This window comes from Papaver somniferum, chromosome 10 (assembly GCF_003573695.1).
Source record: "Papaver somniferum cultivar HN1 chromosome 10, ASM357369v1, whole genome shotgun sequence".
In the NCBI taxonomy this organism is placed as follows: domain Eukaryota; kingdom Viridiplantae; phylum Streptophyta; class Magnoliopsida; order Ranunculales; family Papaveraceae; genus Papaver; species Papaver somniferum.
In genome coordinates this window covers 143560008-143632096 of record NC_039367.1, presented here as the reverse complement: position 1 = coordinate 143632096, position 72089 = coordinate 143560008, and the positions used below count along the sequence as shown (strand labels likewise).

Here is a 72089-nt window from a genome sequence, read left to right as displayed (position 1 = left end):
TTCATGGAGATAAGTTCGTAGTTTTCAAAGAAATTTGCCATTGTATACTTCTCAGTAACTATTTCTAGGTTCGCGAATTTTGGATCCCTAAGTTCTTGGGAGTAAAGATATCCTCTACCAGCACCACGATTAGCGAACTCTAGCATCAGACGGATGCAGTCCCCACTTAGTTGGAAGATGACTCGCGAAAATCCCGGATGGGCGAGAATTTCATAAAATAAAGGAAGATCTGGGTTATAAAGAGGAATAGGGAGACCTACGAGAATCTGAGCTAGCAAAATTATGATTGATTGATCATCACAATTTTTATTAGAGAAAAGCTTGACAGAAAGAATTGATTTGGCATTCTCACTAGGAATGGTGGAGAGTGTAAAATCTTTATCAGCAAGATTTTTTTGAACATCTTGTAAATTCTTCTCATATCTATGACCACTTGGAGCCATGTTTGAATATAGAGTATGGGAATGTATGGAAAGTAAAAGTATTGAAGGAAGAAAAAATTACAGCAGCAGAATTTGCAGAAGAATAATAGAGTTGCAGAGATGAGAGAATAAAAATAGAAGAGAAGGTAAAAAGAAAAGTGGAAAAAGGGGGGAGAAGAGTATTAAAGAAAATTTTTTACTCGAAAAAATAAACACCATTAAGACGAAGAGACATGAGCGGTTGAAAAGTAGCGGTTACAAAAGACGTGTCAAGAAATAAATGGAAGAGAGAGTACCTGTGATAAATGTGGAATATGAAAAGATAAGCAGCTGCGGCATTTCTCACATCATTCTCTACTTTGCAGAGAAGATATGATAAGAGGCAAGATGTAGGATCAGAATCTCGTACCAATTATGTCTCAGCGAAATTATCAATGATACAACACAATAGCGTCGCAGAACCGTTTCAGAAATGATAGAATAAATGACGTCATTTAAAGTCACGAGAAACATGTGACAATCTTGCGAAAATTAGAGAGCTTGCGAAATTAACATTTGTAAGGTTGCGAGAATGTCGCAAACCATATCCGAAAATAAAGGACAGATTAGTTGTCATCCACTATGTATTTCCTTATAAATAGTCATTCGAGTTGTAAAGGAGGGAGAGATCTTTTTTGAGTAAGAAATAAATAAATAGGAGAGAGAAAGTTCAGAGCGGAGATCATTCTTGACTTCTTTATCTTTCTTGTAAGAAAATTCAAAAGTAAATCAATAAAATTAAGAAGATAAACCTAAAAAATGAGTTGATCAACAATGAAATCATATGAGGGGTGTAGTGTAACATTTTCTGCAACTACAGCTTCGGCATTCATCAATCATCATGTGGAACAAGTACATAATCCAGTTAATGATGGCTTAGATAAAACAACATCTTGGATTGCCATCTCTTGAAATCCTTTCCATTAAACTTTTGTGGTCTTTCAACATCGTTCTTTCCCATTTTTACAAGGAATAATAATGCGTTAAGATTGTTGGTGTCTTGCAACAATAGAAGAAACGTCAGATGTATCAAACAATAAATATAAAGAACCGTATCCAACAACTCTACCACGAACGAATTGATGAGGGCAGAATCACAAGTTCAACAAGTTGTCCTTAACACATTAGTTCGCGAGTATACTCTAATGTAATGCTAAACCTCAACGTGTGAAGATGTGTCCAGGATAAGACTGCCCGATATAACTTGGTACACGCGCATGGGCATGGGTCGAAACATGTATTTTTCTCCCTTAACACATTAGTTCGCGAGTATACTCTAAAGTAATGCTAAATCTCAACGTGCGAAGATGTGTTCAGGATAAGACTTCCCGATATAACTTGGTACACGCGCATGGGCATGGGTCGAAACATGTATTTTTTGCCCTTAACACATTAGTTCGCGAGTATACTCTAAAGTAATGCTAAACCTCAACGTGCGAAGATGTGTCCAAGGTAAGACTGCCCGATATAACTTGGTACAAGTGCATGGGCATGGGTCGAAACATGTATTTTTCTCCTTTAACACATTAGTTCGCGAGTATACTCTAAAGTAATGCTAAACCTCAACGTGCGAAGATGTGTTCAGGATAAGACTGCCCGATATAACTTGGTACACGCGCATGGGCATGGGTCGAAACATGTATTTTTCGCCCTTAACACATTAGTTCGCGAGTATACTCTAAAGTAATGCTAAACCTCAACGTGCGAAGATGTGTCCAGGATAAGACTGCCCGATATAACTTGGTACAAGTGCATGGGCATAGGTCGAAACATGTATTTTTCTCCCTTAACACATTAGTTCGCGAGTATACTCTAAAGTAATGCTAAACCTCAACGTGCGAAGATGTGTTCAGGATAAGACTGCCCGATATAACTTGGTACACGCGCATGGGCATGGGTCGAAACATGTATTTTTCTCCCTTAACACATTAGTTCGCGAGTATACTCTAAAGTAATGCTAAACCTCAACGTGCGAAGATGTGTTCAAGATAAGACTGCCCGATATAACTTGGTACACGCGCATGGGCATGGGTCGAAACATGTATTTTTCGCCCTTAACACATTAGTTCGCGAGTATACTCAAAATTAATGCTAAACCTCAACGTGCGAAGATGTGTCCAGGATAAGACTACCCGATATAATTTCGTACAAGTGCATGGGCATGGGTCGAAACATGTATTTTTCACCCTTAAAACACTAGTTCGCGAGTATACTCTAAAGTAATGCTAAACCTCAACGTGTGAAGATGTGTTCAGGATAAGACTGCCCGATATAACTTGGTACACGCGCATGGGCATGGGTCGAAACATGTATTTTTCTCCCTTAACACATTAGTTCGCGAGTATACTCTAAAGTAATGCTAAACCTCAACGTGCGAAGATGTGTTCAGGATAAGACTGCCCGATATAACTTGTTACACTCGCATGGGCATGGGTCGAAACATGTATTTTTCGCCCTTAACACATTAGTTCGCGAGTATACTCTAAAGTAATGCTAAACCTCAACGTGCGAAGATGTGTCCAGGATAAGAATGCCCGATATAACTTGGTACAAGTGCATGGGCATGGGTCGAAACATGTATTTTTCGCCCTTAACACATTAGTTCGTGATGAGTGCCAAATAATGTATATATTTATCCCTTTTTGTTGGCATTTTAACTCATCTTTTGTGCATTAATTCTACATTTTATCCCATATTCTGTATTTTCATTGTTTCCAAGAATAAATATTTTTTTTACTTAGTTTTGCATTTTTAGGTAATAAATAAAATCTGGATGACTTGCGGAGCAGAAAAGAGCTGAAGAGTAGTGAAAATCCGGAAGAAATTACGCAAGGAAGCAGCAAAGAATGGAGCGCAAGACCAAAAGGCTAGAAGTGGGCTTGAAGAGGAAGAATTGTTCTTAAAGAAGATATGGGCCTGGCATACCCAAGGCCCAAAACCCTTACCCAAACCCATTTTATATATCCAAGCCCGTCTCGGATTTCAGCCGTCAGATCGAAGCATTTCAGCATCCTACGGTCGCTCCTATGCCTGTGCATCAAATCCCGATGATTCCGCTAAACACTACAACACCTAACCTAATCTCGCACCGTAGACTTCGTTGTATTTTACATCCTACGGTCGCTACAAGCTGCTTCTTCCTTATCCGTCCAATCCACCTACCATCTCCATATCCAGCGGCTTCAGCTCGTGGTACACACATCTTGATACACCCGCCTAACACACTAATACTCGAACCCTATGACCTATCCAAACAGCTCCCTACCCTAACCCATATCGACCTCCACATTCGTCTTCCTCTCCCCCTCTCTGCAACAGAAACACCCATTCCACCACCATCACCTCCACCTGCTACTTCCATCATCCATCACTCCTGTCACCACCATCTCCATCATTACACGACACGACCCATCCCCCTAGTTCGAAGCGCTTTAACCTCTCTCACCAACTGACCTAGGTGAGGGTTGATAAAACACCTCAAATTAGGGAGCAATTGCATCAATAGGCGCATGGATAAGAACCGAGAGAGGCAGAAAAGACATGGGGCGACGTCAATTCAAAGTTTTGGTGAGTAAATTTTGATTTCTATTTCACAACAGAAAACCCTAATTTTACAAATTTAAGATTTTTTGGGAATTGTTGATTGTAACTAGAAATAGCAGAGTGGGTGAAGATAATTGAGTAAAATCAGAGCTGTTAGGTGAGTCAATTTTGTATTTTCACCAAACCCTAATTGGACTGATGTGGTCCTGATTTTTGGGGATTTTGTTTAGTGATATAAATAGGGGGTGATGTAGAGGGGTAGAGGGGGATGATCTCTGGACTAGCCAGTAGAGAATTGAAACAAAAATTCATGCAATTCCAAATTTCAGTTCATCTTATGAAGTTAACAGTGAAAGTTGTGCATGTTTTGATTTATTTTGAATGTTGATTATTGTGTTTAATTTATCATATATTATGAATGTTATTGTTGTTATCATGTGTAGTATGAGCTAATTAGCAACAAGCTAAGGATTTGATGAAGCCTTGGTGCACTGTCAAATGGTAAATTGCTAGGATAGGATGCCATATGCTTGTTTTTCTTGTGCATTGGGAAGAAAGCAGTGCTATGATTGCTTGAGATTGATTGTGCTGTCAAAAGACAGTCAATACTAGGGGTATTTCTGTTAGCAAGTTGTTTTTCTTTCCTTTCTATTGTATGCATAGGACTCAGCTCAACCTAGGAATATGTTATTTGATTAGGACACAAGGTGGAATCTAAGCCTTAGATTAGCCACAATTCCTTTCTTCAGTCATTTACAATTCCTGCTCTGCTTTTATTCACTGCTTAGTTACATTCCTTTACTGTTTTTCTTAGTTCTTGCATTTTGAAGCCTATTGTGCACTGAAGTCAGTGCACAAACTCACCTCTGCCCTTGGCTTCCAAGCCTTGGTTCTTAGCTGTTTTCTTTGTTGCTTTGCTTTACCTTGCTGCTTTGGTTCTTTACTTCTGCCACTTTGTATGCCATATTACTTTGTCTTGCTCACTGTCTCCATTGTTAGCTTAGGTTTCTCTTATAGTGCTCCCACTCCCTGTGGACTTTCCCATGCTTTCCTTATATTCTATAAACTTGGCCTTGTATACTTGCATGTTCTGTGTGTTTTCCATTGGCACACCAGTTCGCGAGTATACTCTAAAGTAATGCTAAACCTCAACGTGCGAAGATGTGTTCAGGATAAGACTGCCCGATATAACTTGGTACACGCGCATGGGCATGGGTCTAAACATGTATTTTTCTCCCTTAACACATTAGTTCGCGAGTATACTCTAAAGTAATGCTAAATCTCAACGTGCGAAGATGTGTTCAGGATAAGACTGCCCGATATAACTTGGTACACGCGCATGGGCATGGGTCGAAACATGTATTTTTCGCCCTTAACACATTAGTTCGCGAGTATACTCTAAAGTAATGCTAAACCTCAGCGTGCGAAGATGTGTCCAGGATAAGACTACCCGATATAACTTGGTACAAGTGCATGGGCATGGGTCGAAACATGTATTTTTCTCCCTTAACACATTAGTTCGCGAGTATACTCTAAAGTAATGCTAAACCTCAACGTGCGAAGATGTGTTCAGGATAAGACTGCCCGATATAACTTATAACACGCGCATGGGCATGGGTCGAAACATGTATTTGTCTCCCTTAACACATTAGTTCGAGAGTATACTCTAAAGTAATGCTAAACCTCAACGTGCGAAGATGTGTTCAGGATAAGACTTCCCGATATAACTTGGTACACGCGCATGGGCATCGGTCGAAACATGTATTTTTCTCCCTTAACACATTAGTTCGCGAGTATACTCTAAAGTAATGCTAAACCTCAACGTGCGAAGATGTGTCCAGGATAAGACTGCCCGATATAACTTGGTACAAGTGCATGGGCATGCGTCGAAACATGTATTTTTCTCCCTTAACACATTAGTTCGCGAGTATACTCTAAAGTAATGCTAAACCTCAACGTGCGAAGATGTGTTCAGGATAAGACTGCCCGATATAACTTGGTACACGCGCATGGGCATGGGTCGAAACATGTATTTTTCTCCCTTAACAACATTAGTTCGCGAATATACTCTAAAGTAATGCTAAACCTCAACGTGCGAAGATGTGTTCAGGATAAGACTGCCCGATATAACTTGGTACACGCGCATGGGCATGGGTCGAAACATGTATTTTTCGCCCTTAACACATTAGTTCGCGAGTATACTCTAAAGTAATGCTAAACCTCAACGTGCGAAGATGTGTCCAGGATAAGACTGCCCGATATAATTTGGTACAAGTGCATGGGCATGGGTCGAAACATGTATTTTTCGCCCTTAACACATTAGTTCGCGAGTATACTCTAAAGTAATGCTAAACCTCAACGTGCGAAGATGTGTTCAGGATAAGACTGCCCGACATAACTTGGTACACGCGCATGGGCATGGGTCGAAACATGTATTTTTTTCCCTTAACACATTAGTTCGTGAGTATACTCTAAAGTAATGCTAAACCTCAACGTGCGAAGATGTGTTCAAGATAAGACTGCCCGATATAACTTGGTACACGCGCATGGGCATGGGTCGAAACATGTATTTTTCGCCCTTAACACATTAGTTCGCGAGTATACTCAAAATTAATGCTAAACCTCAACGTGCGAAGATGTGTCCAGGATAAGACTACCCGATATAATTTCGTACAAGTGCATGGGCATGGGTCGAAACATGTATTTTTCACCCTTAAAACACTAGTTCGCGAGTATACTCTAAAGTAATGCTAAACCTCAACGTGTGAAGATGTGTTCAGGATAAGACTGCCCGATATAACTTGGTACACGCGCATGGGCATGGGTCGAAACATGTATTTTTCTCCCTTAACACATTAGTTCGCGAGTATACTCTAAAGTAATGCTAAACCTCAACGTGCGAAGATGTGTTCAGGATAAGACTTCCCGATATAACTTGGTACACGCGCATGGGCATGGGTCGAAACATGTATTTTTCGCCCTTAACACATTAGTTCGCGAGTATATTCTAAAGTAATGCTAAACCTCAACGTGCGAAGATGTCTCCAGGATAAGACTGCCCGATATAACTTGGTACAAGTGCATGGGCATGGGTCGAAACATGTATTTTTCTCCCTTAACACATTAGTTCGCGAGTATACTCTAAAGTAATGCTAAACCTCAACCTGCGAAGATGTGTTCAGGATAAGACTGCCCGATATAACTTGGTACACGCGCATGGGCATGGGTCGAAACATGTATTTTTCTCCCTTAACACATTAGTTCGCGAGTATACTCTAAAGTAATGCTAAACCTCAACGTGCGAAGATGTATTCAGGATAAGACTGCCCGATATAACTTGGTACACGCGCATGGGCATGGGTAGAAACATGTATTTTTCGCTCTTAACACATTAGTTCGCGAGTATACTCTAAAGTAATGCTAAACCTCAACGTGCGAAGATGTGTCCAGGATAAGACTGCCCGATATAACTTAGTACACGCGCATGGGCATGGGTCGAAACATGTATTTTTCGCCCTTAACACATTAGTTCGCGAGTATACTCTAAAGTAATGCTAAACCTCAACGTGCGAAGATGTGTTCAGGATAAGACTGCCCGATATAACTTGGTATACGCGCATGGGCATGGGTCGAAACATGTATTTTTCTCCCTTAACACATTAGTTCGCGAGTATACTCTAAAGTAATGCTAAACCTCAACGTGCGAAGATGTGTTCAGGATAAGACTGCCCGATATAACTTGGTACACGCGCATGGGCATGGGTCGAAACATGTATTTTTCTCCCTTAACAACATTAGTTCGCGAATATACTCTAAAGTAATGCTAAACCTCAACGTGCGAAGATGTGTTCAGGATAAGACTGCCCGATATAACTTGGTACACGCGCATGGGCATGGGTCGAAACATGTATTTTTCGCCCTTAACACATTAGTTCGCGAGTATACTCTAAAGTAATGCTAAACCTCAACGTGCAAAGATGTGTCCAGGATAGGACTGCCCGATATACTTGGTACAAGTGCATGGGCATGGGTCGAAACATGTATTTTTCTCCCTTAACACATTAGTTCGCGAGTATACTCTAAAGTAATGCTAAACCTCAACGTGCGAAGATGTGTTCAGGATAAGACTGCCCGATATAACTTGGTACACGCGCATGGGCATGGGTCGAAACATGTATTTTTCTCCCTTAACACATTAGTTCGCGAGTATACTCTAAAGTAATGCTAAACCTCAACGTGCGAAGATGTGTCCAAGATAAGACTGCCCGATATAACTTGGTACACGCGCATGGGCATGGGTCGAAACATGTATTTTTCGCCCTTAACACATTAGTTCGCGAGTATACTCTAAAGTAATGCTAAACCTCAACGTGCGAAGATGTGTCCAGGATAGGACTGCCCGATATAACTTGGTACAAGTGCATGGGCATGGGTCGAAACATGTATTTTTCTCCCTTAACACATTAGTTCGCGAGTATACTCTAAAGTAATGCTAAACCTCAACGTGCGAAGATGTGTTCAGGATAAGACTACCCGATATAACTTGGTACACGCGCATGGGCATGGGTCGAAACATGTATTTTTCTCCCTTAACACATTAGTTCGCGAGTATACTCTAAAGTAATGCTAAACCTCAACGTGCGAAGATGTGTCCAGGATAAGACTGCCGATATAACTTGGTACACGCGCATGGGCATGGGTCGAAACATGTATTTTTCTCCCTTAACACATTAGTTCGCGAGTATACTCTAAAGTAATGCTAAACCTCAACATGCGAAGATGCGTTCAGGATAAGACTGCCCGATATAACTTGGTACACGCGCATGGGCATGGGTCGAAACATGTATTTTTCTCCCTTAACATTAGTTCGCGAGTATACTCTAAAGTAATGCTAAACCTCAACGTGCGAAGATGTGTTCAGGATAAGACTGCTGCCCGATATAACTTGGTACAGCGCATGGGCATGGGTCGAAACATGTATTTTTCTCCCTTAACACATTAGTTCGCGAGTATACTCTAAAGTAATGCTAAACCTCAACGTGCGAAGATGTGTCCAGGATAAGACTGACTGCCCGATATAACTTGGTACACGCGCATGGGCATGGGTCGAAACATGTATTTTTCTCCCTTAACACATTAGTTCGCGAGTATACTCTAAAGTAATGCTAAACCTCAACGAGCGAAGATGTGTCAGGATAAGACTGCCCCCATACTAACTTGTACACCGCAGCATGGGCATGGGTCAAACATGTATTTTTCTCCCTTAACACATAGTTCGCGAGTATACTCTAAAGTAATGCTAAACCTTAACGTGCGAAGATGTGTTCAGGATAAGACTGCCCGATATAACTGGTACACGCGCATGGGGATGGGTCGAAACATGTATTTTCTCCCTTAACACATTAGTTCGCGAGTATACCTAAAGTAATGCTAAACCTCAACGTGCGAAGATGTATTCAGGATAACTGACTCGCCGATATAACTTGGTACACGCGCAGGGCATGGGTAGAAACATGTATTTTTCGCTCTTAACACATTAGTTCGCGAGTATACTCTAAAGTAATGCTAAACCTCAACGTGCGAAGATGTGTCCAGGATAAGACTGCCCGATATAACTTAGTACACACGCGCATGGGCATGGGTCGAAACATGTATTTTTCGCCCTTAACACATTAGTTCGCGAGTATACTCTAAAGTAATGCTAAACCTCAACGTGCGAAGATGTGTTCAGGATAAGACTGCCCGATATAACTTGGTATACGCGCATGGGCATGGGTCGAAAATGTATTTTTCTCCCTTACACACATTAGTTCGCGAGTATACTCTAAAGTAATGCTAAACCTCAACGTGCGAAGATGTATTCAGATAGACTGCCCGATATAACTTGGTACACGCGCATGGGCATGGGTAGAAACATGATTTTCGCTCTTAACCATTAGTTTCGCGAGTATACTCTAAAGTAATGCTAAACTCAACGTGCGAAGATGTGTCCAGGATAAGACTGCCCGATATAACTTGGTACAAGTGCATGGGCATGGGTCGAAACATGTATTTTTCGCCCCACCCGATCCACCCACATTGTTTCACAACATATCCATGAGAACATGGTAATACAGTGGAGCACCTCTTAGTTTTCCACAATGTGGGACTAAAGGTTCCATTTCATTCACTCAAAATGAGTGAGTATCCTTAGACCCTTAGGTCATGAGATCAAACCACACCAAGACCAAAAAATCATTTATTAAATAACTCGTTTTCTCTAACAGAAATCATGATACCGTCAGCTAAAAAAGAGAAACTTCGATGACGTTGCAAGGAAATTTTGGGGCTATTTTTTAGGGAAAAATTTCTTCAATCTTTCAGCATGATTGGAGGCGGAAAATCTCCTTCAATCCCTCCTGTAACCACAGATCATACAGTAACCTCTTCTAAATCAATTTCTGGTGTCAATTTCGCTCCTGGGTCGGAAGATTTTCCAAGATTGAAATCCTCTTCACTTCCGATTGAAAATGGTGGGTTTTCAATTTCTGAAACCTTTAGATATGAAAACAATTGGTCTTATGTCCTCAAGGCTCCGTCAAGTGTATCTCCATCAACAAAACTTGCTTTTCATGAACCAGAGAATCCATATGGAGAAACTATTCCCTTTTTCTCATTAGGTGAGCTTCAACCCCATTTTGAATCTTGTGAAAATTATGTTGTTGGGTATTTTGTTGGTAAGAATCCTTCCTTCCTAGTTGTGAAAGAAAATCTTAATAATCAATGGAATACAAAGGGAGAAGTCTCAATGACTATCCATGGAGAACAAGCTTTCTTATTTAAATTTTCTCATGAAGATGATAGAAAGATGGTTCTTGAGCTAGGTTCAGTCCACATTGGAAGCAAACTTTTTCTAATTCGCCCATGGACCCCTTTCATTGAGCAACAATTAGGATGCATCAAGTCTGTTCCAGTTCGGATGATACTTAGAGGTATTCCTCTTCACCTTTGGAATGCTACTGGGTTTTCTAAGATTGCAAGTTATGTGGGGATACTAATAATGAGAAATTCTCCTACTGCAATGAAGACTAGAATGGTTTATGCCAGAATTTGTGTTGAGATTGATACAAGGTGCTCATTTCCTGAAGTGATTCCATTCCAGATTGATAATGAAAAATTTAAGGTAAGGGATGAATATCCATGGAAGCCTACCTACTTCTCTCACTGTCAGAGTTTTGGTCATTCATTAGCTAAATGCAGCTCCAACCATTCATTCATTAAACTCGCCGTATTGAAGTTTAAATCGTCGATTCTGCATGGGGACTCGGTGCTGACTGTGTAAACACGTACACGTCATAGATTCTAGTGCTGGATGAAGCCACCACATCAATTAACAATGCAACAGATTCTATTCTGCAAAAGAACATAAGGGTTGAGTTCACATACTGCACTGTGATCACAGTGGCTCACGGAATTCCAACTGTGATGGACTGCACAATGGTGCTTGCCCTTAGTGATGGTAAGATTTATAATTCCTTTTAACCTGTAACTGTATTATTGACCAAACAGGAGCAATTTGTTAGCATTGCAAAGAATTCGTTCAGAATCTGGCGATCATTTCCATTACCCAGCACTCTTAACTCTCCCTGTGACACAACCATAACACCAATTTTTTTTAGACACAACGGACAAGCATCGAGCACCTGAAGCAACAACATCACCAACACTTGTTTATCAGCTTGGAACCTTCACCAGTACTAGACCTATAATCTGCAATGTCATCTCAAATCCCATCCAACAACCAATTCAATAATAAACAATACTAAATATCGAAAAACCTAACTCAACAGATAATCAAATTGGGATATTAAGTCAAAAAAAGCTGGACAAGCCAACGGAAAAACAGAACAGCAAACAAATCTCACCAAAGTGAGAATGAACAAAGCCCGAAACAAACAGGCAATGCCAGGAAGGAAAATCCAAGTTTGGTAGGTCACTTGCAGAGCAGTGACTACAACTTACTGCGAACCAAACAGTTGACTGAAACTTCAGATTGTCGACTGCATTCGTTGTAAGAACTGTACACAAGACTCTGCAAAACAGGTTTTTAAAGTCCTACCTACTTAGCATGTTGTCGGTTTCTTTTTTTTGTTATTCGATTCGCGATATAAATCCAACTTAATTAGCATCTCATACTTTAACTCGTCCCAATTTAGAGGTTTTATCATTTGTTGTTTTCATCTTTCTGATGTGTGGTTCCTTTTAACCCCTAGGTATTTGTTCTAACATTATTAATTATGTACTTGATTCTGTAAGCCCATACCTTAATTCAAGAAAAAAAAAGACTTAATAATTCTCTGCTACCTAATTATTCTTTAGTTAGATTCAAACTAATAAGTTACATCAAAAGAGAAAATATTTAATTTTACATATGATTTCGATTTTTGGTTTCTGATTAACGATAAAGATAATCCAGAAATATAAATTTTCTAAGGGTATATAGGTCAGGGCGTATACCTATTTTACAAAAAAAAATACGAATTTATTTTCCCAACTAGGGAGCGTTGTAAGAAGTGTATTATGTAATTCTAAAGTAAGGGTTGTATTCTGATTTCAATTTTGAAGTCGTTTCGGTTAGGCGTTTTACTTTGGGGTGTGTTTCTTGTTTGGTTATTCTTTTTTGATTTTGATGTTGTATAGATTTTGGTGATTTTGTTGAAGTGATATAGATTTTGGCGATTTAGGTTATTTTCAGTTTAATGTATAGATTTTGGTGACTTCAGTTTAATGTTAAAAGTCCTTTGAAAGTGAATGATTTGCATACAGAGTTGGGTTTATGGATTTGAGGTGGATTTTGAGTCATTTATTGTTGTTTTATGAGTTTATTCATCTGTTGTTATTGTAGTTATGGATTCTAAAGTATAATTGTGTTTTGGTGTAGGTTTTGTAGAGTAAAATTGCAGTTCTAAGGACTCGACGACTGGTTTGGAGTTCTATCCTTTGGGTGGAGACCCAAAAATACTTGCCGAATGTATGTAATTTTCAGCAACTTCTTGAGCAGCTCATACTTTTGAATTAACATCTCAATTTTTATTAGATACCTCACTGCATTTTAATTATATCTCATATATGCTCATGTGCTGAAACTTCACATGATATATATGATTTTTGAGCATTTCTTGATGCTTCTGAAACAAAATTTTTAAATTTTCATTGGGAGTGACATATTGCGGCGATTCAATTTTCTAGAAGCGAACAATAGTTTTTGTATCATATCATTTCCATTATCACAAGCATATACGAGGTCATTTTGTTCCAACGTATAGATTGATGCTTGAGCTTAAGTTGGTTTTGGAATGTACATGATTTTGTTGAGTATTTTGGAATTCTTTAAATGTTCCCATCTGTTTGTTTTATTAAAATTTGGTGTTGGCTTTCTGTTGGAAAAGCTTGGTTTGTTAAACTATATCTGAGACTATCATTTATGATGAGAAGATTCTACACATTGGTTCAGTAGATGATTGTAGAAATAGGTTAAGAGAGTAAGGCCTTTAAGACCTTATCTGGGTCGTCTAAGATACAAATCGTATGTTTTTTAGGTGTGGCTCGTACAACCAAAAGTTTCTACGAAAAATAGGTGTTTTTATAATGTGTTAAGCAGTTGAAGTTTATGCTTTCAGTGAGGTGACTCAAAGTATTATCTTATGTCTTGGATTGCTAAGGTCAGGCCTACTTGGTTGAGATAGTTTCTTTCATGCTAACATAAGTTAAATTTACTTGGGTGCCTTGTTCTTTAATTCCTGGTACATATAGTTCAATTGTTTTAAGCATGACATTTCTAGCTCTTTTGATTGGTTTGAGATATGTGGTATACATTATACATATATTTGCATATTCTCCACTAATTTATCTCTCTTTTATTAGACATGGTGAAAAAAAAGGATTTTTTCCTTCTACACCTTCAGAAATACCTATTCAAAGTAAGCAGTTGAAGGAAATCATCATTTCTTTACTCTCGGCATGCAAAGAACCATATCTCGATTCTGGTATTCATTTAATGAATCAGTTTCTGCTGATTAAAATCCTAACATACATCTACTGCAAACCATAATCAAACAATTTTTTCACTCGTAACCCATTTCTTCTCAGCAGCAACGGGTTTATTATCTTCAACAGATCCCATCGATTCAACTTCATACCCATATTTTTTCTTCAATCCTTTAACAGACCCAACCACTGCATCAGTTTACCACTGCATCAAATCCACGCTGAGCAGTAAATCTCTGCCTCCATCGATCTCTTCCTTCTCTGATCAATTCCATGTCTCGATTCGATCACCGACACCAGAAGCATCAACATCAAATCCTTTCTTCTCTGCTCAGTATCACACAAATCGAACCCAAATTTACTTAAAACTAAAGCAATTTGTAGAAACTGAAATTGGGACTCCGAAGCTTTCGCAACAGACACAAAACTTCATTCATAGTTAGATCTATAGTCACTAGTACAAACTGTCACATAGGCCACATTTTGAGATCAAAAGCCGAGCCACACCATAATACTTTTCCGTGGCTACATGCTGAAGTTGTTGTTGTAGCCACAACGATCACTTTCCTGTAGCCATATGGCACCATGTTGTCATTGTTTCAAGTCTAAACCTACCACATGTAGCCATAAACGAGTATGTGGCCATATTAAGCAATTATATTTGTGTCAGAATGTATAGGAAGTCATTAGACACACCAAATCAACCGAGACGAAAAGGGTATTTATTTAGCCACTTTGGTTTGCTTATGTGCCAGTAGTGGATGTTTGCGCATAAGAAAAAACTAAGCTACTAGATTTTTAGGCTCAAATTTTTTAGATATATACAATTCACTCTGAATGGAACTTTAGTACGAGTTGGTTATGCAAGCTCCAAATAAGCTACAAAAGTTTTCTAGTGAAAATGGTCTTCTTGCTCAATGAGTCTCGGTATATATAGAATATAAAGGTTACAAGAGAAAGTTTGAATTAAACAATGCAGAAAGAACTGAACTTGTAGCATGTCAAGTCAGGCTCTAAATTTCAAATCTAATATTGCTCATTTGCTCAGAAAATCCTTAAAGTTTTTTGAGACTAGCACAAGTTTTCCATACACATCACAAATTAACAAGTGATGTTCTAATATTCCTATTGGCATACTACTAGTAGTAATGCTGCCAATTTCACTATTCCTATTGGCATTAGTAATACTAAGAATATTACCATCCTTTATTGAACTAACGTAATAGTTAAGGAATTGTCACGAACAAACTCTGAAGTTTGCTTTACATAGAATCTGTTGTATCTTAGGAAACTTAGTAAACTAGGAAGTACTTGTTTTACAAGTTTAGAATTCTACAGTTGTTGCGTATATAAATAATATCTATCATGATTGTAATGTAACGAAATCATCAAGGGATAATATATTCAAAACCTATTCTTGTGTCTTCTATCTTCTCTTCCATCTTCTATAACCTAACCAATCCTAAAATTGAACTTGGTATCATCCTGGTTTTGATCTCTCATGTCTTCCGCGGCCTCTTCTGTTTCTACAGTATCAACTATTCTTACCTCATCTCATTCCATGATGGCTTCTTCTGTGTTTTCTCAACCTCATCATATTATCACCGTCAAACTTGATGAAACAAATTATTCTCTCTGGTGTGCTCAATTCTTACCCTATCTTCAAGGTTATGATCTTGATGGTTATGTTAATGGTGAAAAACCTTGTCCTGCAGCTACTCTTGAAGATGAAACTCCTAATCCAGCTTTTGGTCCATGGGTAAAACAAGATAAAATTCTTCTTGGTTGGATTCTCTCGTCTCTTACTCCTGATGTTCTTCGTCATATTCATCTTCTTACAACTTCACAAGTTGTTTGGTCGTCCCTTGAATCACTTTTTGCTTCCAAGTCTGATGCTCATATTCACCATCTTCAATGTGAACTCCGTTCTTTGAAAAAGGGATCTCTCTCTATGAGAGCTTACATTGATCGTGCTCATGATCTTGTTGATAACCTTGCTGCTGCTGATACTACTGTCACAAACTCTGAACTACGGCATTGCATACTTGTTGGGATGGATTCTTCTTATGGTGCTATAGTCACTTCTCTTACAACATATATGGGTACCATGAAACTTGAATATTTCATCACATATCTCCTTACCTTTGAGTTACGAATGGATCAACAGTCCAAGTCTCTCAACTCACAACCCGTTGTTGCTGCTTCATCACGATTTCCTTCGAATGTTGCTGGAATTTTACCGAAACTTAATTCTGGTAACTCATCATCTTCCCCTAATAGTGGTACTCGGCAAACAGTACCTTGTCAGTTGTGCGACAAACCTGGTCATATGGCTCATCTCTGTTGGAAGCATTTCGATCGAAACTTCCAAAATAAACCTCCTCGTCGAAACACACAGTCTCAACAATCCTCTGCACCCCGTGCTTATGTTGCTGAAACACACAGGTATTCCTCTTTCTCTCCATAGGTACCTGATAGTGGCGCTACTGAACATATCACGAATGACCTTGCCAGGTTACACCCCTTTTCAGAATACACAGGTCATGATCATATAAAAATGGGTAATGTATCTTCTATTCCCATATCTCATGTTGGTTCCTCCAACTTAGGCACTCTTGATCGTAAGTTACATCTCAACAATACTTTGTTTGCTCCTTAAATCTCTCATAATTTGCTATCAGTTTCTCGTCTTACTACTGATAATGATGTATTGTTTGAGTTTCATCCTGATTATTGTTTTGTGAAGGATCGATGTACGTGGAAGGTGCTTCTGCGCGGCCGCAGGGTTGGTGGTCTCTACGTTCTTGATGATTCAACAACTTCTGCGACAAGTCTTGTTGATGAACGTGCTAGTTTACAAAATTGGCACTCTAGATTAGGTCATCCCATGATGCGAACTGAGCGTCATGTTATTTTTAAGTTTTCTCTTCCTGTTTCTAGTAACAAATTCAACTTGTGTTCTTCTTGTCATGAACATCAAAGTCATAAGTTGCCATTTTCTTCTAGTAATACTATTTATTTGAATCCACTTGATTTGATTATCTCGGATGTCTGGGGTCCCTCTCATATAATTTCTAATGATGGTTATCAATATTACATCATCTTTATTGATGCACATTCTCGATTTACATGGTTGTTTCCTCTCAGTCAAAAATCAGATGTCTACTCTATAAATCTTGTTTTTCAAAAACATGTTGAGAATCTTTTTAATCGGAAAATTAAAAAATTTCAATCAGATAATGTTGCTGAATACCGTAAACTTACACCTCATCTTCAACAACATGGGATTTTTCATCGTTTCTCTTGTCCACACACTTTTGAACAAAATGGTTTAGTTGAACGTAGAGATCGTCACATTCGTGAAACCGGTCAAACCCTATTGTCTATGGCCTCAGTACCATCCCCTTATTAGTATGATGCATTTTTTACATCATGCTTTCTCATGAATATAGTACCCTCATCTGTCCTTGCTAAAACATCACCGTATGAGGTATTGTTTGGCTCTCTACCTGATTATACATCTCTTCGTATTTTTGGATTCCTTTGTTTTCCTCATCTTCGTCCTTATAAATCCCATTAGATGGATTCTTCATCATCCCCTTGTGTGTTTATTGGATATAGTCCACAACATAAAGGTTACAAGTGCCTTCACCTTCCAACAGGTCGCATATATATCAGCCGACATGTAGTCTTTGACGAGACCACCTTTCCTTTTGCGTCGCCAACAACACCATCTCCGGCGTCTACTGATCAGGTAATATCCTCACATGTGCATATCATCTCTTCTATTCCAATGCCTATTCGTTCCCCTGGCGCGCCTATATTTGAACAACATTTACCAACGAATAATATAAGTTTGGAATTATCTGAAGATCCCTCTATGTTGCAAGGAGAACCGATATCTAAAGCACATGATTCTCAGGACACTATTCAGCCAAATTCTGGTACAGTTTCTTCTGACTTACTTTCACCATCTTCTGGCCAAGGAACTACTTAGCGTCACAGTCCTCCCTCCCGACTGCCAGAATTCTAGTGCTCCTGTTATTCCATCACATCCCATGGTTACTCGAGCTAAAGATGGGATTTCTAGGACGAATACATCTAAATATGCTCTTATTTGTGGTTATCTTCTTGAACCGACATGTTTCTCTCAACCTCAAGCTGATCCTAACTGGCGTAAAACATCAGATGATGAATATAATGCTTTACTTAAAAATGGTACATGGATTTTAGTTCCTTATCATCCTTCCATGAATATTTTTGGTTGCAAATGGGTTTATCGAATTAAACGAAAAGCTGATGGTAAGATTGAACGATTCAAAGCTCGTCTTGTGGATAAAGGATACAATCAACAAGAAGGTGTTGATTATAGTGAAACATATAGTCCAATCGTCAAACCATGCACCATTCGCATTATTCTAACGATAGGCTTGTCATATAAATGGGATATTCATCAGTTGGATGTTCAGAATGCGTTTCTGCACGGAAATCTTGAGGAGGAAGGTTATATGAAACAACCACCGGGCTATACTGATCCTAATTTTCCAACACATGTCTGTAAACTTCAAAAATCTCTTTACGGACTTAAACAGGCTCCACGTGCATGGTATCACAGGCTTAGAACGTTTTTACTACAGCTTGGTTTCATTACTTCTAAGTGTGATTCTTCTTTATTTATTCGATGAGATGGTCAAGGAATTGTTTTCTTACTGGTTTATGTTGATGATATTATCCTCAATGGTTCGAATACTGCAAGTTTGGAATTTATTCGAACATCTCTGCACAAGGAGTTTGCTATTAAAGATCTTGGTCCTTTGTCTTATTTTCTTAAAATTGAGGCAACTCGCAACTCTTCAGGTATGTTTCTTACACGGAAAAGATATGCTCATGATCTACTTACTCGAGCTAAAATGGATGGTGTTAAACCAATCCAAACTCCGATTAGTACTACTGGAGACATGTCATCTGATCGTAGTACGTTGTTAAAAGACATGTCATCTCAAGCATACTTTTACGTATGGAATTCTTTTCAAGCCGGCAAATACGTACTTTACAACTATCGTTCACAGCCTATACTGACTCTGATTGGGCGGGTTCTTTAGATGATCGTCGTTCCACCAGTGGCTATTGTATTTATTTGGGTGGTAATATTGTTTCTTGGAGTGCTCGCAAACAAAAAAAGGTATCTCGTTCTAGCACTGAAGCTGAGTACCGGGGTCTTGCTATTGCTACTGCAGAAATTATGTGGATTCGATCTCTCCTTTCAGAACTTTAAATTTCTACTACCTCTCCACCTGTTTTATGGTGTGACAATCTCGGTGTAACCTACCTTACCTTTAATCCAGTTTTTCATTCTCGGACTAAGCATATAGAAATTGATTATCATTTTGTTCGTGATCAAATTTCTTCTAAATAACTTGATGTTCGGTTCATTTCTTCTAAAGATTAAATAGCAGATATCTTTACAAAACCACTTCCTAAAGATCGTTTTTCTTCATTGTGATCCAAGCTCACAGTTCATGATGACCCGTTACGCTTGTGGGAGGCTATTGAGCTAACGTAATAGTTACAGAATTGTCACGAACAAACTCCGAAGTTTGCTTTACATAGAATCTGTTGTATCTTAGGAAACTTAGTAAACTAGGAAATACTTGCTTTACAAGTTTAGAATTCTACAATTGTTGTGTATATAAAGAATAGCTGTCATGATTGTAATGTAACGAAATCATCAAGGAATAATATATTCAAAACCTATTCTCCTGTCTTCTATCTTCTCTTCCATCTTCTATAACCTAACCAATTCTACTTCCTTGCCCGGAAGTTATAATATTAATCCTTATGCTATAAATCTTGGTGGTGGTATGTATTGTGATCATCAGAATGTTAGTGGTGTAATCAGCGAAAGAATCTTTTTCAGCAGAATCCTGCTTGTGACTTTAACAACCTAGCTCACAGCAACAACCTAAGAAGGCCTAAAGACTAAACCTGTACTTAGTGGGAATTTTTCCGATGGTCTCCAAACACTTTGCCAATCTTGACTAAAGCATTTATCTGTTGGTAAGATTGGCTCTCCGGCAATATGACAACAAGCCAGAAAATGAATCTACTAAGATTTTAACCAAATTATTAAAAGTCTTCCTCAGAGAAAATACATCTCCTACTTCCTCCATGGTTAACAAACATAAATACTCCATGTAATAAATCATTCCTTGCTCCAAAGATGAACATGAACTTTTCCATATTTCTTATAGCTAGAACACACGTGTCACTAAACATATCTTCACATGCTCATATGAAACCAAATAACAAAACAAGCATATTTTGATTACAATATAATAAACACCATAATGCTTACTTAGTCTTGAGAGGAAAAATCGTAAGTGTTCCTATCCTACAAAACCAATACTCCATCACGAGCCCATCACTAACTTACTCATTAGTCATTACTTAAAATGCAGAGTTAAAGGAAGGGAATGCAAAAGTGGAGCTCCAAATTGCTTAGCTTCTGAATCGCTTCTAAACCTTTCTTGATGAGATCTTATTTCACAAGGAGAAATTTCTTACTTTCCGGAAATTTGATCAAATTCAAGTTGATCAACGTTACATGAACTGCAACAGCTGGAGCTAACCTAATAACGAAACAAAACGAAATTCTAGTTTTGAGATTCTGGTATTCACTGAATTAACATTGGAACATAAAGAAATTGAAAAACTATGAGATCTGACTGAAATTCAAAATTGCTTTTTACGGTAACCAAACAAAAATTTATCCAAGCCTGCAAGTGGTTGGACTATACCAAGCTAACCAGACATCCAAAGAGAAGACAGCTAAAGAGATTAGTCTAGCATACCATAAAACGAACTGCAAACAATTCAAAGCGTGACTATAACCAGAAGGTTAAACACATCAAACACAAAAAATAAGCAGTCTGTTATCTGACAAAAACCTTGATCCATAAAACACAAATGATACCTCAGGCAGTTCAAAGGGTTTGTATGAAAGAGGACGTAGTTTCATACATCCATCCCCATCTACATTCAGGCCAATGAACAAGTGTCAGGTAATCAACTTAGATCTACAGTCAAGCTTAACACTATTCTAAATGACGAAATGTAGATGGGGATGGGAAGGAACACGGAAACTTGCATATCATTAGACAATGAGTCGAGTTTTCGAAAATCAAGCATGAGATAAAATGGGGAGCTTAAACAACAGCTATATTCACAGATTGAGAACAACTAAGACGACACTCTCACCCACAAGAGCAGATATCTCAACAAAAAGATGTAATAGTGTTGGAATTACCTAATTTGTAATGTCTAAATTAAGTCCAAGTGAAGTTAGTGGAATAATCTAGAGTTAGCTACAGTATGGCAGTCTTGTAATGTGAACAAAAGATAGTCTTGCTTCACCATCTATCATAGTAGGAGCTCTATATGAGCAATTCTAATTCTATGCTCATATATCTCCACAGTACCATGAAATACCAAAAAATCAACAAATAGGCTATTGCAATTCAAAGAAAAGATATGGAATATTCACATTTCCAAGCTCCAGTCTGAGTGCTCTATACATTCTTGCCCATAAATCACTAAGAAACCAGCCTAGCAAAAATACAGAAAGTAGACACATATGGAGTACAGTAGTTATAAGTCTTCTTTCTGTGCATGCTCAACACAAGTTTCTGAGTTAAGTGAGATCTTCACAAAAACAGAACTACTGACAGAGCCAGCCTCTAACTCTTTTTTCTTTTCTTTTTTTGAAATAAAAAGGTTAGAATTTTATTGTAAAAAGAAAAAAGAATCGAGTGATATGGGGCACCTAAGCGCATACAAGAGGGAAGCAACAACAAGCCAAAAACGAGGGGAGGCAACAACAGTTGCAATCCAACCAAAGAAAAACACAAAAACAAGGTTAAAAACCCAATTATACAGAGCTAGCAGCAACTAAAAGAGGAGCCATCTACTTGTTTTTCTTTGCAGGCGTTTTATTCCCTCTGCCTAGATCCTCATTGCCCGAGACACCTGGCCAAAAGATTTTTGCTTGTTCCTTTTCAGTCTTAGAAACACCCATACTATTATAATCTTCTACGATGCCGTGTATAATGTGCTTGTAAGATTCAACTTCTAACTCCTTGACCTTGAGAATTCTACTAGTATCATGCTCTGGGTGACACAAACTCGAAAATCACACACTAAATCTTGAAATGATGACATTAAACGAAACAAACATTTCCTAGAAGGCTAAGAGCATAAGACCACTAGGACCGCTCTCAGTTTGCCACGATATTTTCTGCATATACATCTCAGATTCTGTTTCTTATTTTCTTATAAAAGGAAATAAGTTTCGTAAAGTAAATCATAACATCTGCAATAAACATAGCCAGGGCAAGTCATACATGATATAATATCACCACAAATTGTCAATTCATTAGATTCAGAAAAGAATCAAAAGATCCCTTGTTATCTAATCTAAAAAATTTTAAAATTTCAATGAAGATGATAATGATTCCTCACCTAGAGATCTCTTACTCCATTCTACAGGTTCTTCAGTTTATCACTGTTTCTGTCTCCTCGCTTGAACTTACTCTTTCACGGATTCCATTGTTTTTGCATCTTTTTCTCCTAATACTTTTAGCGAAACCAAAGTATTCCTATATGGGATTGAATCAGAAATACACTTTCCAAAAATCACATCCATTTTGGCAGATGGTGCTTTTGGATCGTAACCATAAACTTTGTGATACTCATAGTATAGAAGCCTACCACTCTTTGTATACCCAAATGGCCATGAGCTCCGGTGCATGTCGAAACAAAACTCTTTACTCCATCTCAAGTCATCATAATTATCTTTATTCTTCTTCAATAACCATATTTCCCTTTCACCAAAATATTAATTGCGACTATAAGAAGCACTCAGAAAATCGCCTAAAACCCCTAGTGAAATAGGACAATATTCTTGAAACTCGGAAGCTGGTGATGGAAGTTTGTTAAACTTTTCATCAGTCAAATGGAACGCAAGAATGCTTCCTTCATCTACCCAATGAATAGCTCCATTTGCAAACACACCCGCAGATTTATTAGAAATTTTCCTATTCATGCCCATCGTTCCTACATTTCTCCATCCAGTGCTACTTCCAAGGGTGTATACCTGGATACTTCTAACATTTGAGCCTTCCCCTATCCTAACAACCTTGTACCCACTGGCGGAAAAAACGTAACCAAATCCAGTCCACCAGTATTCTTCTTTAAATACTGGAAGCATAATATATTCTCTGGTGATTGGATTAAATATATAAGTAGGCCCGTGAATATCACTAATCCATGAGTCAAGGCAAATTAATCCATTACATCAACCAGCAAAAGAATATTCATATCTACACTCGTAAAATGGAAGGTTTATGTTGATTCTTGCTTTTATATTAAAGGGTGTCTTCTCATCATACTCAGCATAATAAAATTCTTCAATGATTTGATTAACATACATATTATTAGAATAACGAGTTTAGAAAACAAAACTGAACTTACCAGAATGATCATCAATAGAAAGAAGATGATTCAAGTGCAACCGAAAGAATGATGCAAGATAAATAAGATCTCTCCAAGATTTGCGGGAGATTGTTTAACCTTCTCATACTGAAATTCGTTGTTTAAAGAGAGTGAAAATCGAATCACGATTTTTATTTTTATTTTCTAGGGTTTTTACGAAGAAAAATAGGGTATGATTTTGGAGTGACAGATAATTTTGGGCAATGATATTTGTGTGTATATATATATAGGGCAGCTGAAAGTGGATCGAGCTGCAAGCCCGCTAGGAGTATTATCACTGGTCTCAGTACTGGTCGCCTTTCCATTATTTTTACCTGGGTAATGTCTGTCATTGTCTGTGTTGTATGTTGGCTATAATTTGAGCTCTGAACCTGTGTAATCCCAGGCAAAATACAAGACTAGCATTTGAATTTCTTAGTTGTTCTTTAAAAAGTTGTTAGCTACCCCGGCGCTGGGTTGCCAAGGTAGAAAGCTGAAATGCTGAAATGGGACTGAAGTTTTTGCAACCAAGATAAGGTCACGGTATATATCAAATTACAACAAATGTACAATATTGGAGAAAACTACAAAAAGAATTTTGTTTGACAATTTGGCTAATTAGACTCGTTGGCCATAGGCCCGTGGTTTTTGCAACAGACACAAAACTGGCAAGCCTACAGATCATGAAATTGGATTACAGGAAAATCTGTAAACAAAAAGCTACAAAATCTGGAGACATAAACACAGTAGTCTCATTCAATTGGATTAATCAATGTTGTTAATCAATGTTAAAATGCACAGCACCCACAAAGGTTAGCAGAAGGAACACATAAAGAACTAACTCTGCGTGCAAAATTTAGGATGCACAAAAGATGGTAACAACTAGGACAAATCGTGAATTGACAAAGTTCAGTTGGCCCAATAACTACTAACCCACAACAATTTTAACTAAATTCAGGAAAATAAATTTATAAAATTCGCAAATGGCAATTGAATGAAGTGTAATGTTAACTATTCACAAAATTCTCCTACTGATCACATCTACAATGTGCAGCGAGAAAGGAAAATGAAATCAGACAAATGCAAGATAAGGAGTCACTGGCTCACCAATAAATAATGCTCAACAAATTTTCCCTATTATCAAATAGCATAACAAATAATTGCAGTCTATGTCTGCCCTGTCATCACTTAAGCAATCAACCCACTGTTTAAGTGCAATTTCTATTTACCCCAATTGATAGCTTATACAAGAACCAGGAGAATAAGTTCAATTGAATAGTGTGTCATGAGATATATCATCAAACCCAGAGAAGTAAACCATTTAAAAAGTGTTAGTAGATCAGAATGAAAGTTTCTTACTGAACACTAGCAAAACGTGCAATTAGAAAGCAAGATAGACCAACTCCAAAAATAAAATCAGACGCGAGATAGAAAAGGGTACTAATAAATTTCAAAAAGTAAGCAACCGACGCCTAACATATCACCGACTCAAAGGTGAATAATGTTCAAGAAAGCTACCCTGTTACCAAATAGAAAACAAGATAAATATTGTAAATCATAATGACAGGGACTGTACCTAGTATCATAAAACTGCACCATTCTATGGTGGCACACAGCAGATAGACCCCAAAATCTTAAGTGCATTTCTGTTCTCCCTACTTGATAGTTTATTTAAGACCCATGTAAGGGGAGTTCAATCAAATAGTTTGGCGTGAGGAATCTCATGAAACCTCAAAACAGTAAATGAGTAAATCATTTGGACAAAAGGGAAATTTTACTTACCAATATCAGGTTGCACAATGTGGGTGAACTCATCCAACCAAAAAAAGGATGCCTAAATCCTAACTCTAGCAGCATATCTCTGTCTACAGATGTTCGCAGAACGAGAGGTTCATTACTTGAATTGCGGGAAAACAGATCTAAGACCTAGTAGCTAAACTTAACCGTATTATTCGGTTGATAAACTCGTATATTAATTTGGAATTTCCATCTAACCACATGATATCACAATGTAGCCACATTACATAACTAGCTACTAAACTCAAACTGTGAAGTCCTTGTGTACATTAACTTCTATCATGGTGTAATGGAGACATCTAACAGGGAATACAGACAGAGAAAGTGGGTGGATAGTAGATCGTTAACAACCTTACCAAAACTTAATATAGCACCATATAAACATCCACATGACCTAGGGTCAACTAACGCTGAAACTAATAGCAGACAGCTAGAAAGATTAGTCTAAAAACCCGTAAAACAAACTGCAAACAATCCAAAAACTGACTATAACCAGAAGGTTAAACACATCAAAAAACACAAATAAGCAGGCTGTTATCTGACTGAAACCTTGATCGATAAAACACAAATGCTACCTCCGGCAGGTCACAGGATTTGTATCAAAGAGAATAAAGTTTCATACTTCCATCCACATCTACATTTCAAGCCAATGAACATATGGCTAAATGGCTTCGGACGCAATCTCATGCTTCGGCCGTGAAGTGCATAGTCGATATAATATCAGCCAATTGAGCAAATCAATAAAATAATGAACAAGGAAACTTGTATTTGTACATCATTAGATAAAAGGGCTTTTTTACAAAAATAGGCCTGTTTTTTTGGTGCTTTTCAAATGTATGCCATTTTTTTTATTTATTGCTAAACTAGGCAAGTTTTGACCAAAAGTGATGGATGGAAAGTCAGCTGCAGTTATCTTCCAGCTGTCCATATCTTCTTAGCTAAACAGACGTGTTAGTCCTTCAAATATATTGAACATTCAGTGCTTGCTGAACTCATTGAATTGCCTGAGCATACATCATCAGTAAAGAAGCAACGCTGCACCGGTCGGAATGAATGCAACAGACATTACAGAAAAGTCCGAAGAATGGGAATGGCATTGAGACTGAAGGCCCTTTTTTCCTTCTGAATAATGACATAGAATGGTAACATGGCCCTAACCCAGACAATTTCCTAACCTAAAGCTTCCTCGTATTTTACGTTTCCATGCGCGTGCGGCACATTCGACTATTCTTTTAGCTGCTTTACGTTTATCCGGTGTTGAAGATACAATTTGAACTGCTTCTTGATTTGAGATAACATCCCATACCTGACTCGATAAGATCAGAGTTTAGTGTTTACATTAGAAAACTGCGAATATTTGCACCATTTTTCATGTGAAATTAGGAACACGAGGGAAATGAAATTAGAATGATTTTTATACATACCCCATCGGTGGCAAGGATAATGAACTGGTCTTTACTGGTTATACTCCTTTGTGTGACTTCAGGAACTGAAATAACACCAAAGTCTTTGACGCAGAAATCTCTCAAGGCTCTTGACATTGCTAATCCAGGTTTTTCCTCAGCTGGTAACCATACTCTATGCACACCTGGTTCATCGTCTAAGCAAAACACCCTTCCGTTGCAATGCATTATCCGTTCTGCCTCCTTTGAGAAAAAAAGAAGAAGAGAATTTAGATATCAAGACGGAAGAAATTGAATGACTTAAACTTGGACTAGAGTATGAGGTGAAACTACAGATACTTAGAGAGAGACTCACGTGGTAAGTTTGGCTTGAAGTCCATTGTAAGTTGAACTGGAACCAACGTTCCATCGTTAGAAGCCGTTGCTAACACCGCACGAGAATCTCCAACATTCGATATGAAGATGTTGTCTCCCTAAAAACATCAATCAGGAGAAGCTCACTTTATCAGGTGGAATAAATGTAACATCATCCAATGGAGGAGGTGATGTTGTGAAATCATATCATGTTTAGTGCTCAGAGAACCTAATGGAAAGGAAAGAGTGGGATTAATAAAAGAAGATGGGCACATAAAATGATGTTGCTGCTAGCTAGTTACTATTAGCGTTTGAATTTACTTGGTTCATTATATAGTATTGATGGTTGATTTGGAGTTCATTTACGATTAAGAGTTTTGGGTTTGTATGAAATTTGTATTCTTTTCAGGGAAGGAGATGAAATATGGATCGAAAGAACACAACAAACTCACCTGTACTCTTGACTTCATGCATTCTCATCATGTCAAACCCAATTCATTAACACCCATAATTTACTCGTTGCAGAACCAAACAAACAGAATTGCTAACCATTGGACCTCCATCTTCAACTGCAATTGCATCACTTGCCCAGATTCAGCAGCACCAGCTCTTCATCGTTATGTTCAACTTAAGATAAACTTCCCAGCTCTTCAAACATCCATCCCCTTGAACCATCTCTACAATCTGACAGCAAAACTCCAGACTTAGACTCACCATTGCATTCTACAAAATCACCATCAGTTTGCGTCTCATACACAATCCAGTCTATTGCTCTGCCAACTTCTTCTTGCTATAGTTGCACCACCATTCCATTCATTTCACCTGCAATATTCTGGCAACAACACACAACACAACTTGAGCCATTCCCCATAACCATTAATATTATCTCATTCATATCTCAACCCACTTGTCCTAACATTCATTCTCAGTTCATAACATGTGTAACAAAATATAGAAGCCTCAACGAAAATGAATGATAAATATTGAAGAATTTCGGGAAGAAAGAAATTTGATTCAGACGATGGCGTTACAATCACCCAACCAGAAACACCAAACAGCGGGCATTACATATAATGCTGGTTCCAAAAATCATTTCTCATGAGTTGGTTTACCAGAACAAATCATCCATAAGAAATGACAGTGATCCGCAAAACCATATTTGCATTAAGATGCATATAAGATACACTCCCAACTCTATCGCAGTCTACTCATTGCAGGACCTACCATGGATTCAATTTCAGAAATCTTAACAACAAGAAAACAAACTGTAACTAAAGAAAGGCATAAAGAAGATGAAACAACCATGTGGAAGAAAAAGTTGAATCACATTGAAGATAACAACAGAGATTAAGAAAGTTCAACAGAACTCACCACAATGCAAATATCGCGTTTCAGTCCATTCAGAACATCCTCACCATTTTCATCTCTTGTAGTACAACACTTCAAACCTAGCCAATGCATCATCAAAAACAACTAACAACAGCAATACTGTCGATACTTATGTAGCTTCGTAACCCCTCTTCCATCAGTTCATCTTCTCCCTGTAATTTGATTAAGCCTTTCTACAAACAACCTGTGTGCAGTTTACTGGTGCTTCACAGATGAACTCCATCTTGATTTACTAGTTCCTCATCTAAATTCAGATACCCCATAACAATTCATCTCCTTCTTAACTTCTCAACCATTCTCTGATTCCAGTCCCATCAAACCTCTGAATTTCATTCTTAATTTTTAAAATCAGAACGTCAACTTAGACCCTAACATCCATAACCATCAGGAATTCGTCTCCATTTCCTTGTTGTAAATCATATCTGATGAGAACCCGTGTATTCTAATTCATTCAAGACACTAGTACTTCCATTGAATCTCTTCTGTTTATTACCATGAATCAATAAAAATAGAAATTGCTCTTTCTTTAGATGATTTCTCTTCATCGAAATAACTTCATTAGACACTGATATTTAACAACAACAAAGAATCTTCAATCTTCTCCTAACTCTTCATATCCTATCAAAATCAAGAAAAAACCCTGACTATCATCTCCCTCTCTCCCTGAGTTCTCTCGGTTCAATTCGATTCCAATTTTGGTAGCAGTTACTTCAGCCGAACACTCTCAGTAAATCAGTGACGCACGTACAAAAAGGTTATTTCAGTAATCTTACCACATCCATGAGATATCACTACAGGAAAAACTGGATTAAGCAACCTGGCAGTTTTGGTTGGAAAATCCCATATTGAATCGCTCTAACCCTTAGAGCGACTTAATTTGGCTCTCGCTCTTAAGTTGCAAAAGGTGGGATCTCTATAGTTCTAGAGCATCTAGGCAATTGCTTTAATAATCAACCAACTATCATGTAGCGTCTCCTTTGTTCATTGATTCATAGCTAGACCGACTCACCTACAGCAAGCAAAATAATCATCGCTACATAGCTAGACCGACTCGCCTAGAGCAAGCAAAATAATCATCGCTTCATAGATAGACCGACCTGCTTAGAACAAGAAAAATAACCATCGCTTTAGAGTTAGACCAACCATACTTGATCAAGTGAAACGCCGATCGCTTCATAGATAGACCAACCAAAATTAGAGAGTGAAATATTATCGCTTTTTAGCTAGACCAAGTACCCTTTGAGCAATTAAAATAAATTCTAATTGCTTCATAGCTAGACCAAGCAACCCAAGAGCATTTAAAATACCTATACATGGCCTGAAGTTGGTTGCTTAAACCAAATTTTTGTACTCCTGGTTTAGAAATCCGAAAACTTTAAAAATTAATACTGAAGGTAATTACTAATTAAGATTTCATAATTATAATTATCCACTTCCAATTAATTAAAACCATTCCTTAATCACACGTGGTATCAGTATCCCCACCCAAGCAAATTAACTTGTTACAAAAAAACAAAAACCATCGAGTTAACCAAATTGTTTGCAAACCATCCCCGAAAAGAACAAGAACCATACAGGTCCACACAAAAAAGTAACAAAAGGAGCCAGTGAAGGCAATGGACCTGTATGTTCACCAAAATAAAACTGCACATTCAACATTCATCATATTCATCCTCCCCTGACAATTCATTCTCCTAATTATCATTAGCACATCCATCTGCCTGCAAATCATCATCGTCCCCAACATAATTGTTCTCATCTTCTTGCAAATCATCATCGTCCCTAGCATAGCCATTTTCATCTTCTTGCACATCATCCCAAGTAAATCGATCATCAACTTCATGTTCACCTTCATCTTGGGACTCATCTTCTGAATCATCTGGCACAGGTTGACAACCAAGCGTCTGCAAAACATCATTCAAGTACTCTCTGAGATTACGCTCCCTCTTTTGAATCTTTGAGATTTCTTTGTCTTGCTTCGCAACTTTCTTCTTTTCAGAGTCCAACTGTTCTTGGAGAGCAACCATTTGTGCTTAATTTTCTCATTTAAACTGAAGCGGGCAGCAACTTTTGACTTACGAGTATGCTTAGCCCCTATACGACGTGGATCAACAACCATTGCATATATTTTCTCAGGTGTGTAGCTGACTTCTCCTCGGCGAACCTGCTCACTGATCTGGTTCATCTCTTTCTGCATACAAGTTGTAAAAACAAGCAACTAAATCAAAATTCAAGCTTATGTAGCTACTATGAAGAAAATGAATAAAAGACAACAAAACAAAACTACAGTAATAGAATAAGCAGAATTTTCATTCAAAATGCAGTAACTAGAGTAAAAAAGCAAAAGATAAATTGATCAAATACTACCCTAAATTAGGTTTCCATGTATCATCAAAGAACCCAAAATCTGGAAACAAAAAATAGTTCATAACAAATCATAGTTTGACAACACAAAAGCATGCAGGCATTTAAAACATCAACGAAAAAAATAATTAATGGATCCTGAAAATGGAAAACTACGCGCTATAATCCTATCTTCCCAAGTTGCTCAAAAGTTTGTTATCATACAAACAGGTTGAAAATGTTACTGAAAGTTTGTGCGTCCATCATTCCTATACAAATTTAAATTTCCTAGAAGATATGCATGAGACAATTCTAAGGGGTAAGAGTCAGTGCCCAAATAAGTGGCATGTTTGTGAGTCTGTTACAAGTTGAAGAGAACTTAACCAAGTGTAAAGGCATGTGTCTATTATATCTGCACTATCTCTTTTTTTCTTTGCAGTTTCATTTTATTGCCTAAAAAGATAATGTTTTTGCGACCATCTCCAAACGGATTCAAGTTAAATATTGCAACATCTGCTAATCAAAGTCTTAGGAAGAATAAAAACATTGCCATCATACCAACATTATCTTAAGATTAGTTCAAGTGCATCTTATTACCATTAAGGGCAAAAGTGGATAAATGTCTAGTATAGATGCCACTGTCATCAATATGACCAATGTTAAGCTGATCTGAAGAATGGTATTTTGCAGTAATAATTCTCTTTGTAGCAGAACTGCAAAACCATCGTAGCAAATAGGGCACTCTGCTCATTCTCCTGAAAGAAATTAAACACAATGTTAATGCTTTAGGTTAGTTTAACGAGCTTATAGCACAAAAGTTTACTAATTTGGTAAAGAGCTTACATGGCCTACCAAAATCATGAACAAAGTTTCTCTTGAAATTCATCATCATCATCTTTTTCTACAACTGAAACCAAAACAAAAAGAAAATTTAAGATCAAAGCAAACCCGATCTGGCATATTAGGTAATTGTAAATCCTAAAGTTACTAAATTGATACCTCATCTGCAATACTTTGTCGGATTTTACGTTGTACAGATGCCTGAATTTGATACCTCATCAGATTATGAGATGCAAAATAGAAGGAAACAGATGCATCTCCAACTTACTGCACACATCTACATAATCCATTCACATCTCCATCTTGCCAATTCTGAATATCAACCTCTCTTTATGGTCACTGTTTGAGACCATTACCACCATTACTCCATCTCAGATCACAGTTCACTGTCTCTTGCAATATCATGGGACAAATCATAATCGAACACACACATATTCAGTCATTCATATTCACCCATTCCTGCAATAACAATTTCATCCCTAATCCTAGACAGAAAAGAATGAAAAAGAAACAATCATAATCAGTAAAAGAAACAAAATAATAAATCCCCAAACTCAAGGGTAATAAGTCATTTCCAAGGGAATTGAAACTGAAAATTAAGAAAAACAAAAATCACAACAAGGGTCTTGAAGAATTATACTGACTGGCTGCGGACATTGCTGAAGCCGGCTGCGAAGCCAAATTGCAATTATCTCTACTACCATGAATAACAAGACTTGGATCCAAACAAGCCCTAGTTTCAGCTTCAAGATCACTAAAAGTAACCTAAAACCAGAAAATCAAGCACAAGTGTCAGTATTGATTAAGATTATGAATAAGTAACATAAACCCACAACAGAAGATGAAAAAAATACTTACAAATCCATATCTTTTCGATCTTCCTGTATTCTCACATTCAGTACCAGCACAAGCAGATCGACCCACAGATTCTTCCTTGTATTTCAATGGCAAAAGCTTGAAATCTGTAATTACCCATCTGGTCCTTCCCATTTATTACAAAGCCACAGCACCAGCATCAACACTGTCAATCCAATCTGATTATCAAACCAACAACACTAGCATATCACCATTCTCGCTGTAATTTCCACAGTTCACAACCAAATAAGATACAATAAATCCCTAATTTCAACTCAATCAAAAACCAAAACCAATTAAAATCAAATAAACCCCTGAAATTTCAACCTAATCTCGAAAAACGAATTACCCATCAACAATTTTAAAACAATTTCAAAATTCTAACTCCTCAGATCATCATTGGAGTTAAAATCAGTTACAAGTTTAACTATTTAACAGCAAATAATGATGGATCTCAGTAAACATCGAAATAACAACGAATCATACTTTCTTGATGATACTGAAGTTTGAAGAGAGTTAAAAAGAGTGATTCCGTGTTACTGGTTTGGTTGAAAGAGAGAGAAAGACATGTAGGTGGGTGAGTTGTTAGTGTGAGAAATGGGATCTAGTTTAGCAAAAGATGCAGGAGAAGAGGAAATGGAGATGGGATAGAGAAATGAGGCAGAGAGATAGATTTAGGGTGTTCACTAGAACCCAAGAATTTCTTCACCTATCTACCGATAGCTGCGATTGCATCTCAATCTTTTTCCAATCCATTCATCATCAATTAATCGATGTGAGATTTGGTTTCGTTTGTTCAGATGTAGAATTGGAGTTAGGGTTGTTTTTTTTCTGAGGGAGGGGAAGATGGGAGACGAGAGAAAAGTGAGTGAATGAAGATAAGTGAGAGAAAAAAAAATCGTTTTATCTAAAAGAATTTAAACGGATAAGATGTGGTAGGATGGGGTCATACGGATTATGAAAATATTTGGACGGTATAGATTTATGTTAAGAGTGTCATACGGATCAAGGAAAGTGTGTTTTATTTATGCTTTCTCTTTGTGTTAATACGAACTCATATTTTCGGTTTAATTATCAATCTTCGACATGAAAAAAAATCCAAAAAAAAAATATTAATAAATTTAGGACATTGTTATCGACGTTCTGATATAAAAAAATCCAAAAAATGTATAAGAATGAATCGGGAAAATGAAAAATGAATTCGATAATTGGTGTGTTTTCTTTGTGCTTTCTCTTTGTGTTTTTGTGCTTTCTCTTAGTGCTTCCAGTTTGAATTTCGACTAGTCACATAGGTCATGAAGTAATTTTGACAAGTCATACAGGTAATGAAGTAGCTTTGGTTCACACTGGTAAGCTCAGGTTATAAGATTACTAGAGATGGACCACGAAATTCAGGATGGTTCTGACTTCAAACTTGGCTGGATACATCATCAAAATTGAAAAATATGAAGCTCAATGTTGATTGGAACTTCAAATTGGTATAACAACATACAAACTGTGAACCAAGAAGCTCCGGGGGGTTTTGACTTCAAACTTAGCATGATACATCATCGAAATCGATAAATATGAAGCTTTGTGTTGATTCGAAATTCAAATGTGGTATAACAACATACAAACTATGAACCAAGAAGCTCCGAGAGGATTCTGACTTCAAATTTATCACGATGTATCATCGAAATTGATAAATATGAAGCTCAGTGTCTATTCGAACTTCGAATTCGGTATAACGACTTACAAATTATGAACCAAGAAGCTCTGAGAGGGTTCTGACTTCAAGCATAGGATGATACATCATCAAAATCGATAATTATGAAGCTCGATCTCAATTCTAGCTTCAAATTCGGTGTAATGGCATATAATCTATGAACCACGAAGCTATGAGAGGATTCTGACTTCAAACTTAGCATGACACATCATCGAAATCGATAAATATGAAGCTCAGCATCGATTTGAACTTCAAATTCGGTATAACGATAAACAAACTAGTAAAAGTGAGTTCGTGGATAATTAGTCGATAAGCATGATTTAGCAATGTTGGTGGGAAACTGAGCACTAGTGGAATGGATTAGATGGAATCAGGCGAGCAACCAGTAAAACTGAGTTAACTTGGAGTGAGTTCATGGATAATTAGTCAAGATAAGCATGATTTAGTAATGCTGGTGAGAAATCGAGTACTAGTGCAATGAATTAGGTCTCAGAGCGAGTTTATTTCTCGAAGTTTCCAGAAAATGGTTTGTTTAAGGTTTCATCTAATTTTTCGATGGAATCTTACTTGTAAATGGGTGGATTCACCGTTCTTACAAAGTTTCTGACTTATAGTAGTCCACTCCCTCTTAGGTTTCGAACTCGGAGCCACTTTCTTTCTCGAAGTTGCCATAAAATGGTTTGTTTAAGGTTTCAGAGAATTTTTCGATGGAATCTTACTTGTAAATGGGTGGATTCATCGTTCTTACAAAGTTTCCGACTTATAGTAGTCCACTCCCTCCCAGGTTTCGAACTCGGAGCCACTTTCTTTCTCGAAGTTGCCAAAAAATGATTTGTTTAAGGTTTCGGAGAATTTTTCTCAGAAACTTATGAAAGACTCGATATCGGTCAATTTTGTGCGCTTAGTTCTATTTCTTCGGTCTCAATTTTATCCGCTTAATCCGTATGAAAAACCGAAATTAAATATCCGTTGCCCAAAAAATTACACTGTATATTCATATGACTATGCATTATTCACCGTCCAAATTTCCTATAAAGAATCCTAATGATTTTCGGCCGACCGCCTTATATAGGATGAAAAATAACCTTCTGACGTCACAAACTTTGTGCATAGAAATTGAAACTCAAAATTTTATTTACAAATTAAAATTCATATACCTTAAGTTTTATCTGAATTCCTTAAGTTCAACTATCAAATTTTAGATTTACAATTGAAGTATCGAATTCTGATTACACTTGTTTAATTTGACGCAATCGCCTCAATTTAAAAAGGTTGTTTTTCCAATTTCTTCCATCTCACTACAATGTGAACTCGTATTTACCTATTAATTCAGTCCGGATTTCCATCTGGTTTACTTAGTTTAGTTTGTTGCCCGTCAATTTTTTCGTATGTCGGTCGTCTCCCTCAATTTCTCTCAAATTCTATCGTTTTCTCTTGTTATCCATCATCTTACCCGAATATCCATCAACCTTAGTCAATTTCATTTCTTATATACTAATCTTATCAAATAAAACTCGACCTCACTTGATTTTCATTGTTACTCGTCTATCTTTCCAATTTTGGTCGCATTGGTCATTTTCAATCGTTTTTCATCGTTTTTTCCAGTTATCTATAATTTTAACTTAATTTTAGTTGACTTTGGTAAATTTCACTTATTATCTACTAATTTCTATCCAATATATCACTCGAGCTCACTTGGTTTTTCTTTGATTCCTTGGGTTTTGTATGGTTAACGCAAACCGTACTTCCATTGGAAATTCCCATGAGGAACAGGTCACGCCACGCCTGGCCGGATAAACTCTTTCTAGATCGATCAGATCGAATCAATCCCTCCTCATTCGTCGAATTTGAGCCTGTCTTCATCATAAGTCCCAAGGAATATCTATAGAATGACCATTTTACCCTTTGCCAGCCATTTATTTAAAATTGACGGTTATACCCTTGTTGGACACAACAAATAATTCGGTGACTTCGAAAATGGCCAAATTACACTTGCCAGAATATGTGCAATAAATAGTTCGATGATTGTGAAAATGATCAAAAAACCCTTGCCGAAAAATGTGAAACAAATAATCAGACATTTTCAAAAATGACCAAATTACCCTTGCGAGATATGTGCAACAAATAATCGGTTACTTCAAAAATGACCAAATCACCCTTGCCAGAAAAGGCACAACAAACATTCAGGTAATTGTGAAAATGACCAAGTTAGCCTTACCGAAATATGTGCAACAAATAATCAGGTGACTTAAAACTAGTTATGTTTTTGTTCTTCCATAATATTTTTATTTCTACGTCTTCATAAACTACCAAGTTAACAACTAAATATATTATTCAAATAAAATTTAAAAAAATATGCATAAGCATTCTTTAACGGATATCGGATATTATCTTTCATGATAATTCCTTTTCTGTATCTATTTCATTAAAGTAAGAATACTCGATAAGACATCTGTATCGACATTCGGATTACTACCTTATCCAACGGTGCCAAAACTACAGCTCTTATGTGGCGCGAAAACATCTTAGGGTAAACGAATTGGCGGGAATGTTGGCGCTTTTTTTGGGTGGAATCTAAAATTCATGTTTGGTAAATCTAGAATTGAAACCCTGAGGCAGAAACTCTCTCCTTCTCTCTCATTTGGAACCTTTTCACAGCTTCTATCTCACCTTTCTTTCTTTCTTTCTTTCTTTCTGTGTCTCAATTTCAGTAAAAAAAACTCCGATCCATCACATATCTTATGAAGTAAAACAAAAAGTAAAACTTGTTTCCGGAATTAAACCTCAAATCCGTAACATCTCTAGTTCACAGTTTGAAAGGAACTCGAATCCCTCGTTTCTCTCTCAGAAATTGAAAGGGAATGACGCGGCCGTTACAGTTTTAGGTTTGTTCTGATTTCTTTTTTTATTCCCTTGAGAAAGTTTTGATGCTATATATTATTCAGATCCAGGGTTTTATCAGTGTGGGATTTGTTTGATCTTTGGATTTCTTGAGCGGTTCATTTAATTTTGGGGTTTTAATCAATTTATTACTTCGATTTTGTCCGGTTACTGTTGACAATTGATTGATTCAATTTTTTTCAGTGAAAATTGTTTCTTTTACCAAGAATTTATCAAGATTTAGTAAGCTAGATATTTCATCTGTTTACTTAAATCTCTTTGGCGTGCTCGTTTTATTTAGTTTTTATACAGGCTTGTATCTTTCTCTATTAGATGTTTTCTTCGTTTATTTTACTTTTCTTAGATAGACTTTCATTGAATTAAGGAACAAAATTGATTTTCTTCAAAGTGGGATTTCATTCAATTGAAATGTGGGTTGAGTTTTTAGAATTGTCTGTTCATGTAATAGGGGAAATTTGAGATTTTTAGAAGTGGGTAGTGATGGAGTTGAGCTTAACAAATTGGGCTTTCTGTGTATTACAAATTTGTTACTACCCAAATTAAAATCCCTGTGAATTTTAATCGTTTGGGTATTGCTTTTTCGGTTGTGATTGCTTAGTCATTGTCTTATGAATCGCTGCTTTGGGTTCTGATTAGAAGATATTTTTATTTAACAAATATGTGATTTATGTTGTTCCAGTCGGGCAGCCATGTGGGTAACAGTAGTCTGATTTGCTTTTTGTTGCAATACGAGAGAGTTTGTCAAAGTAAAGGATGATTGTGATGCCTACCATTATGCTGACAAGTGACAAGCGTTTATGTTGTTTGATTCATAATTGAGATATTAGAGGGTTTGTGAAAGAAAAGGCTCATTCTTATGCTCATCATTAGGCATTATGCTTTGGTAGATTTTTTTGCTCAGTGTGTTTATTTGAAGCCTGTTTAGGTATGGGATAAAATTTGTGAACTATATCATTTCTATGCGAATCCATTGGATTCAGTTGCTGGTTCATCTTCATTTGTATGTGATAATGAAGTACCATGACTGTCAACTGTTTTTCAGGGATCCTACCTTTACTCACTTGTTGCTAGTTGGAATCTTTTTATTATAATTAACCTTGCTCTATTTTTTTTTACTGTACACTGCCCTCAAGCCGTTGGGAGACACAAGCCCTTGGGAGACAGGGTGCTTGTTGTAACCAAGACAGCATAGCAGAAGACCACAGGTGGTATTCAGTCGCCTTCTACCGCTCAGACTAAGCCACAAGGAAGTGAGCTCCTTGCTATTGAGAAGGGTAAGACCGTCGGAAAGGACCAAGTCGATGTTAGTGTGAAGGTAATGATTAGCTCAGCTAAGGGGTATTTATCTTCTGTGTGTCTATGGTTTTGAATTGACATTAACAATTGTAAGCTGATTTGTTGGTAGACTGGTGCTCAAATCATTTACTCCAAATATGCCGGAACTGAAGTGGACTTGAATTGAGTAAGCCATATTTTATTGAATGACGATGGCATTGTTGGTATTCTCGAGACCGAAGATGTCAAGGATTTTAAGCCCCTGAACGAACGCGTGTTAATTAACGTATGTTCCCACTTTACATAGTCAGATTCTTCATAAATCTAGAGAAATTTAAGGTGTCAATATAAGTAAAGAATGGCTTGGGAGAGTAATAAATTGGAAAAACAATTGCACGTAAATTTTACAGGGGAGGGTTGGACCTTGCACTATGAGGCACCATAGTAGTATTGGGTTCATGTGAACATGGTTTCTTTTACCTAAGCAGGCAATGTTTTAGATTGGGGTTGTTACTCGTTGCATTATTTTGGTTGTAGTATAATTTGTGATTACATATTTGAGTGATTTCCTATTTAATAGTGGTTCTTACACATGATCGTGTTCAGGTTGAGGAGGCCGAGAAGGAAACTGCTGGTGGGTTACTTCTAACAGAGGATAGCAAGGAGAAGCCCTCCATTGGAACGGTAAGAAAACTTTTGTTTTACGGGTTTGAGTTACACATGCATTACCTTCTAGGTTCATCTCAGTCGATATCCATGTAAGTCCTACCTTTGAGCTGTGTACAAATGTCCATTTAGAGTGCTTCAGAGTATACAATTGAACTGTACAAATTCTTATATAGGTATATCAGTTTGTCCTTTCTTTGTACATGTACTATGTAAGCTGATGTGACATGTGCCATTCGAAGCAATAGACATGATAATTTTACACCTATCTTGACATTTACTTAGGCAATTCCCCTCTATGTTTTTTTTTATCATAGTTTGTCCATCATAAGTAGTCACTGTTTTCTTATAATTCTGCAGATAAAAGGTCCTTCATTTCAGAGTTTACAAACACGAATGCAACACCTGAAAAACAAATCAAGCCATCAAAGAAGTAAGTCATGCATATGTCTTTTAACCTTGCATAATGATTGTTTGGTTAGTTATTCAGGAATATCAATTTGGTGACTAACGGGGAACTCATAAGAACATGTGTAACTTCAGTTCAGGGTAAATACTCATATTGATTCATCTTTAAAATATAACCTATTTAACAAGACAAGGATTTCAATCATAAGTGTTCTGTATTCACCTAGTTGCCGTAAACCATGAATCTAATGTCGGGTCTTTACAAAAGTTCGAACATTGGTTCTGCTAGATCATTTCTGCAGACCGACATTTCTTTTTCTTTTTATTTTCTTTCTTTATTGGCAAAACCTGCGGTCTTCTCAGCACCTTGCTTGTCACTAGTATATGCGCATACCCATTTTACGAATCTTGCTATAGTCACCATCTTGCATAATCTGTATATACTCACAAGGCATAACTAGTATTCATTTCTTCTTAAAGGTCTGGACCTGAATCAGAAGTAATTCAATTGCAGCGAGAGCTTAAAAAAAGCCTTCCGACCAACTTGAGGTGTGTCACTCTCTCCTAGTTCTTATTTCTTGCTATACAAAGCTGTTGGAGGAGAAGAAAGTGGGGAGAAGCAATAATGCTTGCAAGCAAGTCATTATCTACACAAATCTGGCAGTGTGTTGAGTGATAGAATAAATGACTTGTACTAGTGTGAATTTTGAGTTTTTATTAGTGTTTCTCGGATTTTGAACATAAGTGTCGATTGAATTCAGCTGTAAGTTGGATTAAGTGTAACTTGACACAAACAATTGTTTAGGGGAGAATTTGAATTACGATTGGGTGTATATCTATTGGATTAAATTCATAGTTTTTTTCGAACCCTTATGCAGGATGATTAGTAAACTGTCCAACCAATGATCTAAGCTAGCTACATGCTCGTGATCTCTTCTGATTTGGTGATTCTAAACTTGGTTGCTGAGACAGGTTTGACCGACCAAAATTTATTTTGACTTGCTAGTCTGTGGTCGCTTGACGTAAATAGCTACTAACCTACTATGGCACTCACTATACAGAACTTGGAAAAAGTACTTGAACAACCAAAAACATTATTTGGTAGCTAAGAAGTAGCGGTAACAGGTTAGCAACCGCTAAAACTTATGGTAGTCGGAATTTTGGTTGCTTAACTGTTAAAGCGACCAAAATTTTGGGCTCTTGCTAAGATTTTGGTTGCTCAAACCAAGTTTTCTTGTAGTGTATCCCTATATGATATTTTGGCGAGATATTGACAAGTCAACGCGATAAATTGACCGAGATGGTTAAAGTGGATGGAATCCGTTTAACTTGCCTAGTTTTGTAAAAAATAAAAAAAGTGGCCTAGAAATGAAAGTGAGGGTCCAGACCAGCCGAATTTTTGATAGTCAAGCATATGAGATAATAAAGAGCATCAATATAACAGCTACATTCACGGATTGACAACAACTAAGACGACACTCACAACCACAAGATATCTCAAAGGGTAAGATTCACTAATTCTTGCCAACAAATCACTAAGAAACCAGCTTAGCAAAAATATAGAAAGCAGACACATATATTTCAAGTACATAATAGTCATGTTCTTAAAATATTTTTTGTTACCATTACAACCACATCTTCTAAGTATTCTTTCTCTGCATGCACCACATAAATTTCTGAGCTAAGGCAATACTAGGCTCTCCACAAAAACAGAACAACTGACAGAATCAGCCTCTAACTCCTTGAACTCAAGTATCGCACTATAAGTCATGCAAAAAGATTAAATCTTGAAGTGACAACATTAAACAAATAAAAGTTGAGAACTAAGAACCAAATAGATTTCCTATCCAGGAGCATAAGACTACTGGGAACCTGCAATATTTTCTGCATATATATCTCAGACTCTGCTTCTTATTTCTTATAAAAGGAAATAAGTTTACAGTAGTAAGCATTGCATTATAATTAAGTCTACCAAAAGTGAATCACAAAATCCGAAGCAAACTTAGCAGGAGTAATTCATACATGATATAATAACACCACACACTGTCAATTCATTAGATTTAGGAATGAGAAGATCCCTTGTTATCTAGTCTCAAAATGCTTAAAATTTCAATAAAGGTTTACTTACCTAGAGATCTATTGCTTCATTTTGCGGCTTCTTCAGTTTATCACTGTTTTCTGCCTCCTCACTTGAACTTGTTGTTTCACCAGATTCCATTATTTTTGCATCTTTTTCTCCTAATACGTTTAATGAAACTAAAGTATTCCTGTGAGGGATGGAAGCAGTAATAGTCTTGCCAAAATTCACATCCATTTTGGCAGATGATGCTTCTGGATCATAACCATAAAGTGTGTGATGCTCATAACATAGAAGCCTACCACTCTTTGTAAACCCAAATGGCGATGAATGTCGTAATATATTGACGTCTTCTAAACTAAACTCTTTTCTCCATCTCAAGTCATTATAATTATCTCTATTCTTCTTCAACAACCATATTTCACTTTTACCAGAAAAAGAATAGCGATAATAAGTAGCACTCGAAAAATCACCAAAAACCCCTAGTGAAATAGGAAAATATAAATAACCAGATGGTGTGAACCAAGGCGGTGGTGGAAGTTTTCTAAACTTTTCATCACTCAAATGGAAAACAAGAATGGTTCCTTTGTTATCTGCCCAGTGAAGAGCACCATTTGCAAACGCACCAGCATCTTTTCTAAACGTTTCCACATTCATGTCAATCGTTCCCAAATTTCTCCATCCAGTGCTACTTCCAAGAGTGTATACCTGAACATTTGAGTCTGCATATACCCTAACAACCTTGTACTCATTGGTGGAAAGAGTGTAGCCAAATCCAGTCCACCAGTAATTTTCTTTAGATGTTGGAAAAATTATATATTCTCTGGTAATTGGATTAAAGATATATGTAGGTCCATAAATATGTTTACGAAATGAGTGGAGGCAAATTAAACCATTGCAAGAACCAGCAAAAGAATAACCAGGAGCATGCTCGTAAAATGGTAGGTTTACATTCATTCTTTCTTTTCTACCGAAGGGTGTCTCATCAGAATTCTCATCATACTCATCATAAGAAAAATCATTGATAACACCATGTAAGAAAACAAAATTCAACTTTCCAGAATCATCATCACTAGCAGAATTAAGATGATTCAGGTGCTTTTGAGAGAAGGATGGAAGATGAATAAGATCTCTCCAAGGTTTGCAAACCAATTTACACTCCATAACACATTAAGTCGGTAATCTACTCAATATCTCTGGTATGATATCTTTGGGTAGATCATCAAGCCTCCCTGTTGGATATTGGAGTGTTTTGTGTTGGTATCTGGACTTGCTTCTATGATATTCTGAATTTGAAATTTCAATTAGATGTTACTGACTCACTCTCTATGATCTTATCTTGTTTTTCATTCACTAATATTTTTTTCTTTTTCATTTCTCTTACTAACTGAGTAGTACAAGTATCCATACATATAGGCTTTTTAGCCGACCTTTGAACTCTCTAATCTTCTCTAAAATTTTCATTCAGATAAACTATTTTGACTGACACACTATACAGACTCCATATAATTCTTTTCTCTGTCTTTCATTTCACACTTGTTCACATTAAAGGACACACTTCAGCATACTCTAGATTTTTCTTGTCACAAACTTCATTCACACTAACCTGACAAACTAACTAGATTATTTTTCTAACTTCTTTACTGTTTTACAGTCTTGTTAACTTTTGGAAATGCATTAACTCCAACACTCCTCCCTAATGCATTTTCTCTTCTATTCGATGGAACTGCTTTCATTTTTCTGTCACACTTCATTTATTTGTTGTAGTCTTCCCTTAGGACTGCAAAGCCGCATGTCTCGATTGTGCTTGTTCTTGATTTTTCTCTCCAAACTTTCTTGTACCTTGGAACCGTCCTGCGATGTTTACAACCTCCATATTCTTTTGTTGAAACCTGTTTTTGTTGAAGCTTTAGTGAACGAAACTGCGAACCTTTATCAACTTCTGCCCTCATTGCTGCATTATGTACATAATTCCAGTAGATTGGAAAATTTCTCTCTTTTACTTTTACTTTGACAATGACCTGATGTTTTTTTTTCTTATGATATATGAAACACATGCCATTATCAAAATATAGAGAATACCCATTTTCTACCATCTGACCAACACTTAGTAAATTAGCTTTTAGATTAGGAACTAGGAAAACATTTTTGATAAGTCTCATACCTTTTCTAGTTTGTATGGCTATCGTAACTTTTCCTTTCGCTTCAACCAAGTCACTATTTCCTAGCCTGATTAGAGACTTGATAGATGTATCCAAATCGCGGAAAATACTTTCATCTCCCGTCATGTGATTGCTGCAGCCACTATCAATGTACCAGGCTTCCTTTTTCTCTTCTGCTGATGTTTGATGGGCATAAAACATGTGCTCCTCCTCCTTTTCAGCTTCATGAAAATTGGCTTGATTGTTTTTTTTAAAACGACATTCTTTTACAAGATGTCCGTGTCGACGACAATTATAGCATTGTAGTTTGCTTTCGTCAAACCAACAATCATTTTCTAGATGATTAGTCTTTCCGCAAATCCTACATGCCTGATACTCTTTCTTCCATCTTGCCTCCTTGTAACTTTCTTCTCCTCTTCTAAAATTTTCATTACAATCATTTTTTTCATTAGATTTTTCTGCCTTCAGGTTTACTTTTGATTGAAAAGAACTTTCTATTTCTTTTTCATGACGCCTATTTAATCTTTGTTCATAGGCTTCAAGCGAACCCATAAGTTCTGTCACCGAAAGAGTTGCGATGTCTTTCGACTCTTCAATGGCAGTAACTATAGGATCATACTTATCATTGAGACTTATGAGGATTTTTTCCACCAACTTCTTATCACCAATATTTTCTCTATAGGTTTTCATTTGATTGACAATCTCCATTACTCTTGAGTAGTAATCTTTTGCAGCTTCTGAATCTTTCATCTTAATGTTCTCTAAATCTCTTCTCAAAGATTGCAATTTTACTGATCTTACCTTTTCATTTCCTTGAAACTCATTTTTCAACAAATCCCATGCCTTTTTGGCTTTTGTAGCTCCCATAATTTGACGAAAAATTGTGTCATCTACTGCCATCTGAATTGTGTACAAGGCTTTTGTTGCTCCGGAGTGGTTGTTGTAGATTCAGTCAAGGTTATGCCGCTTTCGACAACTTCCCATAATTCTTGAGATAGGAAGTATGTCCTCATTTTAATACTCCAGAAATCTTACTTTTCTCCAAAAAATATTGGAACAACTACTGATTGACTTGAACTGCTGTTTCTCGACATGATAGCACGCGGAAACAAACGCCCATTTCAATCGAACAAGCTCTGATACCACTGTTGGATATTAGAGTGTTTTTTGTTGGTACCTGGACTTGCTTCTATGATATTCTGAATTTGAAATTTCAATTAGATGTTACTGACTCACTCTCTCTGATCTTATCTTGTTTTTCATTCACTAACATTTTTTTCTTTTTCATTTCTCTTATTAACTGAGTAGTACAAGTACCCATACATATAGGCTTTTTAGCCGATCTTTGAACTCTCTAATCTTCTCTAGAATTTTCATTCAAATAAACTATTTTGACTGACACACTATACAGACTCCAGAGAATTCTTTTCTCTGTCTTTCATTTCACACTTGTTCACATTACAGGACACACTTTAGCAAACTCTAGATTTTTCTTATCTCAAACTTCATTCACACTAACCTGACAAACTAACTAGATTATTTTTCTAACTTCTTTACTGTTTTACAGTCTTGTTAACTTTTGGAAATGCATTAACTCCAACACTCCCCATAATGAAATTCGATTGATTAAAGAGAGACTGCAAATTGAATCACAAATTTCATTTTTCTAGGGTTTTCTAAGAGAAAAATGGAGATCTGATTTTGGGACTGATAATGAAAAGATGAAATAATAATGGGTTCTTCTTCAATTGGGGAGTGAGGTTTTAGGGGAAATGACAAATATGTACAAGGAACTGTGTTTATTTACATGAGATAAAGATATTCCTATTTTATTTTATTTTTCATTGATTGGATAAAAGATATCCCATAGCAGAATAGCAAACCTACAAATAGTGGTTCGACAATTTTCTGGTGTTTGCATTTGCTTTGAGCAGTTGATTTTACAATCTCTGGAAACAAAAAAAAAAATAGTTAGGAAAAATATTTCATAATGATGTCTAAATGCAAAGATATTTACTTTTGGCAAAACAGATTCATTTTGCTTATGGAACATTTTTTTGCTTATGGTGACCGAAATACGAACTGTTTTTGTGATAGAGCTAATTTTCGTCGTAGACGAAATTACATGGCATCTTTACAAAATTCGTTAGGCATATGGTGTAAGAAAAGAGAGGAAATAGAGGAGATTCTAAACAGTCATTTTGCTCATATTACTTCTTCGTCCAATTCAGGTAAGGACATTGAATTGCTAAACTTAATTCTGTTTGTATTTCTGATGAAGACAATATCAATCTATATTGAAAATGCTTACGGTTGATGAAATTAGAAATATTTATGCTCAAATGCCATCTTGGAAAGCTCTACGGTCAGATGAGTTTCAAATATGGTTTTACAAGTTTAGTTGGGTTATTGTAGAAGATGATATTGTGAACCTAGTTCAGGATTTCTTTAGAACTCAATCATTTAATCCTAGTTTGAATTTCACTTATCAGACTTTAATCCAAAAAGTATAATATCCTACCCCACCTAGTGATTTTCGTCCAATTAGTTTGTGCAATACAACATATAAGATTATTTTTAAGTTGTTAGTCACTAGGATGAAACCTATCATATCTAAAATCATTTCTCCATTTCAATCACCTTTTGTGCCGGGAAGGTGTATTCATGATAGCATAGTAATAGCTCATAAATTATTCGACACAATGAAAAAGAAAAAAAAGATAGAGTTGGAGATATTGCCATAAAGATTGATATGTATAAGGCATTCGATCATAGTGAATGGTCATTTGTCTATGATATTTTAAACAGTTAGGTTTTGCTGAAAAATGATGCAATATGATTTATCATTATATTTGTTCATCAAATATTTCTTTTCTTTTGAATGGTACACCTTGTAAAAAATTCGTCCCCTTAAGAGGTCTTCGTCAGGGAGATAGTTTGTCTCCCTATTTTTTTATCATATGTGAAAAGGCGGGGGTACAACAACCACAACCAACAATTCTATTAGCAATATGTATGGACAAACTTCAATATACTTTCTAGAGAATAAAATAAATAGTCAGAGTCAATCTAGACAAAAGTATATCAACGAGTTTATATCTCAATCTCTCGATTTGATATATACTCAACCAAATAGAAATTTGCGAGTCTTTATCAAAGAGAGATAACTTGGATGGTACCAAAGATCAATATCCAAGTGCCAATCAATTTAGATCAACAACCAAAAGGTCGGGTATTCTAATTGATTGAACAACGCACAACCTGTGATATTATATAACAAAATATAATGCGGAAAAAAAATAACACAGACACCAGAATTTTGTTAACGAGGAAACCGCAAATGCGGAAAATACCCGGGACCTAGTCCAGATTGAACACCCACTGTATTAAGCCGCTACAGACACTAGCCTACTCCAATTTAACTTCGGTATGGACTGTAGTTGAACCCCAATCAATCTCACACTGATCCAAGGTACATTTATGCTCCTACGCCTCTGATCCCAACAGGATGCTACGTACTTGATTCCCTTAGCTGATCTCACCCACAACTAAGAGTTGCTACGACCCAAAGTTGAAGACTTTAATAAACAAATCTGTATCACACAAAAAAGTCTATGGTAATTGATAAATCCGCCTCTCACTAATATACCTACGAGTTCTGTTTCGTCTTTTGATTAATCAAGGTGAACATGAACCAATCAATAAACCGGTCTTATATTCCCGAAGAACAACCTAGTATTATTGATCACCTCACAATAATCTTAATCGATGCAGCGAAAAAAGATATTGTGGAATCACAAACGATGAGACGAAGTGTTTGTGATTACTTTTCTATCTTGCCTATCAGAGATATAAATCTCGAGCCAATTATTACAATTGTACTCGTAACGATAGAATCAGCAAGATCAGATCACACAACTACAAGAAAAGTAGTATCGGTCTGGCTTCACAATCCCAATGAAGTCTTTAAGTCGTTAACCTGGTTTAGAAGAAAAAACCAAAGGTTAAAGGAGAATCGACTCTAGCTATGCAACTAGTATCAAACGTAAGGTGTGGGGATTAGGTTTCCCAGTTGCTAGAGTTCTGCCTTATATAGTCTTTCAAATCAGGGTTTGCAATCAATGTTAACTTGGGAACAAAGCATTTAATATTCACCGTTAGATGAAAACCTGATTAGATTCAAGCTAATATTTCTCAACCGTTGGATCGAAAACTTAGCTTGTTACACACAAATGAAATGTCCAATTTTGGGTTTATGAACCATACCCGAACATTAACATTTGTTGGTTCAACAATAGTTAACCAAATGGTTAGCCATATGATCACTTTCATATCCACCGTATTCTTCTTCACCATAACTAGTCCAAATGACTCAAATGAACTAGTTAGAGAGTTGTTCAATTGCTTAGATCTTTTGTAACTACACAAGACACAATCAAAGCAAAAACGGTTTGATTCACTCGAATCAATTTATGAACTTTATAGACACGTTTTGCAAAAGCATTGCTTAGTTTATATAAACATGAGTTCAAGAACAACCGGTTTTAGATATAACCTGCTTAAGTTCGCGGACTGGGTTCGCGGACTTAAGCTCACGGAAGGAGTTCACAAACTCCATCAGAAATTCTCGGGTCGAGAAATTATGCCGGTTCGCGGACTTGGATCACGCCACATTATGTTTCTCTTGATCAACAAAGTTCGCAAACTTTGGTTCAGGGAATAAGGAATTATACATATATGTGTTTCCACAAGAATGCTTATATCCTACAAATGGTTATGTAATTTAAACTCTCATTTCAATCATTGAAACATTCTCAGAGGACCTTATATAGCCGTTATTCACAGACCATTTTTCGTCAGAGAAATTTTCAAAGTGATTGAAACAAACATGACTTTCGTCACTAGGTAAAGATGAATTTGGCTAAAGCGAAAGCTTACCAACACATATTTCGAGAAATGGATAGGCGAGTTTAACTCGGCTCGAAATAACAACTGTGTATAATGAAAGTCTATGTATCAATACGACTTTTGTCTCAAGAGTAGGAGATAGAATAAATAGAATTTTGAGTGACAGATAAGTTCAAGTCTCCACATACCTTTTAGTCGATGAAGATCCACCAGTTCCTTGAGTAGTCCTTCATCTTGTATGATGATTTCCATGGAGTCTTGAGCTCAACTACACTTTTTATCCTAGTCTGAGACCTTTAGCTATGTGGAATTCCTAGGGCGATGTAGGGATCGTATTTGATGAGCACCCTAAGAATGTTGAAACAAGCATGGAATTCAAAAAGACGACCGTGGTGAGATGCTGGACACATCGCTAGTGTTCTGGGTTCCACTTCATGTTCGGCTTCACCGTTGAGCTTATTTTTGTGATTCTCCATTAGTTGAGCGATGAACTCTGATACATTATAACTAATTACACTAAAACGATGCGCCAATCCGTGACAATCATGCCTATTAATTTTCATCGTTTTAGCAGCGACCATTTCAAAAACTTTCTTTCAGAACATCGATTGTGATACATTCCTACCGGTAGCAACATCAGTGGCAACATCTTGTGTTTGAAAAACGTAGGCTCTGCAGATAGCTAAATTCTCTTGTTGAGTGTATCTAACACCGTGAACTCTAGGAGGCATTTTTGTAGAAGATTTGAGAGTGAAGAATGTGTAGAATGTGTGAATTTAGAGTTGAAATGAGGAGTATTTATAGATTTCAAAAAATATAGCCGTTGGATCACAAGTTTTTGCAGCCGTTCAGGTTAAGTCGTTGGCGCCATTGTGTCAGACGTTGGCGTTTTTGTCAAGCCGCGCGTTGGACGCACAAACGCTGACGTTTTTTCTTCTGACACCAGCGTCCGTAGCAAGAACGCCCGTTCTAACCACAGACGCGCGCTGGTAGGGATGGTAATGGGGAGGGGACCTTGAATCCATCCCCTCCCCATTCAAGAAAACAAAAACCCATCCCTTACCCGTTACCCATAAGACTGGGGTGGGGACGTGTATGGACAATACCCGTAGGGAATGGGTTTCCCATGGGTTACCCAAAACAATAGAAAAGATGTTTAGGATTCTTTCAAAATCCCATATATTGTTATATCTGACTCGGCCTGGCTTCAGGTGCCTGCCATAGTCAACAAGGTTGAAATTTCCAGGTATTGAAGTCAAAAGTGCAAAAAAATTAAAAATAATAAAGCTATCAAGTACGAAGGATTTTTCTTCCAATTATTCTTGGTTGCAATCGAATAAGCTTGATTACACTACACCAAATCAAGGTTTTTGTAACAATGGGATTCCTAACAAATTTTATTTTGCTAACTCAAATGATTCATTACAATTATAGTAACCCTTATAAAGGGTTAGGAAATTAAATAATAGTTACCATAATTATGAATTAACTTATAAAAGCTAAATAACTATTCTAAGTGTGAGATCATTAGTTATACATATATAACACATTTTATACTAAATCACTATTACAACTATTCCTACCCAAAATCGGGTGTGTACCAAAATCAACCCCATTTTATAACTCTTTAACATTTTCATTTATAACACACTTGAAGATAGCTAACACAATAACTTATTTTGAAATTTAGAAAATGTGAAATAAAGTTTTAAAATTCTATATATCTTTTGTTAGGAACCAATTTAAATTCTAGAACCTTAGAATAATTTATATCCCGGAACCAAAATGATATGGGAACCGAATCCTAACTTATCTACTTTCCGAACTCTTCCAAAACCACACCGACAGAACTCTCTCTTCCGAATTAAATCCATTATCTTTCTTCATATATCGTTCAGAAGCTTTAGATATCAGTTCAGTTGAAGTCACAGGCGTTTATTTTGGTCTGCCAAATCATCTAAACAAGATACTAGAAGGAATTTGAGATTGAATATCGATCTCTTACCTAATTTTGGTAGAAAATTTGATTAAGTACAGGTCGGTTTCATTTATATTTCTACCTTTTCTTCTTGTTGCATCAAGATGGTGATAGGCTGATAGCAATAATGTCTCTCTGATTTCATTATACATGATTATTGTAACATTGGGTTTAGAAATTAGATTGACATTAGCTAACCTAAATGCGTGATATTGCCCAAAATGTGTTCGCTACTTTGCTTTCGATAGTGAAGATTGATTGAAGAGGGAAGAATATATACTGAAAGAATCATAATAGTTCTTGATTACAAGTATGTGAAGAGCAATTGATTTCATGTATGCCGCACGCCCTGTAAACACCAAAATATGCAGTCATATTTATGCCTGGTTTCAATTGCCGCTGGACAAGCTGCAGCCTGTAAAGTGAAATTGGCATCATCACAATTTGAATTTGTATAGGATTTACACATAACTTAATTTGGAAACAGTTGAGTTACTGAAGTTAGTTTTGTTATGGCTTTTTGATTTATGTATATTCTTTGATTTTCTCCTTATAGAAGGTTGAAAAGAAACACACTTTACTTCAAAAAACCAAAGAGAAGAAACACAACTCCTCTCAATCCGTATGAGATTCCAAAACCAATTTTCCACCGTTGATAAATTTACACAATCCGTATGAGGATCTGAGGATCCCTATTCACCGTCCAAAATATTCTATCCAAAAACCAAAATGTATTTTTTCTCCCACTTTCCTCCTTCTCTTCTTTCTTTTCTCTTTCTTTCTCGGTCGGTCTGTCAAGATACCTACTCTCCTCTCCTCTCAAACTCCGCCTCAACCAACAAGATCAACCCTCTCTCATAACAATATTTCCAAATCAAGGTCTAACGCAAATCCTTGAATCCTTGAATCAAAAACCAATCAGTAATTGAAAAAAATCCCTAATTGAAACATTCATAACCCTAAAAATTTGATATTGTTCCTGAAATTAAAAAAAACAACCCTTGTTCTGTGATAGTAATTGTTCTTCGATCTACTAGCCAACAATTGAGGTATAAACCCGAGTTTAATTTTTTGTTTTTTGTGATGATCTTGTTTAATTTTGATAAAAAATGGTTTTCTTCCTTGCTCTTTCTCAGGCAAAAGAAGAATTAATGAACAAATAGAAGACTATTGGAGCTTCAAAAATGTATAGTTTCATGAACCCTAACGCTGTCTCTCTTCCTTGTTGTCGTAGATGTTCAATTTTTGTTCTTATTTGTTTTTTTTTTACTCCATCTTAAACTAGGGTTTTTCAATTTGGGGATTTTTTTACTCTGTTTGTGAAGATGACATATATAAATTTTTTGACGGGTCTCTGTTTATAAATATGGTTTGTCCTTTTGAACAAAGGAAGGGTTTGTTGTTATTGGGCTTGTTTATTTGTGTTCGAATTTTTTCTGGTTTTGACATTGGTTTTCAGTATTTCAGTCATTAAGTTGTTTAGACTGTTGAGTTTATTGGGATGACGAAGTGTACTGTTTATTGTGCTTCTGATTTGTTGTTGTTGTTATATGTTGTAGATGAATAAAAGTCAAAACTCTAATGGTGAAGTTTGGCAGGCAGGCAAGGTAGAAATGGTGCTCGACAAGGTTAATAATCTTGTGAAAGTGAGTCAATATGTGGTTTGTTTTAGTTACTAGGAATGTTTTTTGATGAAAGATTCATTAAATTAATGATAGAATTACACAACTAGTATACTTATAGTGTTTGTATGATTTGTAATAAAGTGATATGTTCTTCTGTGACCGAAGTCTGTTCTAATTCGTTTGTTGGCTGCAGATGAAGCGACGGGTTGAGTATGCATTGAAGCATATCAGTGAGTCTTGTGTTGCAAACTTGCAATGTTGGTGTAGTTTCTTATACTTCATAATTTTTCCTTTAAGAAAGTTGGCATTTGTGTAATGAAAGTCATCTCTGTGGACCCATGGTTAGTGTGTGTTTGAACTGTGAAGTAGAATATGTAGTCTTTCTGCTACTAAACCTATCTAAAACCAGATAAATTCGATTTGAAACACATGAAGGTGATGAGCAGGGAATGTTTTGGATGATCATTGGCTTCCTAGATTTGAGTAAGTACAGGTGTGATATATCTATTCAAACTTATATAGTTTGTGTTTTAATAACCCATTTCATATGGTTTTGATGTTGTTTCTTGTTGATTTTTCCAGATGATTGATGAAATGCATAAAGTTGGAAGACCAAACCAGTGCTGATAAGTGAGGCCCTGTTTTTGGATTGGCTTCAATATTTTCTGCATCTCCTACTATATGTGCATCATGATACAAGACATTAAGTCGTGCAAGCATCTAACATTTAATAATTGTGTTGACTGGTGTTGCAGGAGAAAGCTCCATGTATAGCTAATGCTTTCAAAAGGAAATCTGAATGGAGCTTATCTTGCACTCCATGTCTGCATTAGAAAAGTTAGTGCTCCTCTCAAATTTATTTAGGTTGTCCTCGGTTCATTCTTATGTGGTTTCTGTTGTACGTGATTTGTAGTTTCTTTACGTGTATCACTAGTTTTAAACAATTTGGGTGTTGGTTTTGCAGATTTTTCGAGGAAACGAGTTAAACAAAGACTTGTACAACCAAAACATCTGATGAGAAGTGAGTATTTCTTCGTTGTGTATGCACTTTATTCTCAACCATATGTCTTAATATTGGTAGTTCTTGTCTATAATCGTAACAACTTAAGTACAAGTTTTTGTTTGCTGTTAACTTTTTTTGTGTTTCCCTCCAGGTACTTAAAGGTAACTGACAGAAGATGCTGAAACATTGAAGGTATACAACAATATCTCTGACTTTAGATCTTAATGTTTTTTGGGATTCTTCTCTACCATGATTGTGTTAATGTATATTTGTCAAAGAGAATTCGAGCTGAATTAAGTTCAACGTATTTCTTTTGTTTATTTATGAACAACTCACCGATTTATTAGTAAAACAGTGGAAAGTGTTGGAGCAAGTTGATGAAGAGCTGATGTAAAGAGATGTAAGAGCAGCATTAAGTCTCGTGAAGGAGTTAGCGGGAAACCTGGTGGTATTTGTTGCTCTGGGCACATCAAGGCAGGTAACTATTTTAGTTTGAAAGGTATCTTCAACTTGCTGTTTTTTTAGGATACAGTCCACAAAATTACGTTGATTCTTCACCATTCTTTCACCAATGGGGTCAAAGATCCCACTAATAGAATACAATTCACAAAACACACCATGTGATATGCATCATATCAATTTGACCCTTCTCTGGGAAACATGCACCTATATATTTCATTAGCACTATATTATTTTGTCGCAAATCTTTCTTTCATTGATTTGGAGTGACAAATTGTCTCTCTATTTAACTGACCAGCCAAATAAATTCATGTTGCAAATTTTGATAGTTAATTTGTTTTGTCAATCAAATTTTAATATGTATATTTGCTGTCATACTTTGCAGGTTGATTTCTGGGAGCTTTCATCCTTGAGGAGGAGGGGTCCAGTTTCTTTGGTGGACTTTGCATTCCTGGTTGCTGCCAAAGATTGGGAAGTAGTTATAGATCAAGAAGATTGTTGGTTGTATTTTTCCCAAATGTTTCAGTTTTGTAATGTGAATTTAGAATGGTTGCAAATTGTTGCTTTTGGTATCAAATAGTACTGGATATGTTTATGAATAAGAATTGCAGTTTCTCCAACATTCTTGTTATAAATTTGCACTTTAATAATTTGAATCAGAGCACATGCATGACATGAACTGAAGTACATTTTCAGGTCACCGGAACCTGACATTTTCAGATAGCCGGCACGTGACATTTTCAGGTAGTCGGAACGTGGCCGGGGTCACCTGAAGGTACCCTATAAACATTAGACACACGGTGTTTCTTCATTGTCAGAAAATAAGACACATGTCATCTCTTTATTAGTCACTTGAACAGTTATATAAAGAGTTAGCAAAGGTTATAACACTATATTTACATTACATAATAAATATGAAGTGTAAAATGTCAATTGTTAGGATAAATATTGTAATGAAAATGAAGTGTTAGTCTATTTAAATTTCCTAATGGATAAAAAGAGTTAGACAAAATCCTAACACATTGTATAACTGCTTATCGGTAACCATTTTTCTTAGTTAGAGAAATTAGCTTCTATTTTTCCCTAACACTTTCCTTCCATTACAAAAACTTGAATTTGGTGTAGTGTTATACTGTGGAATTAATAACTAACATTGTAAGATCGACCAAATAGTATAACGTGTAAGAGTGAGTTGTAGAAATACCTTATGCACACTGTATCCCTAGTAAATATCTATAAATGTTATATGAAACAATAACTCAACCCTACATATGAAAGGTACGGGGCGGGTATGGGGTGGGGACCTTAAATCCCATCCCCACCCCATCTTCATATTACTAGTATCGGGGATTACCCATACCCCGCCCCGTTCCCTATTTGTTCGGGTAAACCCTACCCAATAGGAGCGGATCCCCACAGGGATGGGTTTGGGTGGGGGAAATTGGCATCCCTACGCGCTGGGTGTTCCATCTCGATGTTCAAATGAACAAATATATTGAGTTGGACATCCATTTTCCATGTTTGTTCGTTCCATAGTGGGAGCAAAATGAACAAACTTTGAGTTTGTTCATCCCATATGAACTGCTCTAATGGCTATGGGCTAACTCAACTCGCAAAGGAACCTGTCAGGTCAGGTACATGACAGAGATGCCCTGGAAGATCCTCCTTGCACACACACTCGCACACTATTGATTTCTCTTTTTTGTCTGTCTGTTTTTTACAACTGAAAGCATTGTTTACCATCAAATTAGTGTCAGACTTTCCCCAAAACTCGTGTGAAACAATGGAAAATGATAAGGAAAAGGAGCATGGGAGAGAAGACTCGATAAGGACATTTCATCAAATTACCTTAAGACTGTATCTACTTAATGAGACAAAACATTTTCAGAGTCCAGAGAGTCGCACTTGGACTCTGGTTTTGTACCAATTTGGTTACAGGGCGTTGGACATGTTTACCATCATTGTTATGTCAATAAGTGACCAACTCCATCATTTTGTTCCAACTTTTGGTATGCATCATAGAGTTCTATACAACAATGTCTGCTTTTGAGATGGATTTCTACTATTGAAATGTCTCAGAAGGAAGTCGTCTTTCTCTTTCAGATTTTACTGCTAATAATAGATTTTTCCTTGATTAGTAGACAGATGAGAATCTACTTTGCCCTCTCTGTTGATCTTGCAAGCGTGGTGGTCTTGTTACGTACTATTATTCAGTCAGCAAACGTGTGACTGCTAAAAAAAAGTTGTTTCGTTTCGTTTTGCTTTGCAGTTTCTTGATAATCAGAACCCTTAACTACCACCACCAGTACCACAAGTCCAGAGAATTAGTAAGAGTTCTTTGGAGTCCATTCTTTCCCTGATGAATCTCTCTGAAATGTTTAAATATATTAAGACCAAGTAATTGCACTAAACAACTATCTGTCCCATGAAGGAAAACTTATCAAGTACAAGATTGGCTCTCCAAAAATTTGCTAATCTTGACAAAAGCATTTATCTTTAAAGATTTGGCTCTCTGGCAACATGACAAGCCAGAAAATTAATCGACTAAGATGTCAACCAAATTATTAAAAGTCTTTCTCTCAGAAAATACGCTTCCTACTGACTCCATGACCAACCTATATAACAGTCCACATGATACATTCCTAACTCCAAAGATGAACCCCCATATTTCTGAAACCAAATAACAAAACAAACATACGAAACCGAAAGACAAAAAAACAACATACTTATCAATGAAAAACTACCCATGTAATGCATTATGCACCAGAATGCTATTTAGCTGCCCCGGCGTTGGGTTGCCAGGTAGAAGCTGAAATTGGGACTCTTGACGTTTTTGCAACCAAGGTAGGGCTACAAAATCATATTACAAAGAATTTTTTTTGTTGGGAAAAGATGTACAAAATGATTTTTGTGTACGACAATTTGGCAGATTACAACAACACTCATAAAAAGGAAACAAATTTGCTAATTAGATTCGTTGAGTCAGAATAGGCATTGATGATCGGAATTTAGAAGTCTATTCTAACCAATATGAATTTGCATTGCGAGCGTGCGACTCAAAAAAATCAGCTGTATTCATATTTTGCATAAAGCTACACAACAATGATATCCCTGCTTTGTATCCACGGGTGTTCGAAACAGCCTCAGTACCTCTACTTCCAACCTGATCCAGTGGTCAGTGTTGGTGCTTCATTTGTACATGCAACAGGACTCCCCCGCTGCTGGAGTTGTGGAAACATAAGAATTCCAGACTCCCCTGTTAGAAGTTAAACCAAGATATGGCGATTTGGTTCGTGGATCAACATATGATGTTGATCCAGTCCGAATGGATCAACTGTTGCAGTTGACGCAGTCAAGTTGGATCAACATACGTTGTTGACACACCGTGCGATATTTGGAAGTTCCAGTTAACTAGAAGAGCAAGTTGTGTCGGTTGCCTGTTTTAGAGTTTTACTATATTTAGAGTTTCTTTATATTTCTAGAAGTGTGCTTTATTTAGAGTTTGATTTTATTAGGTAAATACTTTGAATCATCATCAAGTTTGTGAGACTATAAATAGGCTGTTAAGCGATGAGTTAATGTACACCAAACTGATTATCAATGTAATCGTTTTATTGCTTCCGCGTGTGCTCTCCTCTCTCTTGCTCGATCCTACATCCCCTATGCTGGGTTGTGGAAATACAAGAATTCCAGGCTCGACCGCATTTGGGCTTTTGCACAGACACCAGAAGGAATCTCTACATTTGAACTTTTTAGAGCAATCATTACCAAACTACAGTATCTGCAATGTGAAATGAACTTGGCAAATTAGATAAGATAATACGATTTGCCAAAATTTAGCAGTATACTTCATATAAAAAAAATCTTTAAAGTTAACATGTCGTGTGGAGTAGATAACTACACACAATTTCAACTTTGCATCGCTCAGAACTTTTAATACATGTCGTGTGCTTGTTGCATCACCACCAGAATCATACAAAACCAATACTACGAAGGTAATTGATGAATTAGCTAATGTACACATTGATGAAAAGTTCAATCGCTTGTCTAATTTGGAGAGGAAATATCATCATATACACTACTGAAAAGTTATCCCTTAGCCCTTTTAAGTTGATAGTTATCAAGATGTCAGATTGCCATGATAAACTCACAAAGAGGATAGTAGGAACCAATGCAACTTAAAAGAAACTGAAATTAGGACTCTGAAGCTCAAAAGGAATGATGTAGCTTTGTATCTAAAAATTTCAATACAAACTAAGTTATGCTACTGAATGCTATTAGTCTACTGTGCTACCAGATGATATCCCTGATTTATTACCATTGGGGTTCCAAACAGCTTCAACTATATATCTCTACTCCCAACCTGAACTTGTGGTCAGTGCTGATGCTTCATATCAGCAGAGGGGACTTCCAAACTGACACTGTGGACTGGTTCAGCTTGCCCGGAGTTGCGGTAGCATTAGGATTCCCAAGATCGAACGTGTATGGGTGTCTGCAAACCACTATGTGTTGGTGTTTCTAGTACCTGCGCAGATGTTGTAGAAGTCAGATGCATCTTTCAACATACATAATATCAACACAGTAATCTCATTTCAATTGGATTAATCAATGTTGTTAATCACCAACATAATATCTTATAATGCACACCACCCACAAAGGATAGCAGAAGGAACACCTAAATAACTCTCAGCGCTAAATTCAGTAAGCACAAAAAATGAGAACAACTAAGACACTTGGTGAATCTACAAAGTTCAGTTGACCTAAACAAATTCAGAATTGTTTTTTAAAGTAACGAAAAAAAATTTACCTAGCCTGCAAGTGGTTAGATTATACCAAGCTAACCAGACACTGGAATAGAATGGGTTAAATCTAAATAGACTCGAAACCAAAGCCGTAACAGTATCAGAAATTTCTTTATCTCTAGAAGTATCAACATGAGGAGGTCATGAGAAAAATCATTAGCTGATGTTGAAACAAAAATTCAATCACAAGAACATAATGCCACTGACACAAATTTCTTCATCCCCTAACAATTTCTTCTCTACCTTGCATTATTGCAGCGACGGAAGTTGCAGAATGGAAAATAATGCCGAAACCAATAGTAGAAAGCTACGAAGATTAGTCTAACATACCATAAAACAAACTCCAAACAATTCAAAACTCGACAATAACCAGAAGGTTAAACACATCAAAAAAACATATCATAAGTCTGTTATCTGACTGAAACGTTGATCGATAAAACACAAATGCTACCTCTGGCAATTCACAGGATTTGTATGAAAGAGAAAAAATTTATACATCAATCCCCATCTACATTCAAGCCAATGAACAAGTGTCAAGTGATTAACTAAATTTGTAGTCCAGCTTGACACTATTTCCAAATGACGACTAAATATAGATGCGAATGGAAGGAACAAGGAAACTTGTTTATCATTATACAAATAAGAGTTTTCAATAATCAAGCATAAATAGCAATTATATTAGCAGATTGAGAACAAATAAGAGAACGCTCACAACCACAAGAGCAAATATCTTATAAACCGAAATAAGACTACTAAAGTTTGCATTGCATTCCCATTAAGTCTAACAAAAGTAGATCACAAAATCCACAATAAACATAGCAATTTTTTGATATGTAGTATCAATACATGACATACTACATATCAATATATAACATACTACATATATGTAGTATCAATAAATAACATACTACATATCAAACATATTACATACCAATATATAACATACTACATATCAATATGTAGTATCAATACATAACATAACAGTGTTGAACATAACATATTGATACTACATATTAATATGTAGTATTAATATATAACATATAACATATTAATATGTAGTATCAATATATAACATATTACTATTAGTACTAGTACTAGTTACTACTAGTATATCAGTACCTTATTCTACGTGCACTCTACATATCAAGTATCTAAAGAGATCTAATGGTAACAACAGTATATGCGATCGAAGTGCTTACACAGTGGAGAGCCCACAATCCGCCCACGCGTAAATCCAACAATCATATATAAGATTCTCAACATCATTCTTTCTAAATACCAAAACATAATATAATAGCTTTTGAAAGTAATTTAAAAGAAACAGTAAACATTCACGTATGAGATGTGTGTTGCCCCCGTACAGAAATAAGGAAAGTATAATGACCAATTTAAAACCAGACCTATATGATATTCAACCCAACGAGGTCTATCTAGGTTTGCAATAAATAGATATAACATTTGGGAGCACAGATATCACACCAATCAAAAGGAAACCTTCTCCCTTTCATGTTAACAACAAATAAAGACTGTAACCACTTTCCAGTCAATTGAAAGAATCACATTTTGGAAAATAAGTAAATACTCCCAAAACACAGATATTAGTTGCTTCTAAAGATCCAATCTCACCCCAAAATGTAAAAGAAAACTAGTTTGTATTACACACAAATAATACATACATACACCATCATATAGTAACAAAGATTTGCATGAATTTCACAAAAGATTGATTTATAAAACAATAATGAATACAAGAGAGTTCGTTATTGATTCCCACCTCTTTTGATGACAAGCCTCGCCTACCTCGAGATGTTCAATCCACTGGATCATCCTTTGAATCGATCGTTGTTAATAACGACTAACTGTTAATCACACAAGCACTCTAAAGATTAGCCAAAAGGCGCACACAAGGCTCATAACATAATCTCATACAACACTCTAGTTATAGGCTAAGTGAACTATCTAATGGTTCTAAGCCCATTAATTATTCTACACCTTTTCACTGTCTATCTTTAGCACATCTAAGGTTTACTAATTGATTTAGGCTGGTTCTATAGTTCATTAGATATGTCTTCAGAATATCTATAACTTTGTAAAAGGAACCAAAGGTCAAGTCCGACCACAAGTGGTCCAATTCATCTAAATAAGAAAACTAGATTAAAGCCCAAGTCCACTAAACTCGGCCCACTACACAAGGGCTGACCCAACTGGGTCAACCAACAGTCACTAACAGTCCACGTCGGGTCAAAGAGGTCTAATAATAGTCAACGTCCAAAGTCAGGATAACACAAAGATAAAGTCTATGGTCAAGGTCAAGGTCAAGTCAAACTAGTAACACTGTCAAAGTATGGTCAACAGTCAAAGACAAAGTCTATGGTCAAGGTCAAGTCAAACTAGTAAAACTAGTCAAAGTCTGGTCACCAGTCAACTGGTCAAGGTCCACTGAGCTAAACAGTAAATCAGTGAGACAACTCAGTCAACAAGACTGATTAAGATTATACAAACCAAGGCCCTTGCACAGGCCAAACTTCTATTACACAAACATGAAGCAACACAACTCATGCCAAGACTAACATGATGCATTTCAAACTCTAATTGCAAACCTACAGCTTAAACAATTTACAATCCTTAAATCAAACTCTTGAATCTCAATCAATTCCATCACTACTTCATTAACACTCTTACATAATTTGCAACTTCTCTTCAGTTACATTTCAGCTCAACAGGAACTTCATCAACATTTGCTACATACTTATATCTAAACACAATTAACTTAGACTATCCTCTTCATAATAACCAACTGCTACTTCATCTCTAAACACTCATATGCAACAACAAATCATTCTGTAACTCCAGTTCACTTTATTACAATTCGTCCTCCAATTCTAATTCCCAAACTATATATAAACCCAGATTCATTCATCTAAACTTCAACTCAGACATCTGCAACTTCCAACTCAACCAGCACCACCATTTTAGCCAAAACAAGATATCCCTATCACAAACTCATTCATACCACCTGCAACTTCAGTTGAGACCATACTCAACCCAATATTCACAGTTATAGTTACAGTCCCAGCAACCCCTGCACCCGTGATATCATTTCACAACACCTGCAGTCACTTCAATCATAACAACTCCAGCTTCCCAGAAATCACTATCAGCATTGGTTTACTACACCTCAAGTCTGCATCTGCAATTGATGAACACAAATGCTGACGGCTCCATTTCTGTGCAATAACACCAAATCCAATATTTTCTAAACCTCCATTAGCCACAGATATCCCCTGCAACTTCAACCACATAGCATACGACATCAACAGCTTCCTCATGTTTCCTCTAATTTCAACAGTCTCTCAACCAGTTCAATATCAACACCACCATTTACTCATATTTAGCTTCATTAGCAACTGCACTTCATTTGCAACTAACAAAACATCTGCACCCCCACCAGATTAACAACACCACCTTCCTTGACTCAATCCCAATTCATTCATCCATTTTTTGTCATTATTTCTGCCACAACAATAGAACTTCTCAAACCACCATGAACTCACAACTGCAACTCAGAGCAGTACCAACACAAACATGAATTCTATCTTGTCCTTACATGCATCTAACTCTAGAATTCTAGTGATCCCATCCACTATTAATTTTATCATCTTCATCTACAATTCTTCATCAACATCTTAATTCCCCAAATCCTAATTTCTGATCTAATTTAGGGAAGAACTGAAAACACTAATTCCTTGAAATCAAAATTAAACTTCATATATTCATCTAGACTTAAAATAAAAACAAACCCATTCTATAATCGATTAAAACGAAACAATTTCATAAAGAAAATCAATTAACAGAAAACCCTAAATTAGCTTACCCCTTTTTCTGATTATTCTAAAACCCAGTCGACAGCATCAGCATCACCTTCTCCCTCAAATCAACAACTACGAGCTTTCTAAGATCTAATTTCGAGAGACTCAGGCTCAAACCACTGAGAATAAAAACGACAGAGAAGAGAAAGGGAGAAACAAAGAAGAAGAAGAGAGAAGAAAGAAAAGAGAAATGAATTTCTCTTCGATCCGGTGTTGGTGATAAGACCAACAAAAATATCCACGCGTCCATCAACGAATAAGGGAATCCTGGGTCAGTCTATCAACAAAAAGACGATTTTGCCCTTCACACTAATCCAAAGATATTTTCTTCGTCTGGTATCCGAGTTACACGCTCGAGTAGTCCATTTCGTCTAACTTTTCGAGACCTATCTAGTGGTACTAATTTCGTAACTAGATCGTTGTTAGATTAACTTCTATTAATTAACGTGTGTCTCTAATTAAATGGGTCAATAACGGCTTAGTCGTCTCATGACTGGTCTAATAGCGTTGACGAGCTTGAGGCTCGTTACATTCTACCCACCTTATATCATTTTCTTCCTCGAAAATCGATCCACCATATAGTCTTCAAACCTCCCCACCTTATAGAGAATTATTATCTCTCGACTAAATGCAAGTACTGCTCATACTTACAAACGCGTGAAAACTAACTCATTTCAAATGAGTTCGAAATGACAAGAAATGAAACACAAGCCTATGAGGTTTTCTACAACTAGAATCTATAATTTGTAGCTCTAAGTTCACTACGCTGAACTAAATTCTAACAAAAAGGATGTCTAAGTTCTCCGAGCTAAAATTTACAGTCTAATATTTATTAATTTGACGTAGTTCCATATTTGTTATACATTTATTCATATAGCTAATCCAAATTTGTCTTCACGTAAATCTATAATATCTGTTATTTTAACTTACTATCATGCTATATATCAATTTTCCAAATATTATTTTCTACTATAAATTTGTTATTAACATAAGTATTGAAATACTATTATCGGCAGTGTAACTATTTTCTATTTCTTTGTTATTATCTTTATAGGTTTGTTTATAGTCCCGTTGGTACAGTAAGTCTTAATTTTCTAAATATAATTCTACATTCACGTAAAATATTGATATAATTTATTTTATTTATTCCTATTGAATTCACATATTATATCTTGTTGAGTATTGGCGCTGGTAACTTAATATTATTTAAATTTGAGTCTGCATAAAATTTTAGTGTATCATAAAAGTCTTGAGATTTTTCTATTAATGTACAGTTTCCCATTATTATACAAATTTATTTTATTTCAAGTCTTTAATTGTACTAAGCATCCAATCCAAGAACTATTACTACTTCTTCATGTTGCTTATTTTTAATGATTTAATAAATCAGTTATCGAACTAAAAATAATTTGGATCTTTCTATTTTATGTAATATATCCATATGACCTTAAGTCTTAACCTAATAAGTCTGATATTATCTATCTGGTTTCAAAATACAAGAATGTATTTCTAATTTTATTAATTTACAAAATCTGATCGTAGATAATTATTAATAATTATGCGTAGCTACATGACCCTAATTATTAATTTTATCTTTATATATTTACTAATAAGATTTTAAATAAATAAAGTTCATTACAGTACTATTTGTTATTTTTGTTATAATTGTTAGTGATCTTGTTTTCATTTATTCTTATTGGCACTAAAAGGTCGAACTATTGTCTTAACTACTCTTACAAATTAACTTCATAACTACTTTAATAGATTTAACTGTTCTAATTACGAGAGAAGGTACTCTATCGGTTTCTAAATAAAATTTGGGATCTAACAGTTCACTAATATAAGCAAGTCTTCCTAACATGAATGGTAATCCATGCTTGTAGTTGGTCTGTCCAGTTTAGCAAGACCCGACGATGGTTTCCTACGAACAAAGACAACACAAACACACAAGAATTTCAAACCTCACTATTCTCCAGTACCAGATTATCTATGTTAAATAATTGAGTCTAACTAATCTCTAATTTTCTATTGAAATATCTAAACTATAATGTAATTGGTTTCAACCTACAACTTTTACTTCTTACTTTATATAGTAACATACATACACATCACGATAAATAAACCAATCATCATGTTATACAACACAAACAAATCAATTAAATTCATAAATCTTTTAGTTGTTGAGTGTTTTTAGTGATTAAAATTTATCTCACAAACCCAACCCAGTTCTTGATTAATCTAGTTCATATCTGTCACTGGCTAATCCTATTGTCGTACATGTAAGATCTAATAGTGAGCTCTGATACCAAGTCTGTAGCGCCCCCTAAGCTAGCAGCTGACTAATCCAAGAGATTAACTATAAAATGAGGCACTAACAATCTAAAACATCTATTTAAACATTAAGAAAGAAGTTCTAAACAAAGATTAACCCGAATCCAAACCCTCTCTGAAATAAATACAAGAACTCCTCTCAAGTGTTACATATTTAATAGTGAGTTGATTTACAAATAGAATATAAACACAAAATAAACATAGCGGAAGCTAACCAACTAACGAAACCAACTCCTCAAAGCTTCCACCGACACGTGCATAACTTGATCTGTCTCTGAAACTGAAAGTGAGAATGAGTGAGCACATCATCCCTAAAAGGGGTGCCCCGTAGAAATAACAACTAACTTTCAATTAATCACTAGAATGATTTAAAGACAATGAAGGTTTTACTGAAAACCGTTAGAAAAACGGAAAACAGAATAAAACATATTAAGATAGTAAATTGTACTGAAAATTTAAAGTTCTACAACCATTAAACCGACACACATTCACAACATAAATAATAGTTGAGTGACGTCTTCCTTCGGAGTAGCAAGGCATGATTGTTGCGTATTCTTCAATGATCATTAAAGCGCCCATGAGGTTTCCGTCCTCAAGTCATAATCCATATGTACCTTACCAGTAGATTATTCTACGCGCACTCTACATATCAATTATCTAAAGAGATCTAATGGTAACAACATTATATGCGTTCGAATTGCTTACACAGTGGAGATCCCACAATCCGCCCACGCGTAAATCCAACAATCATATATAAGATTCTCAACATCATTCTCTCTAAATACCAAAACATAATATAATAGATTTTGAAAGTAATTTAAAAGAAACATTAAACATTCACGTATGAGACATGTGTTGCCCCCGTACAGAAATAGGGAAAGTATAATGGCCAAGTTAAAACAAGGCCTATATAATATTCAACCCAACGAGGTCTATCTAGGCTTTCAATAAATAGATATAACATTTGGGAGCACACATCTAACACCAATCAAAAGGAAACCTTCTCCCTTTCATGCTAACAACAAATAAAGACTGTAACCACTTTCCAGTCAATGGAAAAGAATCACATTTTGGAAAATAAGTAAATACTCCCAAAACACAGATATTAGTTGCTTCTAAAGATCCAATCCCATCCCAAAATGTAAAAGAAAACTAGTTTGTATTACACAAAAATAATACATACATACACCATCATATAGTAACAAAGATTTGCATGAATTTCACAAAAGATAGATTTATAAAACAATAATGAATACAAGAGAGTTCGTTATTGATTCCCACCTCTTTTGATGACAAGCCTCGCCTACCTCGAGATGTTCAATCCACTGGATCATCCTTTGAATCAATCGTTGTTAATAACGACTAACTGTTAATCACACAAGCACTCTAAAGATTAGCCAAAAGGCGCACACAAGGCTCATAACATAATCTCATACAACACTCTAGTTATAGGCTAAGTGAACTATCTAATGGTTCTAAGCCCATTAATTATTCTACACCTTTTCACTGTCTATCTTTAGCACATCTAAGGTTTACTAATTGATTTAAGCTGGTTCTATAGTTCATTAGATATGTCTTCTGAATATCTACAACTTTGTAAAAGGAACCAAAGGTCAACTCGGACCACAAGTGGTCCAATTCATCTAAATAAGAAAACTAGATTAAAGCCCAAGTCCACTAAACTCGGCCCACTACACAAGAGCTGACCCAACTGGGTCAACCAACAGTCACTAACAGTCCACGTCGGGTCAAAGAGGTCTAATAATAGTCAACGTCCAAAGTCAGGTCAACACAAAGACAAAGTCTATGGTCAAGGTCAAGTCAAACTAGTAACACTAGTCAAAGTCTGGTCAACAGTCAAAGACAAAGTCTATGGTCAAGGTCAAGTCAAACTAGTAAAACTAATCAAAGTCTGGTCAACAGTCAACTGGTCAAGGTCCACTGAGCTAAACAGGAAATCAGTGAGACAACTCAGTCAACAAGACTGATTCAGATTATACAAACCAAGGCCCTTGCACAGGCCAAACTTCTATTACACAAACATGAAGCAACACAACTCATGCCAAGACTAACATGATGTATTTCTAACTCTAATTGCAAACCTAGAGCTTAAACAATTTACAATCCTTAAATCACACTCTTGGATCTCAATCAATTCCATCACTACTTCATTAACACTCTTACATAATTTGCAACTTCTCTTCAGTTACATTTGAGCTCAACAGGAACTTCATCAACATTTGCTCCATACTTATATCTAAACACAATTTACTTAGACTATCCTCTTCATAATAAACAACTGCTACTTCATCTCTAAACACTCATATGCAACAACAAATCATTCTGTAACTCCAGTTCACTTTAATACAATTCGTCCTCCAATTTTAATTCCCAAACTGTATATAAACCCAGATTCATTCATCTAAACTTCAACTCAGACATCTGCAACTTCCAACTCAACCAGCACCACCATTTTAGCCAAAACAAGATATCCCTATCACAAACTCATTCATACCACCTGCAACTTCAGTTGAGACCATACTCAACCCAATATTCACAGTTATAGTTACAGTCCCAGCAACCCCTGCACCCGTGATATCATTTCACAACACCTGCAGTCACTTCAATCATAACAACTCCAGCTTCCCAGAAATCACTATCAGCATTGGTTTACTACACCTCAAGTCTGCATCTGCAATTGATGAACACAAATGCTGACGGCTCCATTTCTGTGCAATAACACCAAATCCAATATTTTCTAAACCTCCATTAGCCACAGATATCCCCTGCAACTTCAACCACATAGCATACGACATCAACAACTTCCTCATGTTTCCTCTAATTTCAACAGTCTCTCAACCAGTTCAATATCAACACCACCATTTACTCATATTTAGCTTCATTAGCAACTGCACTTCATTTGCAACTAACAAAACATCTGCACCCCCACCAGATTAACAACACCACCTTCCTTGACTCAATCCCAATTCATTCATCCATTTTTTGTCATTATTTCTGCCACAACAATAGAACTTCTCAAACCACCATGAACTCACAACTGCAACTCAGAGCAGTACCAACACAAACATGAATTCTATCTTGTCCTTACATGCATCTAACTCTAGAATTCTAGTGAGCCCATCCACTATTAATTTTATCATCTTCATCTATAATTCTTCATCAACATCTTAATTCCCCAAATCCTAATTTCTGATCTAATTTAGGGAAGAACTGAAAACTCTAATTCCTTGAAATCAAAGTTAAACTTCATATATTCATCTAGACTTCAAATAACAACAAACTCATTCTATAATCGATTAAAACGAAACGATTTCGTAAAGAAAATCAATTAACAGAAAACCCTAAATTAGCTTACCCCTTTTTATGATTCTTCTAAAACCCAGTCGACAACATCAACATCACCTTCTCCCTCAAATCAACAACTACAAGCTTTCTAAGATCTAATTTCGTGAGACTCAGGCTCAAACTACTGAGAATAAAAACGACAGAGAAGAGACAAGAAAGAAAAGAGAAGTGAATTTCTCTTCGATCTGGTGTTGGTGATAAGACCAACAAAAATATCAACGCGTCCATCAAAGAATAAGGGCATCCCGGGTCAGTCTATCAACGAAAAGATGATTTTTCCCTTCACACTAATCGGAAGATATCTTCTTCATCTGGTATCCGAATAACACGCTCAAGTAGTCTATTTCTCCTAACTTTACGAGACCTATCTAGTGATACTAATTTCGTAACTAGATCATTGTTAGATTAATTTCTATAAGTTAACGTTCCTCTCTAATTAATCGGGTCAATAACGGCTTAGTCGTCTCATGACTAGTCTAATAGTGTTGACGAGCTTGAGGCTCGTTACAATATCATATTTATTGGTATAACAAAGACGTGCGGATTGATGAAATCTACCTATCTCACCTTTAAGGGGAGTATTAGCTTTGTTATTATAGTGTCAACAACGACATTTAAGGATTGAATGAATGCAGGTTATTGTGTTGTTGAATTCGGTAATCAAGCGTATGTGTAATGAATTCTTGTAATTTGTTTATACATATGATTGTAAGAGTTTTGTCACTAAAATTGACAAAGGGGAAGATTGTTAGAGCATAGCTCGGTTGAACCCACCAAGCGTTGGTATGTCAAGTTTGGTTGTCATATTTTAGTGAATCAAAACTCATTTAAGAGTTGCTTGATTATGTACTAGAGTCAACTTCGTATAGGTTAGATTGAAAGTATTAGGATATGAGACATTACAAGTATTGCGAAGACTTGAAGAAGTGAAGAAGTAAGAAGCTACAACGACAACATCATCCTTCCACTTGAGGTTAGTGATATTTGACTTGAACTGTTTCATTCCCTAACGTATCTTTCAAGTTGTGCATATTGAAAACGAAACAGCGAAGCGTGAACACTCTAGATTGACATAGTATTAAGGAATACAATACGAGGTTTATTGCTTAACCATTAAACTTTGTAGATAAGACATCGATATAATCGTTTAAATGCTATTATGATTATGTATGGGTATGAGGTGAGGATCATCCTAGGAAACAATATTTTACATGTGTTTTAAGGAAGTAAGTTCATAAACGAACTTGTTTATGAATCAAAAAGGAAATCGCCATGCGTTATTGGGATTGTTATTTATTGTATATCTCGTGAACATCTAATATTTGTGATTTAGTATAACTGTTCACGATTTGTTTGTGTTCTTGATAAAACTATTCACAAAGGCCTGACTTATGTATTGGTATGACTTTTATTAGTGAAACCGATCTTAAGTAATCACCTGTGAGGTATGATCGAGTTTGTGATTTGTTGAACCAAATCTGGGTAAAGGGGACCGATCCTATGAAGAGGTGCAACACATCACAAGGGGAATCGATCCTTGTATGAGGTAAAGCAAGGTTTATCGCAGAAAAGTGAACCTATCTTATGGACATGTGCAACACGTTTTTAGTCAAATTAAGGGGAACCGATCCTATGGACATGTGCAACACATATAAGTTAGATACCATATATATGTGTGGAACCGATCCTAGTACCTAGTCAACCGAATTTTGGAAAGCTAGTGTGACTATGCACATGGAGGTAGAACCGAAACTTGTTTTGGTAGAACCATTAAACCCATGATTTGTGATTGAGTGTTCTTGATCAATCACATAGTTCTTGAAAGTCAGATGAACCAATTCTAAACTTGTTTGGAAGTGTGGAAAATCAGTTTCAAGGGTGTAAGTATGAAAGAGGACTTACAAAGTAAGGATATCGACACAGGCAGTATTGTTTATCTTTTATTGTTCAAATTTATTCCTTAATAGCTACAGGAAGAAAATCCCAGGATCGAAACATAAATAAGTTAAGAATCTTTTAATTAAGGTCTTAATTTTATTTAAGGAAAATGAAAATTAGTAATGTGCATTTACTAGTTGAGATTTTCCAAAGATATTTTCGGTCATTATTTTGGACAGAGCATTTCCAGGAATTATGGAAACCGAATTTGGAAAATATTGAATATCTTTTAGAATATTTTCGGTTTTGGAAATTCCTTGGTGTCCAAACTTCCTTGTCTATAAATACTTGAAGTTTTCATTTTTAGCAAACTAATCTTCGTGACAGCAAACTTCCTCGGTTATGTTGTTACTGGTGTAGCCGCCTATTCGTAGAGGAGAGTAACCTAATTAGGTGAAATCTCTTACGACCGCTCAGTTTAAAGTCTTCTTTGGGATTGGAAGGCTCTAAGAGTACCATTGGTGGGAAACTAGATAATTGCGGTTTATCTTGTGTTTTCGATTGATTTAATTGACTAACGGTGGTTGAACTTTGATTGCACCTAACTTGTTTATGCTTGAGAATCTTCTCTTATAATATAAGATTTGTTAGAGCATTGCTCGGTCGAACTCGCATGCGTTGTTATCTCAAGCATGTTTGTCAATGTTAGTTATCAAAACTATAAGTCTTGATTTCTAGTCTACTATAGCTAATGTCTAGGACTAGGATAGAAAGTGTAGTTGAGCTCAATAACTCCATGGCAATCATCATACAAGACGAAGGTTTACTCAAGGAACCGGTGGATCTTTATCGACTAAAAGGTATGTGGAGACTTGAACTTATCTATCACTCAAAAGTATGTTTATCTCCAATCTTGAGAAAAAAGTCGTTTTGCTATATAGACTTAGATAATACACATTTGCTATTTAGAGCCGAGTTTATCTCGCCTACCTACTTCTCTAAATATGTGTTGGTAACTTTCGCTTTAGCCAAGTTCATCTTTACCTAGTGACGAAAGTCATGACAAGTTTCAATCACTTTGAAAATTGTTTACTTTGTCGAAAAATAGTTTGTGAATAACAACTATAGAATATCAATGTCCTCAAAGAATGTTTCAATGATTGAAATGAGATTTATAGATTATATAACCATTGGAGGATATAAGCATTGTTGTGGAAACACATATATGTATAAATCCTTATTCCTTGAACCGAAGTTTGTGAACTTTGTTGATCTAGAGAACCGGAATGGTGGCGTGAGCCAAGTCCGTGAACTGGCGGAAGTTCTCGCCTCGAGAAATTTTGCTGGAGTTTGTGAACTCCATCCAGGAACTTAAGTCTGCGAACGCAGTCCGCGAACTTGAGTAGGTTATATTCTAAAAATGATGTTTGTGAACTTATTCTTATATAAACTAAGGAATGCAAATTACAAACCGTGGCTATATAGTTCATGAACCGATTCGAGTGAATCAAATCGTTTTTGCTTCAATTGTGTCTTGTGTAGTTACATAAGATTTCCTTGCAATTGAACAACTCTCTAACTACTTCATTTGAGTCACTTGAACTAGTTATGGTGAAGAAGAATATGGTTGATATGAAAGTGATCATATGGCTAACCATTTGGTTGACTATTGTTGAACCAACAAATGTACAAGTTTGGGTACGGTTACACAAGCCTAGAAATGTGCATTTCATTTGTGTGTACCAAGCTAGTTTTCGATCTAACTGTTGAAAGATATTAGCTTGAATCTAATCATATTTTCATCTAATGGTGAATATTGAATGCTTTGTTACGAAGCTAACATTGATTGCAAACCCTGATTTGAAAGACTATATAAGGGAGAACTCTAGCAACTGAGAAAACTAATCCCCACACCTTCTGTGTGATACTATTTGTGCTAAGCTAGAGTTGATTCTCCTTTAACCTTTGGTTTCTTCTTCTAAACCAGGTTAATGAATTAAAGACTTTATTGGGATTGTGAAGCCAAACTGATACTACTTTCTTCTAGTTGTGTGATCTGATCTTGATGTTTCTATTGTACGAGTACAATTGTAATAATTGGCTTGATATTGATATCTCCGATATGCAAGATATAAAA

The 72089-nt window shown here is 36.3% G+C and overlaps 2 protein-coding genes, 3 long non-coding RNA genes and 1 pseudogene across 12 annotated transcripts; 3 read left to right on the top strand and 3 right to left on the bottom strand.

The window, feature by feature from the left end:
• Nucleotides 1–26204: 26204 nt before the first annotated feature.
• LOC113319700 (probable protein phosphatase 2C 34) lies at nt 26205–29158 on the bottom strand. Of its 3 annotated transcripts, none has more exons than XM_026567941.1 (5): nt 28484–29158; nt 27565–27944; nt 27114–27231; nt 26780–27001; nt 26205–26661 (listed from the first exon to the last, which is right to left on the bottom strand). In XM_026567941.1, exons 3-5 carry the CDS (start codon nt 27165–27167, stop codon nt 26509–26511), a joined length of 429 nt encoding a protein of 142 aa, XP_026423726.1. In that variant the 5' UTR covers nt 27168–27231; nt 27565–27944; nt 28484–29158; the 3' UTR covers nt 26205–26508. The 3 variants fall into 3 exon arrangements, with proteins under 3 accessions (XP_026423726.1, XP_026423728.1, XP_026423727.1); XM_026567943.1 differs by having other exon boundaries at nt 27565–27934; XM_026567942.1 differs by lacking the exon at nt 28484–29158 and having other exon boundaries at nt 27565–27949.
• Nucleotides 29159–36387: 7229 nt separating this feature from the next.
• Nucleotides 36388–39307, top strand: LOC113316392 (annotated as a pseudogene).
• Nucleotides 39308–39435: 128 nt separating this feature from the next.
• On the top strand, nt 39436–40011 carry LOC113319215. Its single transcript, XR_003345224.1, has 2 exons — nt 39436–39519; nt 39975–40011. It is a non-coding gene; the product is annotated as an uncharacterized LOC113319215 (long non-coding RNA).
• A 1611-nt stretch (nt 40012–41622) lies between these two features.
• On the bottom strand, nt 41623–42735 carry LOC113316391 (F-box protein At3g07870-like). The gene has a single exon (XM_026564581.1). The coding sequence runs from the start codon at nt 42733–42735 to the stop codon at nt 41623–41625; it is 1113 nt and encodes a 370-aa protein (XP_026420366.1).
• Nucleotides 42736–51388: 8653 nt separating this feature from the next.
• LOC113319013 lies at nt 51389–54326 on the top strand. 6 transcript variants are annotated; one of them, XR_003345013.1, is made up of 11 exons: nt 51389–51668; nt 51756–51805; nt 52179–52265; nt 52438–52501; nt 52654–52727; nt 52827–52874; nt 53000–53081; nt 53209–53265; nt 53399–53439; nt 53603–53725; nt 54092–54326. It is a non-coding gene; the product is annotated as an uncharacterized LOC113319013 (long non-coding RNA). The 6 variants fall into 6 exon arrangements; XR_003345010.1 differs by having other exon boundaries at nt 52438–52585; nt 52680–52727; XR_003345011.1 differs by having other exon boundaries at nt 52438–52585; nt 52680–52737.
• A 3403-nt stretch (nt 54327–57729) lies between these two features.
• LOC113315115 lies at nt 57730–62580 on the bottom strand. Its single transcript, XR_003342750.1, has 3 exons — nt 62383–62580; nt 60283–60367; nt 57730–58231 (listed from the first exon to the last, which is right to left on the bottom strand). It is a non-coding gene; the product is annotated as an uncharacterized LOC113315115 (long non-coding RNA).
• Nucleotides 62581–72089: the final 9509 nt, after the last annotated feature.

Bases quoted from the DNA above. Each gene is read 5' to 3' on its own strand.
- LOC113319700 (XM_026567941.1), bottom strand. From the start codon at position 27,167: ATGGAACGTTGGTTCCAGTTCAACTTACAATGGACTTCAAGCCAAACT. The intron at 27,002-27,113 runs GTGAGTCTCTCT...TTTTTCTCAAAG, and splicing joins CTTCAAGCCAAACTTACCAC to GAGGCAGAACGGATAATGCA. The intron at 26,662-26,779 runs GTATGTATAAAA...TTATCGAGTCAG, and splicing joins TTATCCTTGCCACCGATGGG to GTATGGGATGTTATCTCAAA.
- LOC113316391 (XM_026564581.1), bottom strand. From the start codon at position 42,735: ATGGAGTGTAAATTGGTTTGCAAACCTTGGAGAGATCTTATTCATCTT.